Source organism: Dendrobates tinctorius, unplaced genomic scaffold (genome assembly GCF_039654945.1).
Source record: "Dendrobates tinctorius isolate UK_male_01 unplaced genomic scaffold, ASM3965494v1 ptg000164l, whole genome shotgun sequence".
Lineage (NCBI taxonomy): Eukaryota > Metazoa > Chordata > Amphibia > Anura > Dendrobatidae > Dendrobates > Dendrobates tinctorius.
The window spans coordinates 10,115,731-10,187,819 of record NW_027361831.1 but is presented as its reverse complement, the minus strand read 5'-3'; the positions used below and the strand labels follow the sequence as shown (position 1 = coordinate 10,187,819).

The 72,089-nt window shown below is 47.1% G+C and overlaps 1 protein-coding gene across 1 annotated transcript; it reads left to right on the top strand.

The window, feature by feature from the left end:
* Positions 1-31,591: 31,591 nt before the first annotated feature.
* On the top strand, positions 31,592-64,003 carry LOC141053029 (uncharacterized). The gene is made up of 7 exons (XM_073550363.1): positions 31,592-31,639; positions 41,062-41,210; positions 41,340-41,519; positions 41,603-41,726; positions 41,810-41,907; positions 42,106-42,196; positions 62,528-64,003. The coding sequence occupies exons 2-7, from the start codon at positions 41,133-41,135 to the stop codon at positions 63,634-63,636; spliced, it is 1,680 nt and encodes a 559-aa protein (XP_073406464.1). The 5' UTR covers positions 31,592-31,639; positions 41,062-41,132; the 3' UTR covers positions 63,637-64,003.
* Positions 64,004-72,089: the final 8,086 nt, after the last annotated feature.

The following is a 72,089-nucleotide window of genomic DNA, read 5'->3' as shown; positions in this document are numbered from 1 at the left end:
CTGTGTTCCGGATCTTGAGGGAGAATTCCCTGTATGTCAAAGGATCGAAATGCCTTTTTGGTGTACAGAGGATTTCATTTTTGGGATTTATTTTGTCTCCGTCAACTATTGAAATGGACCCGGCCAAGATACAGGCCATTTATGATTGGGTTCAGCCCACTTCTTTGAAGGCCCTCCAGAAGTTTTTGGGTTTTGCTAATTTTTACCGGAAATTTATAGCAAAATTTTCTTTTTTAATCAGATAGTTTTTATTAAAAGTTTTAGAAATGACAGGCATGTACAACTTACAACATGTTGTCAAACATTCCCTTCCCCCAAAACACCCCCCTCCCTTTGTCCGATGGCATATGGACTGGTACATAGCGAATAAACCCAATTCCATCACAACCATATCATATGAGAAATGGCGAATAACAACCGACAGGAGACCACCTCCAGGGCCCACCCATTAATCTAGGAGATTCGAGGCAGCCAGGCTGGGAACCTTCAACCATCCCTCCCATATTTTCCCGAAAATATGCGGCACACCCCTCCTAAGGTACACAAACTTTTCCCTATATAATATTTGGTTCAACCTATTAATGTATTCTTTTCTTGAGGGGATTTTGGCAGAAATCCAGTGATAAGCTATCAGCTTTCGGGCCACAAATAGCATTCTGGCCACAGCAATTTTAAGGTATTGATCCCCTCCCACCTCATCAACATAACCCAAAACACAAATCATGGGGTCCCTGGTAATATCCTGTCCCGTGACCAAGTGTATAAGGCCAAGGACCACGATCCAGAATATCTGCAGGCAAGAGCATGTCCACATCATATGTAAAATGTCCGCATTATCCATCGTGCACCTGGGGCATCTCGAATCCAATCGCAACCCTCTACTGAATAACCATTCGGGAGACCTGTATGTCCTATAGAGGATATATAGCTGAGACAGGCGGCCAGGCTCACTAAGAGATAATCTGGGAGTCATCTGTAGAATCGAGTCCCACTGTTCCGCTGATATCGTACCCAGCTGTTGTTTCCACTTTGTCAGTGCGCCAATAGGATGCCTTGACAGGACCTGTCCAAGTAAGCCACCATACACCATTGAAATCAGTCCCCTGGTGGACCCCTGCATACCAAGCCTATGGATAAGGACGTCGTGGTGTATGGTTAGGTCAACTGTTTTGCGCTGCACCATATACGCGTGACGCAGCTGCAAATATTGATAAAACATAGAGCGTTGGAGGGGAAATTCCCGTCCCAATTGCTCGAAAGTTTTAAAAACCCCTCCCTCCACCAGCTGCGACACCCACCATATGCCAATCCGCCTCCAGTGAGCAAAGCCTCTGAGCGTTTTCATACATGGCAAATGCTGATTGTCCCATATGGGGGAGTACTTTGTAAGACCGCGTATTCCTCTCAGCTGCCTCAGCTTATCCCATACCCTAACCATTAGAAGCACCGTATGGAAACTGAATGCAAGGGATCGAAATCTACCCGACTCCAGGCTCGACACCAGTGATCCCCGTCCCACTAAGAATTGAAGAATCTTCTGGCCTCCCACCAAATCCACCAACTCGCCCTCCATTCCTCCTGCTACATGCTGGCATTGGGAGGACAGAAAATAAAGCCATGGGTTGGGCAACGCAAGTCCCCCCTCATCTTTAGGTTTTTGCAAGTGTTCAAGTTTAATTCTCGCGCCTTGTTTCAGCCAGATGAGCTCTCTAAAAATCATATTAATTTTATGAAACCTGTTCTGGGGAAGCCAGACAGGGGAATTATGAAGGACATATAAGAGTTGCGGCATAATTACCATCTTCAACAGATTCACTCTTCCCACAACAGAGAGGTGTAACTTTGCCCAGGCCTTAACCTTCTGTTTGATCCTGTCCAACAGCGGAACAAGGTTTAGGCTCTCATAGTCTGTCAGCTTATTGGATATTCTTATGCCCAAATATTGAAGGGACGTTGCAACCGGCACACCTACCACACTGCAGGAGCTTGAGTCCAGTGGGAGGAGCGCAGACTTCTCCCAGTTAATAACCAGACCTGAGACCTCCCCAAAAGCCCCAAGAAGTGTCATCGTGTTTTGTAATGATCTGTCCGCGTCCGCTAAAAATAACAACAGGTCATCCGCATATAGTGCTACCTTCTCCTCATGCTCCCCATACCGGAATCCCTCTATGCCAGCATCCAATCTTACCCTGGAGGCCAATGGCTCCACCGCGAGAGCAAACAGCAGCGGGGATAAAGGGCATCCCTGCCTTGTTCCTCTATGAAGTGAAAAAGGATTAGACAACTGACCATTAGCCCTCAGCCGAGCACTCGGCTCCGAGTACAAGAGCTTGACCCAGCCAATAAAGCCCGGGCCAAAGCCCATACAGTGAAGCGTCGCCCATAAATAGTCCCACTCCACACTATCAAATGCCTTAGCGGCGTCTAGGGACAGAACCACCCTCCTCCCGGCATTATCAGCCCTCACCTGCATATTCAGATATAATCTCCTAATATTCATAGCCGTCGATTTGTTGGGCATAAACCCCGTCTGATCGGGGTGTATTAACACAGCTACTACCTTTGAGAGTCGAATGGCCAGGACCTTCGCTAAAAGTTTAATGTCTAGCGTCAACAGGGAGATGGGCCTATACGACGCGGGCAGAGTTGGGTCCTTATCCTTTTTCAACAGCACGGCAATGACAGCTTCTCGCATAGACGGTGGGAGAACACCCCGTTCCAAACTATCATTAAACACTGTCAATAGAGCAGGGAGCAACACCGTTCTATACAGTTTGTATACCTCAGCTGGCAACCCATCTACCCCAGGTGCCTTACCATTGGACATGGTTCCCAGAGCCTCCTCCAACTCGTCCAGACTTAGAGGTCTATCTAGAAAGCGTCTGTCCTCAGGAGTCAACCTTGGGAGATTGGCAGCCTCCAAAAAGGCAACAACATCCTCTGTCGGGGCCCTAGCATGTGAGGAATATAAGTCAGCATAAAAAGTCTCTAGAATTTTTAAAATCCCCGGTGCGTCAGTGAGTAGTCTCCCATTCACATCCTGAAGACCCGCTATAGTCGCAGACCCTCTCTGTGCCGATGTCACGACAGAAAGCAAATGCCCCACCCTTTCCGCACTCTCAAAATATTGAGTAGATTGAAACAGCCGTTTTTGCGCCGCCGCCTCTAATGTCTGTTTGGTCACCTTTGACTGCGCCTCCCCCAATCGCTTCCGAGTGTCAGGTGTGCTCTGTGTTGCAAGGGCCCCTTCCGCATCCTCCAGTTCCCTGAATACAAGTTGTGATTTTGCTCTGGAGGCGGTCTTTATTTTAGAAATCTCTCGTATGTACATTCCCCTTAAGTACGCCTTTAAGGCCTCCCAGACGATCCCACTAGAAGCCGAGCCTCTATTAAAACTAAGATATTCCTGCAACTCAGGGATAAAGCCGTTATTCTTATCGATTAGCTGCAGCCAAAACGGGTTGAGGCGCCAGAGAGGTCTATCATTCCTCCTGTTCCCACCCCCCCAAGCATGACTGAAACAGGCGAATGATCAGATACCGTTCGCGCCAAATATTTAAACTCTAAAGTTTTTCCCAGCATAAGATCATCACCCAGGGCCAGATCGATGCGAGACAGGGAGTGAGTAGAGGAGAAGCACGAGAATTGACGGACACCAGGGTTACGGCATCTCCACAAGTCGGTCAAAGCTATCTCCCGCACGAGCACCCCAAATGGCGTAAGATTACCACCCAGCCTCAGAGGTTCGTGGCTACCCCTGTCCCAATGTGAATCCAGAATATTATTAAAATCTCCCACCACCATATGCGGAACCCCCGGAAAATCTCTCAGAATGGCAAGAACTTTATAGATAACTCTACTGCTATAAGGCGGAGGTATATATATACTGTAGATATCAACACCAGTGGGGTGGAAAAGATTGTACAAGATAAAAGGACAAATTGCCCCTCTGTGTCCACCACCACCCGGTGGCACTTAAATTGAGTCCTGGAGTGAATCAATATACTAACCCCCCTAGAGTATTGGGAATGAGTAGAGTGAAAGCCCGCCTGTACCCATCTCTTATCCAGGATTCCCAGCGTCTCCTGTGTGAGATGCGTCTCCTGCAAACAAACAACCGCCGGCTTCTGGTCCGTTATGAAGGAGAATATGGCCTGTCGTTTTACCGGTGACTTCAACCCCCTGATATTCCAACTAAGTATCTTAAAATCAGCCATTATCATACCATAGCATATTGCCTACCATCTCCCCCCCGGCCGTACCATAGCCAATATTGAAATGTACAAGTATGCCAAAGGACATTTTGAACCCAATCCCTCCCCCCTCCCCCCAAAGAACACCCTCCAACAGTTCCTTGGGCTGAACCAAGGGTGCAACAAGTAAGGGTACTGTCGAACCCTTCCACCCCATTCAGCAGGCGCTTCAGTTCCTTTTCACTACCCGCATTTGACAGCATATAACCCCACAGCACTTTGCATTTTCCCTTATCCGTACTCAGACTAAGGCCCCATAAGGACCACAAATTCTTAAAAAAAAACAGCATATAACAGAGTAATATAAGAATAAATAAAAATATAACTTCTTAGGCAGTCCATTGCATCAGGACCGCAGACTTCAACCGCAAGACTCCATAACAACTGAGCAGGTCAAGAAACCATCAGCCACATTCCTGCTCCTTCCTCTCCTTCCTCAACTGTCGCTCGTTAAGATCAAACCAGTCCACGGCTTCCCTGGGGTCCAGAAAAAAGTGGATTTTATTCCAGGCCTCAACACGCAATTTAGCCGGGAAAAACATGGAGTATTTGACGCCACAGGCTCTCACACGCTTCTTGATGTCTGTGAACTTCGCTCTCATCTTCTGCACCTCCGGCGAAAAATCCGGGTAAAAGGAGACTCTGGATCCTTCTATTGTAAGGTCAGGGTGTTCTCTCGAGTATCTAAGGATAACGTCTCTATCCCTGTAATGGAGGATTTTAGCCAGCACAGGTCTTGGTGGATGACCAGGGAGGGGGGGCCGAGTCGGGACTCTGTGTGCTCTTTCCACTGCATATAGGTGTGTTAGATTGTCCACACCTACTGTTTCTTTAAGCCATGTTTCAATAAAGGCAGTAGGATTCTTTCCCTCACAGCGCTCTGGCATGCCCACAATACGAACATTATTCCATCTGGATCTATTTTCAAGGTCGTCAGTTTTAGCCCAGACAGCTGCCATATCCTTCTTGAGCTCTGTACAATGCTGTCCTGAGTCAGAGGCCAAATTCTCCACAGCACCCATACGTTTTTCCAGCTGGCTTGTTCTGTCTCTAACACTGTGCAGTTCATGTCGCACAGTCTGCATGGACTCCTGCAGAAAGCCCAGTTGCGTCAGGACATGTGAGATCGCAGTCCCACGGTGCACCACTGCCAGCATTACATCTTTGTTGGTGGGCTCGTCTGGAACTTGTAATTGCAGGGATGTGAGGTGCTGTTTATTTCTTTCCACCAGATCACTCCAGCTAGGCTCAGCTCCCTTCCCCCCCTGCACTCTGGCATGGGCAGCCTCCTCCTCCTCCCCCATTCCCGGGCTCATGTCTTCTACCACAGTCTCCTGGTCCATATCAGAGTCCTGGAGAGACTCCTGTTCTGCCTCGGCCGTGCGGGCAAAGCGCTGCAGCCTGGCCGCCACTGCCCTGTTCCTAGCCGCGCTGTCTTCTGCGGCCTCCTCTAAGGCGGGCGCTGTGGCGGCGGCACCATCTTGGCTCCCCGCTCCGTCCTCTCCTGCCACCCTTCTCTGACCTCTTTTCCCCATATCCTGGGGTGAAGCAGCGATCTCCGGTGCCCCGCGGTGTCTACCGACTCCGATGCAGCCTCCAGGGGTTATACTAGCCGTGCTGTGGGGACGGAACGGCTGAATTAATCAGGTATATGCGGGAGCTCAGCGGGCACACGTCTTCCTCACATGCCGCTCAGGCCACGCCCCAGCAAAATTTTCTAGTATTGCCAAGCCATTGACGGATCTGACTAAGAAGGGTGCTGATGTGTTGAATTGGTCTCCGGAGGCTGTTGCTTCCTTTCAGGAGCTGAAGCGAAGATTTACCTCCGCCCCGGTTTTGCGGCAACCTGATGTCTCACTCCCGTTCCAGGTAGAGGTAGATGCTTCTGAGATTGGTGCAGGAGCTGTTTTGTCCCAAAAGGATCCTGTAACATCTAAAATGAATCCCTGTGCTTTCTTTTCCCGAAAGTTCTCTCCATCTGAACGTAACTATGATGTGGGGAATGGGGAACTGTTGGCCATGAAATGGGCATTTGAGGAGTGGAGACATTGGTTGGAGGGAGCTAAACATCAAGTTGTGGTCCTCACTGACCACAAGAATTTGATTTACCTAGAGTCGGCTAAACGCTTGAACCCTAGACAGGCTAGGTGGGCCTTGTTTTTTACACGTTTTGATTTTGTGGTCTCTTTTCTTCCTGGAACTAAGAAAGTCAAGACAGATGCCCTCTCTAGGAGTTTCTTTGCTGATTCTCCTGTGGTAACCAAGCCTGCTACCATCTTAGGCGAAGGGGTAGTTCTTTCTGCCATCTCGCCCGATTTGAGACTTGCTCTGCAAGAGTTCCAGGAGGACAAACCTGAGCGTTGTCCCAGTGGAAAGTTGTATGTTCCTGACCAGTGGAAGAAGAGAGTGATGTCTGAAGTTCATTGCTCTGCATTGGCTGGTCATCCAGGTATTTTTGGTACTAGAGATCTGGTGAGTCGCTCTTTTTGGTGGCCCACCTTGTCTCATGATGTCAGGAATTTTGTGCAGTCCTGTGGGACTTGCTCCCGGTCTAAATCTTGTTCTCGCTCTAGTGGGTTGTTGATGCCTTTGCCGGTCCCCAGGAGGCCATGGACCCATATTTCAATGGATTTCATCTCTGATATGCCGGTCTCTCAAAGAATGACTGTTATTTGGGTGATTTGTGATAGGTTCTCTAAGATGGTTCATCTTGTACCACTCCCTAAGTTGCCATCTTCCTCTGAGTTGGTGCCCCTGTTTTTGCAACAGGTGGTTCGCTTGCACGGGATTCCTGAGTATATTGTATCTGACAGAGGAGTTCAGTTTGTGTCTAGATTTTGGAGGACTTTCTGTTCCAAGCTGGGAATTCAGTTGTCCTTCTCCTCTGCTTTTCACCCTCAGACCAATGGGCAGACAGAGAGAACAAACCAGACCTTGGAGTCGTATTTGAGATGTTCTATTTCCGCTGATCAGGATGATTGGGTTTCATTTTTGCCCTTGGCCGAATTTGGCCCCAGTTTAAGATTGGTGATATGGTGTGGTTATCATCAAAAAATATTGCTATGAAGGTGGCTTCTCCTAAGTTTAAGCCTAGATTTATTGGACCTTACAAGATTTTGGAGATTATTAATCCGGTCTCTTTTCGTTTTGCTCTTCCTGTCACATTTAAAATCCATAATGTGTTCCATAAGTCCTTGTTGAAGAGGTTTGTTGAACCAGTTGTTCCTGGGGTGGCACCTCCAGACCCTGTATTGGTTGAAGGTAACATGGAATATGAGGTAGAGAAAATACTGGATTCCCGTCTGGCTAGACGGAGACTCCAGTATTTGGTTAAGTGGAAGGGTTATGGTCAGGAGGATAATTCCTGGGTCTCTGCCTCTGATATTCATGCCAAAAGATTGGTGCGTGTCTTTCATCGGGCTCACCCTGATCGCCCTGGTGGCGAGGTTGAGGGTTCGGTGACCCCTCCTCAAGGGGAAGGTACTGTTGTGAGTTCATTTTCCCCTTCGTCACTGAGATCTGGTGAACTCCCTATTGTGGTAGAGGAAGGTAATGAGCCTTATTATCAGGCACCTGAGCCTAATGAGGATGACTGGCTGAGTGGAGTCACTGACTGGATATAAGGCTGCCGACGCCCTTCTGCCCTGCGGGTGATTTCTCTGTGGACTTCTAGGACACCAGTCTGATTCCTGCTCCTCTGAAGCTAAGTTTTCTGCTTTGCCTGTTAGCATTTATGTTTTGTTTTTGTTTTCCTTGCTTTTCTGGATTCTGCCATTCCCTGCTGGGGTGAGCTGAATCTCCTTTTGCCGTTTGCTCTGTCTTCAGAATATTCCTGAGTACTGACATAGCTTTTTTGAAGCCTAGCGTCTTCAGGGCCTTTTTCACTGTCAGTCTGTTGGCTCTTATTTTCATAGGGTTTTTCACGGATTGCAGACAGAAGCCTTCCTGTCCTTTCCTATCTAGCTAGCTTGGGCCCCGTCTTTGCTCAGTCTATCTTTCTGTCTGTGTTAGTGTTTTCATCTTGCTTCACCGTCATTATATGTTGGGGGCTGCCTATTGCTTTGGGGTCTGCTCTGGGGCAGTTTAGATTTCCCCTTTCTTTCTTTAGGCCTATTTAATTCTCCGGCTGTGATCGAGGGGTCTAGGGCATCGTAGGAACCCCCCACGGCTACTGTTAGTTGTTGTGATAGGATCAGGGGTCTGCAATCCGATAGCTGCCAACCTCTCTGGTTTTCTGGACTTAGCTAGCATTTCTGTTTTTGCCTCCTACGGTGACTCAATCATAACACCCCATAGCAGAAAAAAACGCTTCTACTGACATCAAACAAGGGTCATCCGGACTCAATGAAAATGCCCAAACTTGGGGCTCACCTCGTAATAATGACATAATAATCCCCACACGCTGTAATTCAGCCCCTGAAGACCTGAGTCTAAGCCAGTTGGCCAGTCTCCAACAAGAGCTCACTCAGCAACGCGACACCCAGGCCCACATTCTTAATTAAATGGCGTCGGTAGATAACCGACTCCTTTCCCTACAATCTGTTGCCTCAGTTTCTGCCCAAGCCTTGGTCTCGCACCCGTTGCCCCGTTTATGCAAACCGCCACAATATAGTGGTGACCACAAGTTGTGTCGGCTGTTTTTGAACCAATGCCACTTACATTTTGAGCTCTTGCCACAGCAATATCCCACCGATCACGCTAAATTGGCCTTTATAGTTTCCCACTTAGAGGGGGAGGCATTAGCATGGGTGAATCCCCTCTGGGAGCGGGATGATCCACTCGTCTCTCAGCTCTCCACCTTTCTGGACACCTTCCACAAGGTGTTCGAAGAGCCGGGTGGTCTGGCTTCCACCACTGAGTCCCTCTTTAACCTCCATCAGGGTACTCTATCTGTTGGACAATATGCCATCTGTTTTCACACTTTGTCCTCTGAACTCGGTTGGAACAATGAGGCCCTCATAGGGGCCTTTTGGCGTGGCCTGTCCGGTCGGGTTAAAGATGAACTGGAGGGCCGGGATACCCCTACCTCTTTAGAGGATCTAATCTCTCTTGCAACACGCATTGATCTGCGCTTCCAAGAGCGTACCCGTGAGGCAGCCAGAGAGAGAAGACCTCCTCGTCTCTCCACGTCTACTCGCATTCCTCCCCACTTGTGACCGTGTCTTCTTCTGTGGGCCCCATATCTGAGCCTATACGGCTAGACCGGCTCAAGATGGCTGAACGGCATCGTAGGGAGAGGCTTGCACAAGGACTCTGCTTTTACTGTGGGAGTCCTTCTCATCTCCTTTACTCCTGTCCCGAGAAGCCGGTAACCCTCTCCACCTAGGTTTGGCGGGAGAGGCCTCCCTAGGTATACTTGATTCCTCTCCTCCCCTGACCGTGTGTTTTGCTGAATTTTGGTTATAAGCGCTATTCTGAGGAGGCTAATGTAGATTCAGGCACGGCCATGAACTTTATCAGGCTTGAGGCAGTTAAAAAATATCAGATTCCTGTCAGATCCCTGGAGACTCCTCGGCTGATAGCTTCGGTTGACGGTAAACCCTTGCAGGAGACCGTTACCCAGGTCACCGAAGAAATTGAACTGCAGATTGGAGCACTTCATTGAGAGATCTCCTTCCACGTCCTGTCGACTTTGTCTCACACGCTTCTTGGTCTCCCTTGGTTACGGACTCATGAGCCAACTTTGGACTGGCGATCCGTCGATGTACTCCGTTGGGGACCATCCTGTCAGAAGAAGTGCCTGCTGCCCATCCATCCGATGGGTTCTGCTGGTCCGTCCTCGGCACCTACAGGTCTGCCGTCGGCTTACTGGTCTTTCGCAGATGTCTTCGACAAAATGGAGACCGAGACTCTGCCTTCACATCGACCATATGACTGTCCGATTGACCTCGTCCCTGGCTCTACCCCACCAGGGGTAGAATATACCCGCTATCTCCTGCCGAAACCCAAGCTATGTTGGAGTATATCCAGGAGAATCTAGCTAGAGGTTTCATCCGTAAGTCCTCCTCACCCGCAGGAGCGGGATTTTTCTTTATCAAAAAGAAGGACGACTCCCTCCATCCCTGCATAGACTATAGAAGGCTGAAAGACATCACAGTCAAAAACAAGTATCCGCTGCCACTGATCCCGGAGCTCTTTGACCGACTAAGAGGAGCACAAATTTTCACAAAGCTGGATCTTCGTGGGACCTACAACTTGATCTGTATTTGTTCCAGTGACGAGTGGAAGACCGCCTTGAACACCCGAGATGGTCACTACGAATACTTGGTCATGCCATTCGGCCTCTGCAATGCTCCAGCGGTATTTCAGGAGTTTGTGACCGACGTCTTCTGGGATATGCTGTACTCCTACGTGGTAGTCTACCTGGACGATATCCTCGTTTATTCTCCAGATCTGTCTGCCCACAGAAAGAATGTGCATCAAGTACTTCTGTGTTTGAGGGAGAACCGCCTTTATGCCAAGATTGAGAAATGTGTCTTCGAACAAACGTCCTCACCGTTCTTTGGGTACATTACCTCGGACTCTGGTCTCCGCATGGATCTGGAGAAAGTGTCCGCCGTTCTCGATTGGCCACGGCCTCATGGGATGAAGGCAATCCAACGCTTTCTTGGCTTTGCGAACTACTATCAGCAGTTCATTCCCCATTTCTCCTCATTAGTTTGCTGTTATGAATGAGTCACCGAAGGAGGAAAAAACAAAAATACAAGCTAAGTCCAGAAAACCAGAGAGGTTGGAAGCTATCGGATTGCAGACCCCTGATCCTATTCGTCACAACTAACAGTAGCCGTGGGGGGTTCCTACGGTGCCCTAGACCCCTCGTTCACAGCCGGAGAACTAAATAAGCCTAAAGAAAGAAAGGGGAAATCTAAACTGCCCCAGAGCAGACCCCAAAGCAATAGACAGCCCCCAACATGTATTGTCGGTGAAAAGCAGATGAAAACACAAACACTGACAGAAAGACAGGTTGAGCAAACGATGGGGCCCAACTAACTAAAAAGGAAAGGACAGAAAAGATGCTGGCTGCAATCCGCAAAAAACCCTACCAAAAATGTCCCAACCGTCTGATAGGGAAAAAGGCCCTGAAGTCGCTAGACTTCAAAATCACTATATCAGCACTCAGGTATATTCTGAAAACAGAGCAAAGAGATAAACTGATCAGAGACAAAAATGGAGCTCAGCTCGTCCCAACAAAGGCAGGCTGAACACAAAACACTAAGCAAACAGACAAAATCTCATGGAAAAATAAGAGAGCAAAAACTTAGCTTTCAGTAGACAGGACTAACTGGTTGCAAGAGCTCAGAGCAGAAAGGATCACCAGCACCCCTGTAGGGCGTCGGCTGCCTTATATCCACTCAGTGATTCCAGGTGTCCAATCAGGCTCCACCTGTTCAGATGACAGGTTCTTCTCAACCCAATCAATTTCACTACCGCTCTTCACCAGCAGAGGGAGTTCATCAGACATCAACGGTGAAGGGGAAAATGAACTCACAACAGTACCTCCCCCTTGAGGAGGGGTCACCGAACCCTCATCCACGCCACCAGGACGATCAGGATGGGCCCGATGAAAAGCACGAACCAATCTTTCGGCATGAATATCGGATGCAGGGACCCAAGAATTATCCTCCTGGCCATAACCCTTCCATTTAACCAAATACTGGAGTCTCCGTCTAGCCAGGCAAGAATCCAGTATCTTCTCAACCTCATATTCCACATTACCTTCCACCAATACAGGGTCAGGAGGTGCCACCACAGGAACTACTGGCTCAACAAACCTCTTTAACAGAGACTTATGAAACACGTTATGGCTCTTAAATGTAACAGGAAGAGCCAATCGAAAAGAGACAGGATTAAGAATCTCCAAAATCTTGTAAGGTCCAATAAATCTAGGTTTAAATTTTGGAGAAGCCACCTTCGTAGAGATATTCTTTGATGACAACCAAACCATATCACCCACCTTAAACTGGGGACCAATGGTCCTATGACGGTTGGAAAACCGCTGGGCCTTTTCCTGGGAGAGAGACAGCTTATCCACCACTTGGTCCCAGATCTGGTGCATTCTCTCCACCACAGTGTCAACACCAGGGCAGGCAGAAGACTCCACCTGCCCTGAAGAGAATCGAGGATGAAACCCAAAGGTACAAAAAAAAGGTGACATCAAAGTGGCAGAACTAGCTCTATTATTTAAAGCAAATTCGGCCAAGGGCAAAAATGAAACCCAATCATCCTGATCAGCAGAAATAAAACATCTCAAATACGACTCCAAAGTCTGGTTTGTTCTCTCCGTCTGCCCATTGGTCTGAGGGTGAAACGCAGAGGAGAAGGACAACTGAATTCCCAGCTTGGAACAGAAAGTCCTCCAAAATCTAGAAATAAACTGAACTCCTCTGTCAGAAACAATGTTCTCAGGAATCCCATGCAAGCGAACCACCTGTTGCAAAAACAAGGGCACCAACTCTGAGGAAGATGGCAACTTAGGGAGTGGTACAAGATGGACCATCTTAGAGAACCTATCACAAATCACCCAAATAACAGTCATTCTCTGAGAGACAGGCATATCAGAGATAAAATCCATTGAAATATGGGTCCATGGCCTCCTGGGCACTGGCAAAGGCATCAGCAACCCACTAGAGCGAGAACAAGGTTTAGACCGGGAGCAAGTCCCACAGGACTGCACAAAACTCCTGACATCACGAGACAAGGCGGGCCACCAAAAAGACCGACTCACCAAATCTCTAGTACCAAAAATACCTGGATGACCAGCCAATGCAGAGCAATGAACTTCAGACATCACTCTCTTCCTCCACTGGTCAGGAACATACAATTTTCCAATGGGACAACGCTCAGGTTTGTCCTCCTGAAACTCTTCCAGAGCACGTCTCAAATCGGGCAAGATGGCAGAAAGAACTACCCCCTCACCTAAGATGGTAGCAGGCTTGGTCACAACAGGAGAATCAGCAAAGAAACCTCAAGAGAGGGCGTCTGCCTTGACCTTCTTAGTGCCTGGAAGAGACCACAAAATCAAAACGTGTGAAAAACAAGGCCCACCTAGCCTGTCTAGGATTCAAGCGTTTGGCCAACTCTAGGTAAATCAAATTATTGTGGTCAGTAAGGACCACGACTTGATGTCTAGCTCCCTCCAACCAATGTCTCCACTCCTCAAATGCCCATTTCATGGCTAACAGTTCCCGATTCCCCACATCATAGTTACGTTCAGATGGGGAGAACTTTCGGGAAAAGAAAGCACAGGGATTAATTTTAGATGTTACCGGATCTTTTTGGGACAAAACAGCTCCTGCACCAATCTCAGAAGCGTCCACCTCTACCTGAAACGGGAGTGAGACATCAGGTTGCCGAAAACCGGAGCAGAAGTGAACCTTCGCTTCAGCTCCTGAAAGGAAGAAACAGCCTCCGGAGACCAATTCAGCACATCAGCACCTTTCTTAGTCAAATCAGTCAATGGTTTGGCAATACCTGAAAAATTAGCTATAAATTTACGATAAAAATTAGCAAAATCCAAAAACTTCTGGAGGGCCTTCAAAGAAGTGGGCTGAACCCAATCATAAATGGCCTGTACCTTGGCCGGGTCCATTTCAATAGTTGACGGAGACAAAATAAATCCCAAAAATGAAATCCTCTGTACCCCAAAAAGGCATTTCGATCCCTTGACATACAGGGAATTCTCCCTCAAAATCCGGAACACAGTCCGAACATGTTCCACATGAGAGTCCCAATCCTTGGAAAAGATCAAAATATCATCCAGATAGATGATCAAAAATTTATCCACAAAGTCTCGGAAAATATCGTTCATGAAGCACTGGAAGACAGAAGGGGCATTAGTGAGCCCAAAAAACATCACCAGGTACTCAAAATGTCCCTCTGGAGTATTAAACGTCGTCTTCCTTTCATCCCCATGCTTACTGCGAATAAGATTATACGCCCCCCTGAGGTCAAGCTTGGTAAACCAGCAAGCACCTTTAACTCTGGAGAATAGATCAGAAATCAGGGGTAACGCATACTGATATTTAACAGTAATTTTGTTGAGGGAACGATAGTCAATACAAGGCCTTAATGAACCATCCTTCTTGGCCACGAAAAAAAAAAACAGCACCTAAGGGTGAAGAGGATGGTCTAATATGACCCTTCTCCAACGACTCCTTAATGTAGGATCGCATAGCCTCGTGCTCGGGTACAGATAAATTGAAAAGTCGACCCTTGGGAAATTTACACCCAGGGCTCAGCTCAATTGCACAGTCATAACTCCTATGAGGAGGCAAAGACGCAGACTCATTCTCACTAAATACATCATAAAAATCAGCCAAATAGTCAGGAACATCATGCGACTGGGGAGAGGTGGAGAAAACAGGAGCGTCACTAAGGGCACACCGACAACCCCAACTCACCACAGACACAGATTTCCAATCCAAAACTGGATTATGGATTTGCAACCAGGGAAACCCCAGAACAATGGTATCATGCAAATTATGCAACACCAAAAATCTGCAATTTTCTTGATGGGGCGACCCGCATTACCACCTGGGTCCAAAACTGAGGTTTATTCTTCGCCAAAAGAGTAGCATCAATACCCCTCAAAGGGATAGGCATCTGCAGAGGTGTCATAGGAAATCCACAACGTTTAGCAAAATCCAAGTCCATCAAGTTCAGAGCTGCTCCCGAATCCACAAATGCCTTAGCGGAAAATGTGGACAGGGAGCAGATCAGAGTAATTGCCAGAAGAAACTTAGGTTGAACTCCACCCACAGCAAATGTGTGTGCAAAACGTTTCTCTCGTTTAGGGCAGACAGAAATAATATGCGAGGCATCTCCACAGAAAAAACACAGCTTATTACGCCTTCTGAACTCCTGACGTTGCGCCCTAGACCAAACTCTATCACATTGCATAGGTTCAGACATTTGTTCAGCAGGTGGCAACACCTCTCGTGCAGTTTTGCGTTCACGCAAACGCCTATCAACCTGAATGGCTAATGACATAGAATCGTCAAGACCAGAGGGAACAGGAAATCCCACCATAGTATCTTTTACGGTTTCTGACAAACCCTTCCGAAAGAGAGCTGCCAAGGCACCATCATTCCAGGTAGTAAGGACAGCCCACTTTTGGAATTTTTGACAGTACAACTCTGCAAAATCCTGACCCTGGCTCAATGCCAACAGGGCCTTTTCAGTCTGATCAATAGCATTAGGTTCATCATACAACAACCCCAAGGCTTGAAAAAAAGCATTCACATTAGTAAGAATAGGATCATCAGGTTTCAAAGAAAACGCCCAATCCTGGGGATCGCCGCGCAGCAAAGAGATGACAATTTTAACCTGCTGCGCGGAGCTCCCCGACGAGTTAGGCTTCAAGGCAAAAAATAGTTTACAATTATTCTTAAAATTCAAAAATTTAGACCAATCCCCAAAAAACACATCAGGAGTAGGGATCTTTGGTTCAGCAGCATGTGAATGAGCAAGATAGGCGGAAATTCCCCGCACTTCAGCAGTGAGCTGCTCCACACGATCAGACAATTGCTTCATCTCCATTGAGAAAGAAAAAAAAAATTCCCCCTGCGGCCTCAGAGTCATAGAGGAAAAAATATACACAAAAAAAAAAAAAAATATTCTGACAAACTTTTTTTTTTTTTACAATTCTTTCCTGCTATTGAGTACCCTAGGATCTGCGGTATGGCTGGTGATTCTGTTATGAATGAGTCACCGAAGGAGGAAAAACAAAAATACAAGCTAAGTCCAGAAAACCGGAGAGGTTGGTAGCTATCGGATTGCAGACCCCTGATCCACCATCATTCCAGGTAGTAAGGACCGCCCACTTTCGGAATTTTTGACAGTACAACTCTGCAGAATCCTGACCCTGGCTCAATGCCAACAGGGCCTTTTCAGCCTGATCAATAGCATTAGATTCATCGTACAACAGCCCCAAGGCTTGAAAAAATGCGTTCACATTAGTTAGAATAGGATCATCAGGTTTCAAAGAAAACGCCCAATCCTGAGGATCGCCGCGCAGCAAGGAGATGACAATTTTAACCTGCTGTGCAGAGCTCCCTGATGAGTTAGGCTTCAAGGCAAAAAATAATTTACAATTATTCTTAAAATTCAAAAATTTAGACCGATCCCCAAAAAACACATCAGGAGTAGCAATCTTTGGCTTAGCAACATGTGAATGAGCAAGATAGGCGGAAATTCCCCGCACTTCAGCAGCGAGCTGCTCCAGACGATCAGACAATTGCTTCATCTCCATTGAGAAGAAAAAATTCCCCCCTACGGCCTCAAAGATATAGAGGAAAAAATATACACACACAAAAAAAAAAAAAAAAATTCTGACACTTTTTTTTTCTTTCCCTTCTTTTTTTTTTACAATTCTTTCCTGCTGTTGAGTACCCTAGAATCTGCGGTATGGCTGGTGATTCTGTTATGAATGAGTCACCGAAGGAGGAAAAAACAAAAATACAAGCTAAGTCCAGAAAACCGGAGAGGTTGGAAGCTATCGGATTGCAGACCCCTGATCCTATTCACCACAACTAACAGTAGCCGTGGGGGGTTCCTACGGTGCCCTAGACCCCTCGTTCACAGCCGGAGAACTAAATAAGCCTAAAGAAAGAAAGGGGAAATCTAAACTGCCCCAGAGCAGACCCCAAAGCAATAGACAGCCCCCAACATGTATTGTCGGTGAAAAGCAGATGAAAACACAAACACAGACAGAAAGACAGGTTGAGCAAACAATGGGGCCCAACTAGCTAAAAAGGAAAGGAAAGAAAAGATGCTGGCTGCAATCCGCAAAAAACCCTACCAAAAATGTCCCAACCGTCTGATAGGTAAAAGGCCCTGAAGTCGCTAGACTTCAAAATCACTATATCAGCACTCAGGTATATTCTGAAAACAGAGCAAAGAGATAACCTGATCAGAGACAAAAATGGAGCTCAGCCCGTCCCAACAAAGGCAGGCTGAACACAAAACACTAAGCAAACAGACAAAATCTCATGGAAAAATAAGAGAGCAAAAACTTAGCTTTCAGTAGACAGGACTAACTGGTTGCAAGAGCTCAGAGCAGAAAGGATCACCAGCACCCCTGTAGGGCGTCGGCTGCCTTATATCCACTCAGTGATTCCGGGTGTCCAATCAGGCTCCACCTGTTCAGATGACAAGTTCTTCTCAACCCAATCAATTTCACTACCTCTCTTCACCAGCAGAGGGAGTTCATCAGACATCAACGGTGAAGGGGAAAGTGAACTCACAACAGTTTGCCCTATCTCATCCCTTATCCACAAAGGAGCTAACCCAAATGCTTGGCCTTCGGAGGCAGAGGATGTCTTCCAATCCTTGAAGCAAGCCTTCGCCACTGCTCAGGTGCTTTATCGTCCTGAGGTTAGTAAACCTTTCACTCTTGAGGTAGACACATCCTCTACCGGGGCCGGCACAGTCGTTTTGCAGAAGTCTTCTTCTGGATGCCTAGTCACCTGTGGCTTCTTTTCTAAAGTATTCTCCCCGACTGAGCGAAATTACTCCATTGGGGACAAAAAGCTAATGGCCATTAAGTAGGCCATGGAGGAATGGAGATACTTACTAGATGGTGCCATACATCCGTTCAAGATTTTTACGGACCATAAGAACTTGGCATACATTAAGTCTGCACAAAGGCTCAATCCTCGGCAAGCCAGGTGGTCATTGTTCTTCGTCCATTTTGACTTTGAACTCCATTTCCGGCCAGGCGATAAAAACATTAAAGCTGATGCTTTATCGAGATCTTTCCAGTCGACTGATACTGAAGAAGAACCTTCACATATCATCGATCCAAGATAATCACCGTGGCTCCTGTCAACTTGACCTCTTTACCACCGGGAAGAACCTTTGTGGTCGAGAGCAACCGAAAACGAGTGTTATGCTGGGGACATTCATCCAAGATTGCCAGCCACGTTGGTGTCAAGAAGACTCTCCCCCTGTTATCCCGCTACTATTGGTGGCCATCTCTTTCCCAGGATGTCAAAGACTTGTGGCCTCTTGTCCATACTGCGCCAAGAACAAGGTACCCAGACAACCACCCTCCGGTCTTCTGCTTCCACTTCCAGTACCTTCGGCCCCATAGCAGCACATAGCCATGGATTTTATTACTGATTTGCCTCGTTGCTCTGATTGTACTGTGATCCTGGTGGTTGTGGATCGATTCTCGAAAATGGCCTATTTTGTTCCTCTCCCCAGTCTACCCTCTGCTCCTGAACTGGCAAAGATTTTCATCACTCACATCTTCAGAATTCACGGCTTCCCTGTGCACATGTCAGACAGAGGGGTTTAATTCATCTCCCGGTTCTGGAGAGCTATTTGTGGACTTCTGAAAGTGACACTGGACTTTTCTTCCGCCTATCACCCCCAAACCAATGGGCAGGTGGAATGAACAAATCAAATCCTTACATCTTATCTCCGTCACTTTTCAAATGCTCATCAGAACGACTGGGTTAGTTTACTTCCTTGCGCAGAGTTTGCATATAATAAGCACACTAGCAAAGCTTCCTCCAAGTCACCCTTCTTCATCGTTTTCAGACAACATCCCAGTGTGCCTTTACTGATACCTCCTGCCTCGGGAGTGCCTGCGGCCGACTCTCTGTCCGTGGAGCTCTCCAGGGTATGGCAGGAGACCAAATCCGCTCTTGAAAAAGCATGTGACAGGATGAAACAACATGCCGATAAAAGGCGCCTGGACTCCCCTCCTTATCTCCCTGGTGACAAAGTGTGGCTTTCCTCCAAATACATTCTCCTTAAGGTACCATCATACAAACTAGGTCCCCGATACATTGGTCCTTTTGAGGTCCTCAGGCGTATTAATGACGTGGCATACAAATTGAAATTACCCGCTCAGCATTCCCAATTCCTTCCATGTGTCCCTCCTCAAGCCTGTGGTACTCAATCGGATTTATCCTTTTCCGGGCCCCACACCCCAGGCTGTTGGCATGGGGGATGAATTTGAGGTAAATGATATCTTAGCCATGAAGAAGGTAAGAGGGAAAACGCTCTTCCTAATTGGAAGGGTTTTGGCCCTGAAGAAAGGTCATGGGAACCCAGGGAGAATATCCAAGCACCCCAGGTTATGTCTACGTTTCTCTCCAGCCTTAGAAAGAGGGGGCGTAAAGAGGGGGGTACTGTCTTGCTGCTCTTATCTGGGGCCGGGACCGTTGGGTGCGCACGTGCACCATTCACACTTTGTCACGCTCGCGCCTTAGCTGAATGGCGCGAGCCGGGGGTTGTGGCCCCACTGTGCCACAGACCAGACTACCCTGGAAGGGGCGTGCCTGCGACAGCTACCTTGGTCTTCACTGGAGCCTCTGATGGTGAGGTCAGGCTTGTGTGGCAGATAGCTGTCGGGTGCCACTCCAGGGTGGTGTCTGGCTGTGGCTGCTGATCCCACTTGGAGACAAGTCACTTGGACAGATGTGACTAACAGGCAGGCTGAGACACTGGGCAAGCAGGCACGGCTTGGTACACTGGCAGGCAGGCACGGCTTGGAGACACGGCTTGAAGACACTGTGCAAGCGGGCACGGCTTGGAGACACTGGGCAAGCGGGCACGGCTTGGAGACACTGGGCAAGCGGGCACGGCTTGGAGACACTGGGCAAGCGGGCACGGCTTGGAGACACAGGACAGGTTTGGACCTGTTCACACAGGAGGTGCAGGTATGGATGCAGGCAGGCGTGGAATATGAAGGAACAGGTCTGGACCTGTTCACACAGGAGGTGCAGGTATGGATGCAGGCAGGCGTGGAATATGAAGGAACAGGTTTGGACCTGTTCACACAGGAGGTGCAGGTATGGATGCAGGCAGGCAGGCGTGGAATATGAAGGAACAGGTTTGGACCTGTTCACACAGGGGGTGCAGGTGAAGGCAGGAGTGGAGAGAGAAGCTGCAGAAAGAGGTTCTGCAGCGGCAGCAGGAGTAGAGCAAAGCTGAACCACAAGGTCTGTGGAGAGAAGCTGCAGCAAGAGGTTCTGCAGCTGCAGCAGGACTGGAGCAAAGCAGAACCACAAGGTCTGTGGAGAGAAGCTGCATCAAGAGGTTCCGCAGCGGCAGCAGGAATGGAGCAAGCAGAGCGGCTAAGGAGCCGTGCAGACAGAGTGGCTAAGGAGCCGTGCAGACAGAGTGGACACAAGGAAAGACACGGCAGAGAAGGAACCATAGACAAAAGACAAGGAGACTGACAAACAGAGGTAAGACTGAGTTCAGACAGAGACACCGGGACAAAGACACAAGGACCAGGATATACAGCCTCCTGGCAGGCAGACAAGGTACAAAGCAAGACTAGGAGTAAACCTCCAGAGAAGGAGATACACAGAACAGGGCCTGGCTTCCTCAGCAGCAAGATACTAACTGAGATTAGACATTACACAGGCAATGTTTCAGTGGGAGTGGCGAAACTAAATAGTCAAGGGCTCCAGGTGATTGGTCAGGGACAGATTACACAGGTGCACCCTGACTGCATAAGAACCAGAGAGTTCAGGCGCCACCCCCCTATACACACAGTCTGGAAACATGGAGAGCAGAGGCACAGAGCTGGCAACAGACAGAATTCACAGCATGGCTTGAAGCAGAAAGTAAGTTGGTGTGCGAGGGGATGGGAGGCCATGCAGTGATGCCAGCAGGGTTGTTACAGTATCCCACTTTACAGCCCCTCTTCCTCAAGCCTGCCAGAATGACCAGAAGAAGGAGTACGGGACCACACACAGTCCAGGTTGACACGACATCCTTCAGGTAGGGTGGAGAATGTGTGCCATCAGGAATCCCAAATTGCCCGGTTTCTTGGTGCCCAAGGGAGTCAGTTTCCAACACAGAGGGTACAGAGACTTCTTCCTCCAAATTGGCAAAAGGCGGGAACCAGGCAGCTTCAGACTTTGCCCCTACCTCCGCCGGCCAGCTAGAAACAGCAGACACCTTCACCGAGTCCAACTTCAGCCCAACATGCCAGAAAAATTGGACCTCCTCCTCCCGGTTGGTGAGAAACGGAGATACGTGGGTCACTGTTCCAACATCTTCACCCACCTGCCAAATGGAAGCTGGAGGCATACATACAGGGAGCCACTTCAGCCTGTTACCCTGAAAAAACTGGGCCTCCTCTACCAGGTTAGAGGGTGAGAAAATCTCTGTCTCAGTATCTTCACTCACTGGCCACACGGGGGTTGAAGGCATATATTTAGGACCCATCTTCAGCCCGTAATCCAGGGGAAGACAATCAAGAGACAGGGATGCTCCTGCGAGCAGATCACTGGTATAGTCGCTGGAGACATGTGAGGAGACTGACACCGCATTCCCTTCTTCGGTGACGTCATCACCCCTTGACTCGACGACTAGCAGACCAGATGAAGAAGGTGACATTGCTGTCCGACACTGACGCAAGGGAACAGACACCTCTTGTCACTTGATTGTTTCAAGCGCGGTGCCCTACTAGGTTTCCAGACATAGACGGGTACTAGAATCTCTGGATCGGAATGACCCATGGGCATACCAGTCAGCAGATGGAAGATGAACTTCTTCATGTATAAAGCTCCGACCTGGAGCTGTAGTTGTCCTTGCAGGACTAGACTGTTCTCCAATAGGGCTCGGCCACCTCGAGACAACGCCCACGCTGGCTTCGGAAGCTGTATGACAGAGACCACACACTGACTCAGTCTGACTGGCGACTTAAACACACCAAAGCTCCCTGAAGGCAGAGAAACAGTCAAAGAGTTTAATGAGTAAGAGTACTCTCGCCAGGGGCAGCCTCTTCTACTGGCCCAGGGTTCTGGAGTACAGGCATCACAGGGCAGAGGCCAGATTCTGGTTGCAACTTGGCCCGCTTCTTCTTTTTAGACCTCTTGGATCTTGCACGGGAGGCTGCACCGGCAGACTGTGGAACAGGTGATGGCTGGACGGTCATAGGTAGTTGAGACGTTTCACCCACAGGTTCCTCTTGTCTGGTCTGTCTCTGGAGGCTTGGAGGGGAAGACTTTTCAGGAGCAACTGGACGAGGCACATCAAAGACTTTACGGAAGGCCACCAGGAAGGCCCCTAGGTTCATGACAATAGGAACCCCTGCTTCCCAGAGGGGAGTAATCCATATCAGAGCATCTCCTGCTAGGTAGGACATGATGTATCCCACCTTGAACCGGTCAGAGGGGAACCAGGCTGCATTCTGCAGGATCTGGTGCAGGCACTTTTTCAGGAACCCTTGGCACTCAGTAGGATTCCCATAGAACCTGGGCGGGTCTGCTGGGTCGTGCTCTTCATAGGCCAGGAGCTGATTGTAGAGGGCATTGGAGATGATGATTGGTTCAGAGGTCTCCACAATCGGAACCACGCAGGATGGAACAAATTCCTCTGGTTGCTCATACTGGCGGAACACAGGTTCATGATGCTCTGCGAGCGGAAGGACATGGGACTCAGCGGGGACCATGGCCTGTGCAAACTGTCACGCTCGCGCCTTAGCTGAATGGCGCGAGCCTGGGGTTGTGGCCCCACTGTGCCACAGACCACCCTGGAAGGGGCGTGACTGCGACAGCTACCTTGGCTTTCACTGGAGCCTCTGATGGTGAGGTCAGGCTTGTGCAGCAGATAGCTGTCGGGTGCCACTCCAGGGTGGTGTCTGGCTGTGGCTGCTGATCCCACTTGGAGACAAGTCACTTGGACAGATGTGACTAGCAGGCAGGCTGATACACTGGGCAAGCAGGCACGGCTTGGTACACTGGCAGGCAGGCACGGCTTGGAGACACGGCTTGAAGACACTGGACAAGCGGGCATGGCTTGGAGACACTGGGCAAGCGGGCACGGCTTGGAGACACTGGGCAAGCGGGCACAGCTTGGAGACACTGGGCAAGCGGGCACAGCTTGGAGACACTGGGCAAGCGGGCACGGCTTGGAGACACAGGACAGGTTTGGACCTGTTCACACAGGAGGTGCAGGTATGGATGCAGGCAGGTGTGGAATATGAAGGAACAGGTCTGGACCTGTTCACACAGGAGGTGCAGGTATGGATGCAGGCAGGCAGGCGTGGAATATGAAGGAACAGGTTTGGACCTGTTCACACAGGAGGTGCAGGTATGGATGCAGGCAGGCAGGTGTGGAATATGAAGGAACAGGTTTGGACCTGTTCACACAGGAGGTGCAGGTATGGATGCAGGCAGGCATGGATGCAGGCAGGCGTGGAATATGAAGGAACAGGTTTGGACCTGTTCACACAGGAGGTGCAGTTATGGATGCAGGCAGGCGTGGAATATGAAGGAACAGGTTTGGACCTGTTCACACAGGGGGTGCAGGTGAAGGCAGGAGTGGAGAGAGAAGCTGCAGAAAGAGGTTCTGCAGCGGCAGCAGTAGAGCAAAGCTGAACCACAAGGTCTGTGGAGAGAAGCTGCATCAAGAGGTTCCACTGCGGCAGCAGGAATAGAGCAAAGCAGAACCACAAGGTCTGTGGAGAGAAGCTGCAGCAAGAGGTTCTGCAGCGGCAGCAGGACTGGAGCAAAGCGGAACCACAAGGTCTGTGGAGAGAAGCTGCATCAAGAGGTTCCGCAGCGGCAGCAGGAATAGAGCAAAGCAGAACCACAAGGTCTGTGGAGAGAAGCTGCAGCAAGAGGTTCTGCAGCGGCAGCAGGACTGGAGCAAAGCAGAACCACAAGGTCTGTGGAGAGAAGCTGCATCAAGAGGTTCCGCAGCGGCAGCAGGAATGGAGCAAGCAGAGCTGCTAAGGAGCCGTGCAGATAGGGAGGACACAAGGAAAGACACGGCAGAGAAGGAACCACAGACAAGGAGACCGACAGACAGAGGTAAGACTGAGTTCAGACAAAGACACTGAGACAAAGACACAAGGACCAGGATATTCTGCCTCCTTGCAAGCGGACAGAGAACAGGCAAGGCACTGGGAACAAGACTCAAGGGCCAGGATATACAGCCTCCTGGCAGGCAGACAAGGTACAAAGCAAGACTAGGAGTAAACCTCCAGAGAAGGAGATACACAGAACAGGGCCTGGCTTCCTCAGCTGCAAGATACTAACTGAGATTAGACATTACACAGGCAATGTTTCAGTGGGAGTGGCGAAACTAAATAGTCAAGGGCTCCAGGTAATTGGTCAGGGACAGATTACACAGGTGCACCCCGACTGCATAAGAACCAGAGAGTTCAGGCGCCGCCCCCTATTCACACAGTCTGGAAACATGGAGAGCAGAGGCACAGAGCTGGCAACAGACAGAATTCACAGCATGGCTTGAAGCAGAAAGTAAGTTGGTGTGCGGGGATGGGAGGCCATGCAGTGATGCCAGCAGGGTTGTTACACACTTGATCCTATGGCTGCACGGCTTTGTCAAGCACTTGCGCTCACCTCTCTGTTCTGACTGCAGCCGCGCCATCTCCGACATCTCTATGGTCCTGGAGGACCTGACCCGGAAGTCCCAGCTTTCATGGCCTATAACAGGCAGCCTCTTCCTATGGGAGGTGTCAGAATATTGTGGTGCTTCCTTGCTAGGTCCCTGCTTGGCCGCCCTCCGTACTCAGGTCCCCTGTCTTGTGCTCTGCCGTGCTTCTTAGCACAAGCTCTGCTCCTGCCTTGTGCTCTGCTGTGCTTCTTAGCACGCACTCTGCTCCTGCTTTGTGCTCTGCCGTGCTTCTTAGCACACGCTCTGCTTCTGCCTTGTGCTCTGCCGTGCTTCTTAGCACACGCTCTGCTTCTGCCTTGTGCTCTGCCGTGCTTCTGCCCTGTGCTCTGTCGTGCTTCTTAGCACACGCTCTGCTTCTGCCCTGTGCTCTGTCGTGCTTCTTAGCACATGCTCTGCTTCTACCTTGTGCTCTGCTGTGCTGCCTAGCACATGCTCTGCTTCACCTTGTACTCACGCGTGATTCCCAGCACGCACTCTGCTTTGCCTCTTACTTGGGCATGCTTCTCTGTGCACACTATACGTACTCCTGTACCCAGTGTGCCCCAATGTACTCACCCTGCACTATCCAGTACCAAGGGTGCCCCCGTATACACGCCCTGTACTGTCCTGAACCCTGCATACCACCGTGTACTCACCCTGCGCTATCCTATACCCAGCATGCCCCTGTGTCCACGCTTTGCACACTCCTGTATCCTGCGTGTTTCCTCCTGCACCTTGCTAGACACACTCTCTCGCGTCTTCTGTGAGCCGGCCACCTGGTTCCAGTAGTCGTGGTACTTTACTCCCTGGGTCTGCCCCTGACACTCCCTGCATAGGGGGTGGTCCTCACTAGGTGAGCTCGCCCTGGGTTGGTTGGTATCAAGACCCAGAGGGTCCACTCCAGGAGTCATCATAATATAATGTACTCCCATTGTTAAATATTAATAATTTGGTTGTTAATTTCTTATTACACTCAGTTCTGTACATTGCTTTAGCTGACACTACATAGGTTATTCTTGGAAGTTTAGCTCATGTTAAATGTCAACTCCACTACATATTTAAGTTTAGCTCATGGTAAAAGGTCAACTCCATATGTAGAGATCACGTGCTTTAAGAGAAGTATATAATTCATGGCTAACTCTAGAGGTCGCGCTTGCTCCCTCCCCATCATGAGACACAGACGCGAGGATGTCATCTCTGCACGGACATAGCATTGAATGGACAGACAGCTGATATGTAACTTTACTACGTAAGAAGCCTAAGAGAGACAGACACCATTTGCCATGTGAGATCCCAGAGAAAGAAGAATGCATGCTATGAACTAATGGACAATCTCTTTATAAACATGCACCTATTTTTATGTTTTTCTGTAATAATCTTTTCTTTGATGGAAGAATTCAAATAAACCACTACATTTTTATCTTGTAACTAGTCCTAAGTATTTTACAAGAGTACGCATTATTTTACACCCATAGAATATAATACAGGCAGCCCACCTCCCTATAGAATGTCCCCACAGTCCAGTACTCTCTGATATATTAAAAAAAAAACAACACAATCCTCACTTCTCCTCGTGCCCTGCGCTTGCTCCAGGCTTGGCTCCGGTCTCAGCGACTACAGTCTGCCCGGCACACAGCGAGTACATGATGAAGTGACGTCATCGTGCACCCACATTGTCAGAGGCAGAGGGGAATGATGGGAGGAGCGTCACCTGACGCGCTCTCCTCCATCATTGCTTTGAACTGTACTAGCATCATAGACGCCGGTATTGTTGAATGTGTCGGTGCTGGCGAGGGGAGTCGGCGCTGGTGGGGGAGTCAGCTCTGGTGGCAGGCAACTAGTTGGGGGCTCTGGGGGAGTGGAGGCCCAAGGCAGCTGCCTAGTCTGCCTGCCGCTAACGCCGGCCTGGTCTATAGCACAATCATATGCTGCCATATAGTAGCATAGGTCCCAACCCTCCCGATTCCCGCGGGACAGTCCCGATTTTGGGGCCGTATTCCGCTGTCCCGGCCGGGAAGCTATCTATCCCGCAATCGCGGTGTATGCAGTGCCGTAGCGTGGGGGGGGCGGTCCGCCCCAGGCGGCACGTGTGGGGGGGCGGCGCGGCAGCAGCAGCAATTCCTCTCCTCTGTGGGAGAACTCATTTCCGCCCAGTCTCCCTGGCTGTGGATGGTGCAGCAGTGCTGGAGGTCTCCTCGTTTCTCCAGTTATGGGGGTGGCTGGGATTGCTGTAGACCAGCCCAGTCTGATGTGTATACACTGGATCCAGGGCGGGGTTTGCTCCATGCTCTCACTCATGCTGGATGTGCCCAGTAACCAAGTCCTCTGCCAGGCTGATGCCCACTCCTGCCCTGCAGGTAAGCTGCCCCCCTGCTGTGCTGGGGGCACTGTGTGGGTGAGTGGCTATAGAGTGCCAGGAAGATATGCTGCAGGGATCTGTGCCCCAGGCATGGGGGGAGAGCAGGGCAGCCCTGCTAATCCTATTAGTATGTGCAACTAGTGGAAAACTCATGAATTTTTTTTTTCTTTTTTTATTATTAATGGAAAAAACTGCTTCACCAGGCTGCATGCCCTCTGTGTGTGTGATCCCTTCCAAGAGGTTCTGCAGCAGCTGCTCAGAGCAGATAATAGTGATGTGGTTATGCACAGATATAGCAGAGTTGGGTGTGTCATATAACTGCATGCTGTACAAGCAGTGAAGCAATTGCATTGTAAGCACTTTCCCATTCCACATCTTGTAGCCCAGTTTAGGAGCCTGAATTTTCCGTACCCTTACGACTGATTTTCTTACACCCCTTGTGCATGTCGTACAGCTGGCGGTTGACACAACTGCTGAGAACTGAGGGGAAAAAAAAAGATTGCCAGGGAATTGCTCACAATGCAATTGCTTGATATATATATAGTAGGACCCAATGCAAAAAAAATTGCCTTATTACGAGACAATGAGTGAGTTATGCCAAATGCCAAACTTGGCTCTGCTACATCTGTAAGTAAGCTGAATTTAAGCAAAAGCATTATAAATGCAGAATGGTCAAATTGCTGGATGAGCTTCCTTGATGCCCTGGTGCCGGTGTTTGCGCTGTCGCGCTACTGCGCACCAGGACGTACAGCAACGCGACCAACAGGTTTTGGATTTATTTTTTTCTTCTGTGATATTTCATTGCAGACAGGGTTTTGCTGTTAATCCACCTTTACTGGGGACCGCCAGATATTTGTATTAGTACACAAGCATCTTTAATCCACAGCTCTTGCTAATACATGGGGGTCCTGGGCAGGTGACCCCCTCGCAATGATGGGTATACAGGGTTTATCTTCATGAGACATTTATTTTGGTTTCCTTTCTGTGGTAGCGTCATGGTTGGCACTTGCTATGTGGTGGGGGCCCTCTGTGTGGCGCTGTAGGTGGGGGCCCTCTGGTGCTGTTTGGTGGCGGCCCTCTGTGTGGCGCTATAGGTGGGGGCCCTCTGTGGCGCTGTTTGGTGGGGGCCCTCTGTGTGGCGCTGTTTGGTGGGGGCCTTCTGTGTGGCGCTGTTTGGTGGGGGCCCTCTGTGTGGCGCTGTTTGGTGGGGGCCCTCTTTGTGGCGCTGTTTGGTGGGGGCCCTCTGTATGGCGCTGTTTGGTGGGGGCCCTCTGTATGGCGCTGTTTGGTGGGGGCCCTCTGTATGGCGCTGTTTGGTGGGGGCCCTCTGTGTGGCGCTATTTGGTGTGGGCCCTCTGTGTGGCGCTGTTTGGTGGGGGTCCTCTGTGTGGCGCTGTTTGGTGGGGGCCCTCTGTGTGGTGCTGTTTGGTGGAGTCCTGTGTGGTGCTGTTTGGTGGGGGCCCTCTGTGTGGCGCTGTTTGGTGGGGGCCCTCTGTATGGTGCTGTTTGGTGGGGGCCCTCTGTGTGGCGCTGTTTTGTGGGGGTCCTCTGTGTGGCGCTGTTTGGTGGGGGCCCTCTGTGTGGCGCTGTTTGGTGGAGGCCTTCTGTGTGGCGCTGTTTTGTGGGGGTGCTCTGTGTTGCGCTGTTTGGTGGAGGCCTTCTGTGTGGCGTTGTTTGGTGGGGGCCCTCTGTGTGGCGCTGTTTGGTGGGGGCCCTCTGTGTGGCGCTGTTTTGTGGGGGTCCTCTGTGTGGCGCTGTTTGGTGGGGGCCCTCTGTGTGGTGCTGTTTGGTGGAGGCCTGTGTGGCGCTGTTTGGTGGGGGCCCTCTGTGTGGCGCTGTTTGGTGGAGGCCTTCTGTGTGGTGCTGTTTTGTGGGGGTCCTCTGTGTGGCGCTGTTTGGTGGGGGCCCTCTGTGTGGCGCTGTTTGGTGGAGGCCTTCTGTGTGGCGCTGTTTTGTGGGGGCCCTCTGTGTGGCGCTGTTTTGTGGGGGCCCTCTGTGTGGCGCTGTTTGGTGGAGGCCTTCTGTGTGGTGTTGTTTGGTGGGGGCCCTCTGTGTGACGCTGTTTGGTGGGGGCCCTCTGTGTGGTGCTGTTTGGTGCAGGCCTGTGTGGCGTTGTTTGGTGGGGGTCCTCTGTGTGGCGCTGTTTTGTGGGGGCCCTCTGTGTGGCGCTGTTTTGTGGGGGCCCTCTATGTGGTGCTGTTTGGTGGGGGCCCTCTGTGTGGTGCTGTTTGGTGGAGGCCTTCTGTGTGGCGTTGTTTGGTGGGGGTCCTCTGTGTGGCGCTGTTTGGTGGGGGCCCTCTGTGTGGCGCTGTTTGGTGGAGGCCTTCTGTGTGGCGTTGTTTGGTGGGGGCCCTCTGTGTGGCGCTGTTTGGTGGGGGCCCTCTGTGTGGCGCTGTTTTGTGGGGGCCCTCTGTGTGGCGCTGTTTGGTGGGGGCCCTCTGTGTGGTGCTGTTTGGTGGAGGCCTTCTGTGTGGCGTTGTTTGGTGGGGGCCCTCTGTGTGGCGCTGTTTGGTGGGGGCCCTCTGTGTGGCGCTGTTTGGTGGGGGCCCTCTGTGTGGCGCTGTTTGGTGGGGGCCCTCTGTGTGGCGCTGTTTGGTGGGGGCCCTCTGTGTGGTGCTGTTTGGTGGAGGCCTGTGTGGCGTTGTTTGGTGGGGGCCCTCTGTGTGACGCTGTTTGGTGGGGGCCCTCTGTGTGGTGCTGTTTGGTGGAGGCCTTCTGTGTGGCGTTTGGTGGGGGCCCTCTGTGTGGTGCTGTTTGGTGGAGGCCTTCTGTGTGGCGTTGTTTGGTGGGGGCCCTCTGTGTGGTGCTGTTTGGTGGAGGCCTTCTGTGTGGTGCTGTTTGGTGGAGGCATTCTGTGTGGCGTTGTTTGGTGGGGGCCCTCTGTGTGGTGCTGTTTGGTGGGGGTCCTCTGTGTGGCGCTGTTTGGTGGGGGCCCTCTGTGTGGTGCTGTTTGGTGGGGGTCCTCTGTGTGGCGCTGTTTGGTGGGGGCCCTCTGTGTGACGCTGTTTGGTGGAGGCCTTCTGTGTGACGCTGTTTGGTGGGGGCCCTCTGTGTGACGCTGTTTGGTGGGGGCCCTCTGTGTGGTGCTGTTTGGTGGAGGCCTTCTGTGTGGCGTTGTTTGGTGGGGGCCCTCTGTGTGGTGCTGTTTGGTGGAGGCCTTCTGTGTGGCGTTGTTTGGTGGGGGCCCTCTGTGTGGTGCTGTTTGGTGGAGGCCTTCTGTGTGGCGTTGTTTGGTGGGGGCCCTCTGTGTGGTGCTGTTTGGTGGAGGCCTTCTGTGTGGTGCTGTTTGGTGGAGGCATTCTGTGTGGCGTTGTTTGGTGGGGGTCCTTTGTGTGGTGCTGTTTGGTGGGGGTCCTCTGTGTGGCGCTGTTTGGTGGGGGCCCTCTGTGTGACGCTGTTTGGTGGGGGCCCTCTGTGTGGTGCTGTTTGGTGGAGGCCTTCTGTGTGGCGTTGTTTGGTGGGGGCCCTCTGTGTGGCGCTGTTTGGTGGGGGCCCTCTGTGTGGTGCTGTTTGGTGGGGGCCCTCTGTGTGGTGCTGTTTGGTGGAGGCCTTCTGTGTGGCGTTGTTTGGTGGGGGCCTTCTGTGTGGCGTTGTTTGGTGGGGGCCCTCTGTGTGACGCTGTTTGGTGGGGGCCCTCTGTGTGGTGCTGTTTGGTGGGGGCCCTCTGTGTGGCGTTGTTTGGTGGGGGCCCTCTGTGTGGTGCTGTTTGGTGGGGGCCCTCTGTGTGGCGCTGTTTGGTGGAGGCCTTCTGTGTGGCGTTGTTTGGTGGGGGCCCTCTGTGTGGTGTTGTTTGGTGGGGGCCCTCTGTGTGGCGCTGTTTGGTGGAGGCCTTCTGTGTGGCGTTGTTTGGTGGGGGCCCTCTGTGTGGTGTTGTTTGGTGGAGGCCTTCTGTGTGGTGTTGTTTGGTGGGGGCCCTCTGTGTGCCCCTTACGGATTATCAACGACCAAAGGGGCGGCAAATTTTTCGACCGCCCCGGGCGCCACAAACAGTTGCTACGCCACTGGGTGTATGCACTGTGCGCCGCACATCACGTTCCACCGGAAGTGACGTGCTGTAAGCTGCCCGCCGGAAATGACTGCTGACCTCCCTTCCGGCGGTCACCTTATAGCATGTCACCTCAGGAGGAGGTAATCGTTCGGGACTCCGCAGGAGGACAGAGAAGCGGCGGCGGGGCATCAGCGCTCCATTTTTTTTTTCTGTTTATAATTATTGTTTATGAAACAGTGTGATCAGCAGTGCTAAATGGGTGCGGTTGGGGTGTGGATATAGGCGTGACTACTAAAATAGGTGTGGCCTAAAATTTGCCACGGCGTGCCGCAGCCTTTGTCCCTCTTTGCCTTCTTCAAAAGTTGGGAGGTATGTAGTAGATGTCCAGTAACTGGTAATAATTCCCTCATGTGTGGGGTCTATTTGTCTCCAGAGAAATCACACATTACATTCCACACATAACACTGTGTAGGAAAGGGGCGCGGGGTAATTGTACCCATAGTGAGGGGCAAATAATGGCGGGAATGTCACTGACTGAGGAGAAGTCTCCATGTAGCCTCTGCACTCCGGATATCATGTGACCCCTGACTCCTCCCCTCCTGTGACCTCATCCCAGGTCCTGTGCGCACAGAGCAGCCATATATGTGGAGTGCGGCTCTGCAGGTGGAGGTAGGTGCTGGAGATTCCCCATTACTGGGCACAGGGGGCAGTAACCCCTTCACTGCTGAGACTCTTTTGGGATCTTTGTTGCCACTTTATAAGAATTGTAATGTTTTGTTCTGTTTCCTATAATGGATACATATGACCCAACTATGGAAGAAAACGGATTGTTCTCACAGTACAGGGCCCCTTTCTTGCCCCCCCCACAGTGTAATGCCCCCACTCAGTGTTATGCCGCCATAATCAGCTGCCTCGGGCACTTTGCCATGGTACCTCAGATTCTTCACTGGCACCCCGTTTTTTTTGCTTGGCACCAAATCTGTTCTGCCTTTGGGGCTATGGCCTTTATAATATCAGGAAACTGCGTCAAGGTCACCTGACCTGGTGAACCATCTAGACTCTTTCTTCCTGAAACTCTCCCTCTTCCCATTGATTCCGTAGGGTCCCGTCTGGATGGAAAATGGCAGTCTTTTTGTATGAATGCCGCACAGCACTGAGGATTCTTTTTTTATGACACTCCTTTTTACACCCCTTATGCAGTATATATGATGCCCCTCACACAGTAAAATGTTTCCACAGTACTGTCATCTCTCATAAAAAAGATTTTCACACTATCGCCATCCCCCCACACACAGTATAATGTTCCTACAGTACCTCCATCACCCCACGCAGTATAATTTTCCCCCAGTACCACCATCCCCCACACACAGTATAATGTTCCCACAGTGCCGCCATCCCCCACACACAGTATAATGTTCCCCCAGTACCGCCATCCCCCACACACAGTATAATGTTCCCCCATTACCACCATCCCCCCACACACAGTATAATGTTCCTACAGTACCACCATCCCCCCACACACAGTATAATGTTCCTACAGTACCGCCATCCCCCACACACAGTATAATGTTCCCCCAGTACCGCCATCCCCCACACACAGTATAATGTTCCCCCAGTACCACCATCCCCCCACACACAGTATAATGTTCCCCCAGTACCACCATCCCCCCACACACAGTATAATGTTCCTACAGTACCGCCATCCCCCACACACAGTATAATGTTCCCCCAGTACCGCCATCCCCCACACACAGTATAATGTTCCCCCAGTACCATCATCCCCCCACACACAGTATAATGTTCCCCCAGTACCACCATCCCCCACACACAGTATAATGTTCCCCCAGTACCACCATCCCCCCACACAGTATAATGTTCCCCCAGTACCACCATCCCCCCACACACAGTATAATGTTCCCCCAGTACCGCCATCCCTCACACACAGTATAATGTTCCCCCAGTACCGCCATCCCCCCACACACAGTATAATGTTCCCCCAGTACCACCATCCCCCCACACACAGTATAATGTTCCCCCAGTACCACCATCCCCCCACACACAGTATAATGTTCCCACAGTACCGCCATCCCCCCACACACAGTATAATGTTCCCCCAGTATCGCCATCCCCCCACACACAGTATAATGTTCCTACAGTATCTCCATCCCCCCCCACACACAGTATAATGTTCCTACAGTATCTCCATCCCCCCACACGCAGTATAATGTTACCACAGTACCGCCATCCCCCCACACACGGTATAATATTCCCCCAGTACCACCATCCCACCACACACAGTATAATGTTCCCCCAGTACCACCATCCCCCCACACACAGTATAATGTTCCCCCAGTACCGCCATCCCCCCACACACAGTATAATGTTCCCCCAGTACCGCCATCCCCCCACACACAGTATAATGTTCCCCCAGTACCGCCATCCCCCCACACACAGTATAGTGTTCCCCCAGTACCGCCATCCCCCCCCATGCAGTATAATGTTCCCCCAGTACCGCCATCCCCCACACACAGTATAATGTTCCCCCAGTACCTCCATCCCCCCACACACAGTATAATGTTCCCCCAGTATCGCCATCCCCCCACACACAGTATAATGTTCCCCCAGTATCGCCATCCCCCCACACACAGTATAATGTTCCCCCAGTACCGCCATCCCCCCACACACAGTATAATGTTCCCACAGTACCGCCATACCCCCCCACACACAGTATAATGTTCCCCCAGTACCGCCATCCCCCCACAGTATAATGTTCCCCCAGTACCACCATCCCCCCCACACACAGTACAATGTTCCCCCGTACCGTCATCCCCCACACACAGTATAATGTTCCCACAGTACCGCCATACCCCCACACACACAGTACAATGTTCCCCCATACCGCCATCCCCCACACACAGTATAATGTTCCCCTACTACCGCCATACCCACACACACACACAGTATAATGTTTCCACAGGATTGCCATCCCCCCACTTTCTAATGTTCCCACAGTACTGCCCCCTACATGGACAATATGGTACCATCCACCTCACGGACTACCTCCAACCACCAACAGTTAATAAATACTCACTTAGCCTCATTCTTGGTGCAGTTACTAATGAACCTAGGATCTATGCAATATTTACCATACGATAGTTGGATAGGCAGAGTATATCATCCAAAATGGTAGCCCACTCGATTGCCAATGAATTGAGAGGTTTCGTGGGGTGTGGTATTGGTCACCCTCTTCTTCCCATCATAACGATTTTAGCGATATCCACGCTCTCATGACGGTGATACCATTGAATGGAATAGTGAATCAGGGAGTCGAAAGCTCCTGATCCACATTCAGCCTTTGCTTCTGAGTCTGAGACTCCGTGCACTGCAGACACAAAGACATCACTACATCACACCTGTGGTATGGCGCCTCAGTACTCTGAGTCACAATACACAGAGCAGAGCACCTCAGGGATCGGGTTGGGTGAGTAGTGTTTTTTTTTTTTCAAATATCAGGAATTGTGGGTGCATCATATTAAGATTAAAGCTGTTGGGACTCTCATACTGAATGTGTGGCAGGTTGTTCACATACTGGGGTTGTGGTGGACTATGCTTCCATGCTGAGTGGGGGTTCTTATTTTGTATAGCACGTTGTGGGGGCCATCATACGGTGTGGGAGACTTCATATTGAGCTACATGGGCACACAGGAGAACAATTTCTTTGTTATGAGTCAGATAGGTCTGCATTTCTCACTTTCTATCTGATTGCAGTCCTGAATTGATATGGTATTGTGTGTCAGGAGGGAGACATCAGATAGTACATTCTGAAGGAAAGCAGAGATATAATGGCAGTGAGAATTTAGATTCCAGACAGGGAGCATAGTGGAGACAAATAGCCGAAAGAGGTCATTAGCTCAGGTTTGCTGGACTATTGTGGCTTTTAACAAAAGTTATGTACTGCCAGATGTAACCGGAAAGTTCCTAACTGCATAATACAGAAGAATCATTCAAGAATTATTTATAAATTATAGTGCCTCCTATCTGATGTATATACTTCTCATCAAGTTCTTGTTAAGTAAAGGAAAGTCTATTTCTCCAGTCACCTTCCATGACATCAGCATCGGAGGATGTCTCCCCGCCCTAATACCCCTCCCCTACCAACAACCATCCAGTGTTTTTCCTGTCCCCTATGGGGAATGAAGCGGTTCCGATGGTGCTGCCATGGCTGGCGATCAGGAGCACCCTGTGACTCACCTATTCAATGCTGGGCAGCCGAGGTCAGGGCTCTGCTCTCCTCCTCTGTGGGCTGCTCCCGTCTCCACATTTCCGTGTGACTCGGGACCTTTCCCGCCCCTCCTGCGCTCCCTCGGGAGGTAAAGCGGGCGGTGATGTGCAGCCGGTGTCTTCCTCCCTCTGTGCTGCTGATTACTGGAGTTCGCACGCACCGGAAGTGACGTCAGGCCGAACTTCTGGTCTACCTCCTGTGCGTTCCATGCTGGAACACACGCACGGCCGGCAGAAGCTGGCTCTCTCCAGGATCAAGCGGACATACTTGGGGCGTACTTTGAAGTTTCCTCCGTTAGACCTGGGGAGAGGAGCACAGAATAAGCTGGGACCTTGGTTTGTTTAAATCCTGGTGGAGGGAGCCTCCAGGCAAGACGCATTGTCTATGTTCCCCTTTGACTGGTGACAGATTGACCACATGGAGGGTGACAAACCCTCCGTATCTGCGTCTGCAGAGCCCAGCGTTCACCCTCCTGCTGTAAGTAGTTGTCCCTTGCTGTCCAGATGTTCATAGCCTACAGGTTACTTAGTATACCTTCTCTCTCTCTTGTTAGGGAGAAATGGTCCCTGCCCTTAAGAAGGATAAGGTGCCCAGAAGCAAGTGTGGTATATGCGCTTCCAGGCTTCCCTCCGCATATAAGAAAAAGCTTTGCCAGCCCTGCACGAATGAGGTGTTACAAACTGAACAGCCCTCTCTCCTGGATAGCATGAAGACCCTCTGTTAGGGCTGGCGGAACGCACCAAATTATAAAATAATAGTAGGTGCGTTCGCAGCCCGGGGTCCACTGTGCAGAGGTGGTACACTGCTGCTAAGTAATGACGGAAGAATAGAGCGGCGTAAAAGCAGTTACATGTGGGTTACATCACCCAATGTGAACAGGTGCAAACTCTCTTAATGCATACAGTCGCACAACCGCTGAACGTAAATGCCGGAGCCTGTTTATCTCACAGAGCCCGGCCAATAGAGCCACAGTGTACAGCCACAGAACTCTACCCCAAGGACACGGGGTTAGAGTCTTTCTAGGCCCACCGAGCGCGCGGCGTTGCTGCTGCGAGCGCCGCTATAGACGCTGGCTATGAAGTGGAGCACGTGTGCTGAGGCGTGCCGAGTCCCTGGTGAGGACTGATGGCTGACTCGACACATGCTAGGCTAGGCTGCACAACACATGCGTACCAAGGGTAGGGGTTTCTTAATGAGTCATTCAACAGAGACATTCATACGTGCATACATCACTCACTCCACATAGTCTGTAAATACAGTCGCGGCCATGCGAACCTTTTATAGCCGCGAGCGTCCGGGACCTTCCTGGCTTCTCGGATGGGCCAATCCAAACAGGAGCAGGACCTGAGTACGTGACCTTCGATCTCCAATAGGAGATCACTCCACGGGCATGCTCAGTGGCACGACATGGGGACTTAGTCCCTGGAGAATCTCGCTGCTGAGCAGCATGTATTGTCATAGCTGCGCCAGAGGTGGCCTCAGCAAGCAAACCCACGGAGCTGGTCTGGGCACAGCGCCTGGACCGACGAGTTTGCTGAGCAACCTCCTCTGTGGCTGGAGAGGAATGGGAGACTGCTGGAAGTAAGGCTCGGGATTCTCGCTGTGCAGCAACAGAAATCCGACGCCTAACACCCTCATTAAACAGGAGATTCAATCATCCATGGCTACCTTTCCCCAGGGCCACAACCCCTTCCTCCTAAGAAAAGGAAGATGGCACCTGTGGAATCTGACTTGGACTCGGGCGAAATCCATACCTCGGGTTCGGAGGACATTTGGGAGAATGAGGGTTCCACTTCCGCCCCCCAAGTCCGGAAATAAAAAATATTACTTTTCTTCCGAAGATATGGAAGAACTAATTTGTAGGTCCTCAACAGGACAGACTCTTTCTCAGTGTGGGGCCGTCCCAGGCTCTGCACACACATGTGGCCTGTTTGGGTGCTATTCAGGACGTTCGTCCAACACCCAGGCCACCAGGTCCAAGGTCTCATCACGTGCTCTAGGAATCTGTTCCTACTCCCAGGATCTTCCAACACAGACCTTTCAGGATCTTGCACACTGAACCATTCAGGTACACACACTCTCTCCATGTGATCAGACCTCAGTCACATTATATGGTTGTTACCACCCCTCTGGATGGGCGGTACATGTGTGGTTAGTCAATTCCCGCCCAGCTCTCTGACTAACCCTATAAGCCACCCTTCTAAGTAATACGAAGGAAGAAACCTTTCACACCCTTGACGACCGCAGGGTGGTTCTCTATTGCCTCCAACAAACTGAAGAGTGGAGGAGTGACCAAAACATATTCATTCAGTTCACGAGACGGAATAAAGGCAAGAAGGTGGCAAAAAATATGATTGCTAATTGAATCAAGCAAGCTATCTGTCTGGCATATTCATAGCAGAATCTTTCAGGAAATGCCGCCGACACTTGAACCGGAGCGTGCGGCCGCATAGAAATACATGTAGCCGCATGCTGCGGTCCGAGTGCTGGCGGCAGTGCCAGGTTTTCATGCGAGAGACACGCATGAGAATCGCGCGAGTCTCTCGCAAGTGAGTATGAGCCCTTACCGGTAATTCAGTTTCTAGGAACCTTCCACAACCGCACTAATTTCCCTCCCTATCTGATGTTCTTATTGGATGATTCCTACACTTTGGTGGTAACTATACATGCTAGTGTGTCCAGAAAAAACACTGGTGGTTGTAGGAAGGGGAGGGGTATTTAACCTCTTTTGTGTTTCATCCTGTCTCCCATTGGGGGGGAGACATCCTCCAATGTTGCTGTTGTGGAAGGTTCCTAGAAACAGAATTATCGGTAAGACTAATTCTATTTTTGGACCTTTGGTATCCCTCATTCAACTCCATACCGTCTAATCCAGGCCTAGAAAGACAGGATGCAATCTGCAGAGTTGGGGCCCAATTACAGTTATTGCTGTGTGATCTGTGATTTCTATCTGCGCCACTGTGTATAGGATAATAGAGTATAATAAAGTTGTTAAGGACGTGACTTAACATTGTGCAGTGACTGTTTTCCATATAGTGACAGATATTTCTTGTTGCTGAAACTGTGATATTTTTTCCACAAATTCCACATTAAACCTTTTTTAAACACCTCTGATTAGTGCGATCATACAACATACAAGCCTCTGATTGCTCCGGTGATGCCCTGTACTACTGTAGTGCCGTATATCATCACTGCCTGTCAGTGTAATACTAATTGCCCCATACACATGAGATAAGTGTTGGCTGAACAGTCATTTGGCAGACTTCCCCATACACACAAATATTCCAGCTTTCCTGTGGTCTCTATGAGAAAGTCTTCTCCAGACTCCTGTAGCAGAAGATTATCTACAGCAGTGATCCCCCAGCAAGTGGTTAAACTGCCAGGGTTTATGTTGCAGCCACTCCTATGCTGTCCCTGTGGTATACATCTATGTTCTGGTGTGTGAAAAAATAAAATGTGTCTTCTGCTTTTTCCATGTTTTTTTTTTCTTTTTACAAGAATTGCTGGAGTCAATTTTCTTTAGAAACATTTTAATATGTTTTTTTCTGGTGTTTTTCTTGTAATATAGGAAAGCCTAAGGCCAGAAATAAACCCCATAAAACACTGTACATGGAGACTTTGGGATCAGATAATTTCCGTACACAGTGTTTGTGGAAACTAAAAAAAAGGTTTTTTAAAAGCCTCAAACTTCTGTGTGTGAATCAGACATGAGATCTAATGTAAACACAAACAGAGAGCACAGAATGACAATTGTGCAAAAATATCCTGCAGTAAAACATATAACAATAGTCAGCAAGTGCTGGTAAAAAGATGATAACAAATACAGGGTATTTAGTCTATACGTTTTTTTGCAAAAAAATGTATACCAAGCTGCTCCACCGCGTCAAGGTAACCCCTATTGAAGCAGTCCCTATCTAATGTATTTAAAACCTGAACATGTGAACAGTGTCTAAATGAACAGGATGAAGACAGGCGCTTCCTAGTATGGGCACGTGGTGTAAGCCAGCTCTTTATGTGCATGTCACACAAGAGAAGGGTGGGGTCTCTCAAATCAAGCATAAGCATGGAAAAAACTGGATTAAAAACACATGTGACATGCACACATATGAACAAGTCGGTAGGACAATGTTCACACCACCCACTGACTCAAACACAAACAGAGAGCACAGAATGACAATTGTGCAAAAATATCCTGCAGAGCTAACGTGATAGAAGAGTACAGTGCGGGGAAGACTGGAAACATTCATATAGACGGCCGGTGGTGATGGAGTCAGTGACTGACTCTGGCCAAATATGTGTCTTGAGCCGTAGTAGAAGAAGATGTCGCCCTCATCATGAAGTAGTTATTTCTCATATCACGTGTAATGAATATCTTCTGCAGTATTACTAATGCCGATTCCAGTGTCGATAAATGAGACGAGAATTAGTGTTATGGAAGATGAGTCTATGAGGAACGTATTCAGCTGCCGACTCTGAGGAAGAAACTGCTTGTTGTCTGTGGCCTAAATATATAGGTTTTATTAGTAGATTTAAAGAAGAAAATTAAATACTGTAACATAGTTATTAAGGTTGAAGAGAGACTTTAAGTCCATCTAGTTCAACCCATATCCTATCCTAACTTGCCCTAACATGTTGATCCAGAGGAAGGCAAAAAAAACCCATGTGGCAAACAGTAAGCTTCACATTGGGGAAAAAAATTCCTTCCCGACTCCACATACGGCAATCAGACTAGATCCCTGGATCAACGCAATATGAAGGAAACTAGTGTATATACCCTGTAATATTATACTTTTCAAGAAAGGCATCCAGTCCCTTCTTAAATTTTAGTAGGGAATCACTCATTACAACATCATATTGCAGAGAGTTCCATAGTCTCACAGCTCTTACAGTAAAGAATCCGCGTCTGTGAGTATGCTTAAACCTCCTTTCCTCCAGACGTAGAGGGTGCCCCCTTGTCCCCGTCACATGTCTAAGAGTAAAAAGATCATTATAAAGGTCTTTGTACTGTCCCTGCATATATTTATACATTGTAATAAGATCACCCCGAAGCCTTCGTTTCTCCAAACTAAATAACCCCAAGTGTAATAACCTGTCTTCGTATTGCAGACCCCCTAGTTCCCTAATAACCTTGGTCGCTCTTCTTTGCACCATCTCCAGTTCAGCTATGTCTTTCTTATACACCGGAGACCAGAACTGTACACTGTATTCTAAGTGTGGTCGCACTAGTGACTTATATAGAGGTAAAATTATGTTCTCCTCATGAGCATCTATGCCTCTTTTAATGCATCCCATTATTTTATTTGCCTTTGCAGCAGCTGCCTGACACTGGCCACTAAATGTGAGTTTGTCGTCCACCCATACACCCAGGTCTTTTTCAGTGACAGTTTTGCCCAGTGTTTTACAATTAAGCACATAATTATACATCTTGTTCGTTCTACCCAAGTGCATGACCTTACATTTATCCCCATTAAAGCTCATTTGCCATTTATCAGCCCAAGCTTCTAGCTTACATAAATCCTCCTGTAATATAAAATTGTCCTCCTCTGTATTGATTACCCTGCAGAGTTTAGTGTCATCTGCAAATATTGAAATTCTACTCTCTATGCCCCCTACAAGATCATTAATAAATATGTTAAAAAGAAAGGGGCCCAATACTGACCCCTGTGGTACCCCACTGCTAGCCATGACCCAGTCTGAGTGTGCTCCATTAATAGAATAGTAAATCTCCTCATTTGTTTCCCTTATTATCTCCAGTAATTCTATTACTCAGGATTTGTATGATGTTACGTCGGCTTATCTTCTCATTCAGGTCCCTACAATATCGGATCCTCTCAGTGAAGATCTTTTACATAAAATTTTTTACTGATTTACTCATCAAGGATGGATATGGACAGAGACAAGATGGCAGAAAAAATGTTACACCTCACCCTAGAGATTCTCTTCCGTCTTACTGGAGAGGTGAGAGATTCTGATGATGTCACTTTACATCATTCTTATCTATGGGAATAACAGATGTACAGAACTGGAGAGGTGAGGACTCTGGAAATGTCTGTAGTGAGATTTATTAATGTTTTTCTCCATTACCAGGATTACACAGTAGTAAAGAAGACCTCTAGTGAGCGCTGTCAAGACCCTGTGTCTGAGGTATGCGGAAGACACCTGAGCCCACTCACGGGGCCTCCACCTCACATCCTGATGCATGAGGACATCAATGACCAGAAGATCCTAGATCTCATCTACAAGATGATTGAGCTGCTGACTGGAGAGGTGACACTGCTGGGAATGTTGGGACATTACACAGTAACATTATGAGGGGTTCGGGGGGATGACTGTATCATTGTATGTGTCAGGTTCCTATAAGGTGTCAGGATGTCACCATTTATTTCTCCATGGAGGAGTGGGAGTATTTAGAAGGACACAAAGATCTGTACAAGGACGTCATGATGGAGGTTCCCCAGCCCCTCACATCACCAGGTAATAGACAGGGCTAAATATACACGGCCTATAATTATCTGTATGTAAAGAATGAATTCAGTCCCTGTATGTGTTTCCTCCAGTTCTATCCAGTAAGAGGACAACACCAGAGAGATGTCCCCGTCCTCTTCTCCCACAGGACTGTAAACAAGAAGATCCCGATGTTCCTCAGGATCATCAGGTAGATGGAGAGAAGGTGTCATGAGATCTCCCCTATGATGTGTAGATGGCTGTGAAGGTCTTGTGCTCAGTCTTGTTTTATCCACCAGTATTATATGTTTTATACTTGTGTAATGAGAACGGTGGAGATGGCAGGATTAGAGCTGATCGTAGATGTGACTTCTCCATCTGTCTGTGACTTTTACAATATTTGTTTCAGGGTGAAGATCTGACCGATATTAATACTACAGAGACATATGTAAGGGGTGATGAGCGGCGTAAAGAAGCGATTCCTACATATGACTACCCAGGTGAGTTGTAACCACTAAATGCAGAGAAGTCACAGATTCTTCTCAGTCACCACTGTGGCTGCTTTATCAGTGGTGTAGTCTGGTCGTATCACAATCGTGTGATCACCATTTGGCCTCAAGACCACAACATTCTCCTCCTCCCAAAACTGTTCTCACAACTTTGGACATTGAAAGCCCTTTTCTATAGAACTTAGCACCTGGAGAATCCTCCTACTATCTGGGATTAGAAGACGCTCTCTGTTATCTGTCTAGATCTGTAAACTACAAAGCTAAATAACAGCCAGGGGCGTAACAACCACTGTCGCAGAGCGCCTTGCGGCCCGGGCCCCAGGGCCACCTGCCAGTCAGGGCATTAATGCCCCGACTGGCTTATGAAGCCTGATGAGCAGAGGGAGCCCGCATCGGGCCCCAGTGGCGGGGGGGGGGTCAGAGGGGCACCATGTCAGCGGCCGGTGCAGCAGATCACTGCTCTGCTCCTCAGCTCTGCACCGGTCCGCTGCAGCCCGGCTCCGCCCACACACGTGACTACTCACGTGGGCACGACTTCAGAGAAGGTCCTTTCGCCCACTGCTCGGCTCCTCAGCTCTGCACCGCTGCAGCCCGGCTCCGCCCACCCATGTGACTGCTCACATGGACAGACGTCAGCGAAGGTCCTTTCCCCACCAGTGCCCGATGCTGCAGTGAGGTAGTGTACCGTACGGCTGTGTGGCACTGGCAGGGCTGGGTTATATACCATGTGGGGATGTGCTATATACCATGTGGGGATGTGCTATATACCATGTGGTACTGGGTTATATACCATGTGGGGATGTGCTATATACCATGTGGTGATGTGCTATATACCATGTGGGGATGTGCTATATACCATGTGGGGATGTGCTATATACCATGTTGGGATGTGCTATATATCATGTGGTGCTGGGTTATATACCATGTGGGGATGTGCTATATACCATGTGGGGATGTGCTATATACCATGTCGTGCTGGGCTATATACCATGTGGGGATGTGCTATATACCATGTGGGGATGTGCTATATACCATGTGGGGATGTGCTATATACCATGTGGGGATGTGCTATATACCATGTGGGGATGTGCTATATACCATGTGGGGATGTGCTATATACCATGTTGGGATGTGCTATATATCATGTGGTGCTGGGTTATATACCATGTGGGGATGTGCTATATACCATGTGGGGATATGCTATATACCATGTGGGAATGTGCTATATACCATGTGGGGATGTGCTATATACCATGTGGGGATGTGCTATATACCATGTGGGGATGTGCTATATACCATGTGGGGATGTGCTATATACCATGTGGGGATGTGCTATATACCATGTGGGGATGTGCTATATATCATGTGGTGCTGGGTTATATACCATGTGGGGATGTGCTATATACCATGTGGGGATGTGCTATATACCATGTGGGGATGTGCTATATACCATGTGGGGATGTGCTATATACCATGTGGGGATGTGCTATATACCATGTGGGGATGTGCTATATACCATGTGGGGATGTGCTATATACCATGTGGGGATGTGCTATATACCATGTTGGGATGTGCTATATATCATGTGGTGCTGGGTTATATACCATGTGGGGATGTGCTATATACCATGTGGGGATGTGCTATATACCATGTGGGGATGTGCTATATACCATGTGGGGATGTGCTATATACCATGTGGGGATGTGCTATATACCATGTGGGGATGTGCTATATACAGTACCATGTGGGGATATGCTATATACCATGTGGGGATGTGCTATATACCATGTGGGGATGTGCTATATACCATGTGGGGATGTGCTATATACAGTACCATGTGGGGATGTGCTATATACCATGTGGTGATGTGCTATATACCATGTGGGGATGTGCTATATACCATGTGGTGCTGGGTTATATACCATCTGGGGATGTGCTATATACAGTACCATGTGGGGATGTGCTATATACCATGTGGGGATGTGCTATATACCATGTGGGGATGTGCTATATACCATGTGGGGATGTGCTATATACCATGTGGGGATGTGCTATATACCATGTGGGGATGTGCTATATACCATGTTGGGATGTGCTATATATCATGTGGTGCTGGGTTATATACCATGTGGGGATGTGCTATATACCATGTGGGGATATGCTATATACCATGTGGGGATGTGCTATATACCATGTGGGGATGTGCTATATACCATGTGGGGATGTGCTATATACCATGTGGGGATGTGCTATATACCATGTGGGGATGTGCTATATACCATGTTGGGATGTGCTATATATCATGTGGTGCTGGGTTATATACCATGTGGGGATGTGCTATATACCATGTGGGGATGTGCTATATACCATGTGGGGATGTGCTATATACCATGTGGGGATGTGCTATATACCATGTGGGGATGTGCTATATACAGTACCATGTGGGGATATGCTATATACCATGTGGGGATGTGCTATATACCATGTGGGGATGTGCTATATACCATGTGGGGATGTGCTATATACAGTACCATGTGGGGATGTGCTATATACCATGTGGTGATGTGCTATATACCATGTGGGGATGTGCTATATACCATGTGGTGCTGGGTTATATACCATCTGGGGATGTGCTATATACAGTACCATGTGGGGATGTGCTATATACCATGTGGTGATGTGCTATATACCATGTGGGGATGTGCTATATACCATGTGGGGATGTGCTATATACCATGTGGGGATGTGCTATATACAGTACCATGTGGGGATATGCTATATACCATGTGGTGCTGGGCTATATACCATGTGGGGATGTGCTATATACCATGTGGGGATATGCTATATACCATGAGTGGAAGTGTTATATACCATGTGGTGCTGGGCTATATAACATGTGGGGATGTGCTATATGCCATGTAGAGCTGGGCTATATACCATGTGGGGATGTGCTATATACCATGTGGTGCTGGGCTATATACCATGTGGGGATGTGCTATATACCATGTGGGGATATGCTATATACCATGTGGGGATGTGTTATATACCATGTGGTGCTGGGCTATATAACATGTGGGGATGTGCTATATGCCATGTAGAGCTGGGCTATATACTATGTGGGGATGTGCTATATACCATGTGGTGGTGCGCTATATAACGTGGGGATGTGCTATATGCCATGTAGAGCTGGGCTATATACCATGTGGGGATGTGCTATATACCATGTGGGAATGTGTTATATACCATGTGGTGCTGGGCTATATAAAATGTGGGGATGTGCTATACGCCATGTAGAGCTGGGCTATATACCATGTGGGAATGTGCTATATACCATGTGGGGATGTGCTATATACCATGTGGGGATGTGCTATATACCATGTGGGGATGTGTTATATACCATGTGGGGATGTGCTATATACCATGTCGTGCTGGGCTATATACCATGAGGGGATGTGCTATATACCATGTGGGGATATGCTATATACCATGTGGGGATGTGCTATATACCATGTGGGGATGTGCTATATACCATGTGGGGATGTGTTATATACCATGTGGGGATGGGCTATATACCATGTGGGGATGTGCTATATACCATGTGGGGATGTGCTATATACCATGTCGTGCTGGGCTATATACCATGTGGGGATGTGCTATATACCATGTGGGGATATGCTATATACCATGTGGTGCTGGGCTATATACCATGTGGTGCTGGGCTATATACCATGTGGGGATATGCTATATACCATATGGGGATGTGCTATATACCATGTGGGGATATGCTATATACCATGTGGGGATATGTTATATACCTTTTGGTGCTGGGCTATATACCATGTGGGGATGGGCTATATACCATGTGGGGATATGCTATATACCATATGGGGATGTGCTATATACCATGTGGGGATGTGTTCTATACCATGTGGGGATGTGTTCTATACCATGTGGGGATGTGTTCTATACCATGTGGGGATGTGCTATATACCATGTGGTGCTGGGCTATATACTATGTGGGGATGTGCTATATACCATGTGGGGATATGCTATATACCATGTGGGGATGTGTTATATACCATGTGGTGCTGGGCTATATAACATGTGGGGATGTGCTATATGCCATGTAGAGCTGGGCTATATACCATGTGGGGATGTGCTATATACCATGTGGGGATGTGCTATATACCATGTGGGGATGTGTTATATACCATGTGGTGCTGGGCTATATACCAAGGCTGACAAGGCAAACAGGATCATGGGGTGCATTAAAAGAGGTCTGGATACACATAATGAGAGCATTATACTGCCTCTGTACAAATCTCTGGTTAGACCGCACATGGAGTACTGTGTACAGTTTTGGGCACCAGTGCTCAGGAAGGATATAATGGAACTAGAGCGGGTACAAAGGAGGGCAACAAAATTAATAAAGGGGATGGGGGAACTACAATACCCAGAGAGATTAGCAAAATTAGGATTATTTAGTCTAGAAAATAGACGACTGAGGGGCGATCTAATAACCATGTATAAGTATATAAGGGGACAATACAAATATCTCTCCGAGGATCTGTTTATACCAAGGAAGGTGACTGTCACAAGGGGGCATTCTCTGCGTCTGGAGGAGGAAAGGTTTTTCCACCAACATAGAAGAGGATTCTTTACTGTTAGGGCAGTGAGAATCTGGAATTCCCTGCCTGAGGAGGTGGTGATGGCGAACTCAGTTGAAGGGTTCAAGAGAGGCCTGGATGTCTTCCTGGAGCGTAACAATATTGTATCTTACAGTTATTGTTAGGCTCTTTAGAAGGACGTAGATCTGGGGATTTATTCTTACTAAATTTTCTGAACTGGATGGACTAATGTCTTTTTTTGGCCTTACTATGTTACTATGTTATATATACCATGTGGTGCTGGGCTATATACCATGACCATGTCATGCTGGGCAATGTACCATGTGGGGATGTGCTATATACCATGTGATTGGGGGCGATTGCATCATACTCTATGACGGGGCTACATTATACTATATGAGGAGGCTACATTGTATTCTATGGGGAGCTGCATTATATTCTATAGGGAGCTAGATTATATTGTATGGGGGCTACATTATACTTTATGAGGGGGCTACATTATATTCTATTGGGGCTGCATTATAATAATAATAATAATAAATTTTATTTTTATAGCGCCGACATATTCCGCAGCACTTTACATTTCAGAGGGGATTTGTACAGACAATAGACATTACAGCATAACAATAATCACATACAGTAGATTATAACAAATACCAAGAGGAGTGAGGGCCCTGCTCGCAAGCTTACAGTCTATGAGGAAAGAGGTAGACACGAAAGGTGGGTGGTAACAGTTGCCCTGATTGTATGGACCAGCCATAATGTTAAGTGTGTAACAGTACAGACACAGAGGGCTAATGGATGCATAAAGCATGTGGGAACATGATGCTGGGAACCTGGTTATGGTAAAATTTTTGGCTCTGCCACACAGGGATAGGTTAGGTTAATGTGTTGAGGCGATAGGCCAGTCTGAATAAATGCGTTTTCAGGACACGCTTAAAATTGTGGGGACTGGGGACTAATCGTATTGACCTGGGAAGTGCATTCCAAAGAATTGGCGCGGCACGTGTAAAGTCTTGGAGACGGGAGTGGGAGGTTCTGACTATTGAGGATACTAACCTCAGGTCATCAGCAGAACGGAGGGCGCGGGTAGGGTGGTATACTGAAACAAGGGAGGAGATGTAGGGTGGTGCTGAGCCATGGAGGGCTTTGTGGGTGAGGGTAATAAGTTTATACTGAATTCTGGAGTGGATGGGTAGCCAGTGTAATGACTGGCACAAGGTAGAGGCATCGGTGTAACGATTGGTGAGGAATATGATCCTGGCTGCAGCATTCAAGACAGATTGGAGAGGGGAGAGTTTTGTAAGAGGGAGACCGATTAGAAGAGAGTTACAATAGTCGAGACGAGAATGAATAAGAGAAACAGTAAGAGTTTTTGCAGAGTCAAAAGTAAGAAAAGGTCGAATTCTAGAAATGTTTTTGAGGTGCAGATGACAAGAGCGAGCCAGTGATCGAATGTGGGGGGCAAAGGAAAGCTCGGAATCAAGTATGACCCCAAGACAGCGGGCATGTTGCTGGGGAGTAATAGTGGAACCACAGACGGAAATGGCAATGTCGGGTGTAGGTACATTAGTAGCGGGAGGAAACACAAGGAGTTCAGTCTTTGATAGGTTCAGTTTCAGATATAGTGAGGACATGATATTAGACACAGCGTTTAGACAATCGCCAGTGTTTTCTAGAAAGGCTGGCGTGATGTCAGGAGAAGAAGCGTATAATTGGGTGTCATCAGCATAGAGATGGTACTGGAAACCAAATCTACTGATTGTTTGACCAATAGGGGCAGTGTACAAGGAGAAGAGGAGGGGGCCTAGAACCGATCCTTGAGGAACCCCAACAGTAAGAGGAAGGTGAGAGGAGGAGGAACCGGCAAAAGAAACAGTAAAGGAGCGGTCGGAGAGATAGGAGGAGAACCAGGAGAGAACGGTGTCCTTGAGGCCAATGGAACGGAGCATAGTGAGGAGGAGCTGATGATCCACAGTGTCGAATGCTGCAGAGAGATCCAAGAGAATTAGCATGGAGTAATGACCATTTGATTTAGCTGTTAGCAGATCATTAGAGACTTTAGTGAGGGCAGTTTCAGTGGAGTGTAAAGAGCGGAAACCGGATTGGAGAGGGTCGAGAACAGAGTTTTCTGAGAGATAGCGGATAAGACGGGAGTGGACCAGGCGTTCCAGGAGTTTAGAGATGAAGGGAAGATTAGAGACAGGTCTATAGTTAGCGGCACAATTTTGGTCGAGGGATGGTTTTTTAAGTAGTGGATGTATGATGGCATGCTTAAATGAGGAGGGAAAAATACCAGAAGAGAGAGAGAGGTTAAATATTTTAGTTAGGTGAGGGGTGACAGCAGGGGAAAGGGACTGGAGGAGATGTGACGGAAATGGGTCACTGGTGCAAGTAGTTGGGCGAGAAGATGCAAGGAGCCTGCTTACTTCTTCTGTGACTGGTTCAAAATCAGAGAGTGAGTTAGATGCAGTGGGGGAGGGAGGACAGTGCATGGTATGAGGGGATTTGGAGATAATTTCCTGTCGGATCTGGTCAATTTTTTCTTTGAAGTAATTGGCCAGATCGTCAGCTCGGAGCTCAGTGGTTGGGGCCTGTACTCTTGGATTGAGTAGAGAATGAAAAGTGTCAAACAGACGTTTCGGGTTATTAGACAGTGAGATGATGAGGGTGTTGAAATAGGTTTGTTTGGAGAGGTGAAGGGCAGTGTTGTATGTTCTAAGCATAAACTTAAAATGAATGAAATCTTCGTGTAGATTGGATTTTCTCCACAGACGTTCGGCGCACCTGGAGCACCGCTGCAGGAAACGTGTTTGCACCGTGTGCCAGGGTTGTCGCCGTCTGCGTTGTGGTGTTCTATTTATAGGGGGTGCAAATTCATCCAGGGCAGTTTGAAGTGTTTCATTGTAATGCTTCAATGCAGAATCAGGACATGAGAGGGAGGAGATAGGGGCCAATGAAGACTGCAAGTTCTTCAGAAGTTTCTGGGTGTTAATGGCCTGTGTGTTTCTATAAGTCTGGACAGTGGGGGTGACCTGAGCAGCCTGGCAGTTCTTGATAGAGAATGAAAGAAGATTGTGGTCAGAGAGCGGGAGAGGGGAGTTTGCAAAATCATCCACTGCACAAAGCCGAGAGAAGACCAAGTCGAGGGAGTTTCCGTCTTCATGCGTTGGAGAATTAGTAAGCTGCGAAAGGCCAAATGAGGAGGTTAGAGATAAAAGGTGAGTAGCAGATGGGGAGAGGGGAAGAGCAATGGGGATGTTGAAATCTCCCATGAGGAGGGTAGGGATGTCACGGGAGAGAAAATGTGGAAGCCAAGTGGCAAAATGATCCAGGAACTGATGGGAGGGGCCGGGAGGACGATATACCACCGCCACTCGCATGGAGAAGGGGGTGTAGAGTCTGATGGCATGGACCTCAAAAGAAGGGAAGACAAGTGAGGGTAGTTGAGGGATAACCTGAAAGGTACATTTTGGTGATAGGAGCAGACCAACGTCTCCACCAGCTCTATTGTCTGATCTTGGGGTATGAGAGAAGTGTAGCCCCCCGTATGAAAGAGCAGCAGCAGCGGTAGTATCTGACTGCTGGATCCAGGTTTCAGTAAGAGCCAGAAGGTTAAGAGAATTAGAAAGGAAGAAGTCATGAATGAAGGAGAGTTTGTTACACACTGAGCGAGAATTCCAAAGTGCACAATTAAGAGAGACAGATGGCATGCAGGGAATATTAATAAGATTAGAGGGGTTTCTGAGTGTAGCAGTGGGGGGGTTTGACTTTCTATAACATGGGGGACCAGGGTTGGGAGCAATGTCTCCTGCAACTAGGAGAAGGAGGATAGAAAGAGTGAGCAGATGGTTAAGTGATTTGTGAGAGCGTCTCTGGTGTTGAATGGTGGGACTGGCTGGATCTGTGCAATTTAACAATGTGAAAAGAGCATGAGTGCTATACATAGGAGAGGAAAGGAGCGAGGGGCCAATATGGATGGAGTGTGGAGAGTTAATGCCAGGGCGGTGGATGTGTGTGAATGCAGCGGCCAGGATAAAAATTACACAAATGCATATGGTATATATTTGTTGTACTCCAAATGTACAGAGAGTAGATGTATATAAATGTCTTACCTGTCTCCTGCCCTGTTTAACTGCCATGTTATAACTGCCAGAAGTACTTTGATACATGTACTTCGATTACATGTGCATAAATGCCACCCCTGCATAAATGCTCCCCCTAGCTATGTCTGAATATATAGGAGGTTAAGGCTAAGTTTTTTGTTTTTTTTTTGGCTCTCTCTTCTCGTTAATCAATCACACTAAATTGAGACACCAGGACCCAATAAAATGTTGTGGTCAAATAAACACATGTCCAGCACTACATGGATCATAAAGCACTTTGAAAAGTTTCTTGACCTCACAACATAAGGGGACAAGCAGAGTAAGTTGAAATAACTATATACCAGATATAAGCTTGCAGAGTTGAAAACACATAGATAGCATTCAGGATTAACTGCTTGCTGACATTGAATGGAGACACAGGAGTGGATTCAGAGCAGAGATTGGAAAAGCTGGTTACCAGATATAAGCTTGCAGAGTTGAAAACACATAGATAGCATTCAGGATTAACTGCTTGCTGACATTGAATGGAGACACAGGAGTGGATTCAGAGCAGAGATTGGAAAAGCTGGTTACCAGATATAAGCTTGCAGAGTTGAAAACACATAGATAGCATTCAGGATTAACTGCTTGCTGACATTGAATGGAGACACAGGAGTGGATTCAGAGCAGAGATTGGAAAAGCTGGTTACCTGTATGAAGAGAATAGAGATGCGTGTCACATTCATCCATGTTATAACTGCCAGAAGTACTTTGATACATGTACTTCGATAACATGTGCATAAATGCCACCCCTGCATTATACTATATGAGGAGGGCTACATTGTATTCTATGGAGGGGCTACATTATACTATATAACGGGCTGCATTATATTCTATTGGGGGCTACATTATATGCTGAACGGGCTGCCATATATTCTATGGAGGGGCTGCATTATACTATAAGAGGGGGGCTGCATTATATTCTATGGGGGGTTACATTATATTGTATGGCGGGGCTGCATTATACTCTCTGGTGGCTGCAATGTAGGATAGATCTTCAGCTCACCTGGTTCAGCCTGCCCAGTCCTCCTTTCCATAATCTCGGTGCACGGAGTGGATCCATCCCCATCTGGGAGAAATGCTCAATGAAAAAAAGTTTTTTATAGTTCCAGCACACGATGTGAAAAAATTAAGAAAAGCCTTTATTTAATCCATAATTAAAAAATGCAATTCCAGTGATGATAAAAGCATGTGTAGGCTTACGCGTTTCGGATCATATTTGACCCTTAATCATAGCATAAAATACTGAATAAATGTTGCACTTATCAAGGAAAAGCAACCAGAGAAGGCTGCCTTGGGTAACACCCACCAAAATCAGCTGTGAAACTGACATCACTAATTCAAAGTTATGCTATGATTAAGGGTCAAATATGATCCGAAACGCGTAAGCCTACACATGCTTTTATCATCACTGAAATTGCATTCTTTAATTATGGATTAAATAAAGGCTTTTCTTAATTTTTTCACATCGTGTGCTGGAACTATAAAAAACTTTTTTTCTCTGGTGGCTGCAGTATACCCTGGTGGCTGCATTATACTCTGTGGGGTGGCTGCATTATGCTCTATGGGGTGGCTGCATTATACTACATGTGGGGCTGCATTATACTGTATCAAGGACTATGGAGAATACATTATACTACATGAAGAACTATGGGGTGCATTATACTATGAGAAGTGAATTGTACTACATGGATGACTGGCGGTGTATTATACTATATGGAGCACTATGAGGAGTGTATTATACTATATGGAGGACTATGGGGAGTGTATTATACTATTTGGAGGACTATGGGGCACATTCTATTATATGGAGGACTATGGGGTGTAAACTGTAGATGTGCTGCTGATAACATGATACTGTATGGGGACAGATTGATCCATTAGTGATTGTTCTGTCCCCATCATTCTTTCTCAAACGATGGAAAGAGGCCGGGAAACAAGTGTTGAACGACTTCAATATTGTCGGTCACACTCATTTAGCGACCTGAACTCAACGCATGTAAATACAATCGAAATGCTTCTGTGTAATGTGCAATGTTAGCATTTGGGGCCCCATTTTAAACTTTTCCTAGGGCCCCACTTTACCTAAAACCATCCCTGCTGTGTAGCCCCAGGGGTGTACGGGAGAGGGCGGTGCTCAGTTTCTCCGCTGTCGGATATGGCTGTAGTGTGGTGCAGTGTGACCTGCGCTGTACACAGCACCAATCCGCAGGGAGAGTCTCCCCAGTGTGTATACACACAGTAGTTGCATTATTAGCATTTGAGGGCAGCAGAGCTGGAGTTCTCACTGTGTGCAAGAGTTCATTACCCCGCAGCAAACAGACAGGGGCAGATTGATGACACTGTCTTAAAGAAAAAAACTTTGTTGACCATAGCAACCAATGAGACAGCAGCTTTCATGTTACTAGAGCTGTTTAAAATATGAAAACAGTGCTCTGATTGGTTACTGTGGGAACACAGACATTTCATGACCCTGCCCCATAAGAGTGTCTCCATGTGTGTTGGGCTTGGCTGTTGAGGCTTCTTCCTCCTGGAGGAAACCCGAGACAATATTGCACAGACACCCCAGACTGAAGAACCAGCCACACAGTACTGAGCTGATGCTTTGGAAACATGGTACTCCTCTTCCCATTTTTGCGCCATAAGTCCCGTCTGTGGGGCTCTTTTCACACCTACATCAGACATATAGTCTCGTGTCAATTAGAATAGTGCATTATAACATTAGTGGGGTCTTCCTCATGTTGTCACCAGCTGCAGGATATCCATGGGATAGATGGTAACTTGGGTTATGACTGCTGGGGGTCTGCACTGATCAGCATTACTGCGGACTTGTAGCCCCTTTACAAGATGGCGTAGCAAATCAGACACCTGCCCTCCGCTCTTTTCATTCTCTATGTGAGGGTGGAATTATGGGAGCAGTGGGGCTGTGGACAATTCGAGGGATGGAGCCTGGGCGAAGTCTCAAGGAGGCCCCGAAATTCCTAGTGGCAGCCTGGGGTGAGGGGGCCTCATTTGAAAGTTCGCACCGGGGCCCATAACTTTGTAGTTACGCCACTGATAACAGCGTACATAGAATGTCCTGATAAGTTAAAAAATCACTTGAAGAAAAGTATTATGATGGGTCTGTAAGAGAAAGTGGAGGGTAATGATGCTGTTGGCTTCCTAGAATCATGATATCTTATCGGATCAATCTACCTTCTCTCCCTTCTGTGCTGCTGAATGTTCTCATATGGTCCCTACAAGACCAGGTCCAGTCTTTCTGGCCAAATTTTGCTATTATGATCGACAACAGTAAATGTGCAGTGTGAATTTCTGTTCAATAACAACAGAGTTTCCCTTTATCCTGACTTTTCAATTTGTATTAAAACTAACTGATTTCAAGGAGGATTGTGATAATCTACAGGACAAACATTCCACCTGAGCCATGATATATCTCTAAGCTGTGCGTGGCTGCTGGCTGTAATATACATTTATTCTCGCCTGCAGGAGATGTGTTGGCATGGCTCAAGCCCTGGTTTCATGGATTCACTCCACGTCATAAATTACATTGTTTTCGATCCTAAGAAATTCAGATTACTGCACAATCTCTGCTGAGATGGGGAGCAATATTATTTTCACTAATCTTCTGGTCAGAACTCATAGTAGCTCCAATGGTCCACCATAAATGAATACAACTCCGGTTTACTGTTGGAGTTCTCCCCTCGTACATACGTTGTTTTTGGGGATGTAACATATTTATTTATTCTGTCTTTTTTTACCTGTTCATTCTGTATGATAGTTTTATTGTGGTGGGATTGATCTGCCTCACTTATGTGAGTCTATAACTCCCTGATGGTCTTAAAAAAAAAAAGCTCTCCGTTGCCTCTTCCTAATGCCTTAGATCTACAGTAAATATAAAGTGCCCCTGTCAGCAGGATTGTGCATAGTAACCTACAGACACTGTCAGGTCGGCGCCGTTATACTGATTACATTGATACCTGTTGATGAAATCCGTCTTATGGTTGTTGTTTAATCTTTATTTGTAGTTTTCAGTTAATGAAATTCTTGGGCTCTGGGGTGGGTCTGTGGGCAGGGCTGCAGGTGGATCTGTGGACTGAGTTTTATGTGGTGCTCTGATTGTTCATCTGTAATGGCATATGACAGGTCACTCATCCCTATTTTACGTAATACATATAGTGTTGATGTTATTGTTGATAATGCCTATAATATTCTATAATATTGTGTCTATTGTGAGACTTAGAAAAAAAATGACATCCAGCAAAATGAAACCGGTGACGCCTGTCCAGTATCATCTATCTCTTACTTATAGATGTTACCGCGCAGGTGCCACCATCGCCGGTGACATTTTGATGGATGTAATTTTTTTTCTAAGCCTCACAATAGCCACAATATTATAGGCATTATCAACAATAATATCAACTCTATTATATGCATTATGTAAAAATGGGGGGCAGGTCAGTGAGGGATCAGCGACCTGTCATAAGCCAATACTGATGCATATGTAATCAGAGCACCACATAAAGCCCCACCCACAGCCCCACCCACAGGCCGCCACTGCCCCCGCCCCAGAGCACGAGAATTTCATTAACTGAAAACTATAAATACAGATTAAAGAACAACCACAAGATGGATTTCATCAATCAAGGTATCGTTGTAATCAGTATAACGGTGCTGACCTGACCCTGTCTGTAGTTTACTGTGCACAATCCTGCTGACAGGTTCCCTTTAAGACATCTCAGCTCTGCGCTATTATACACAGTTCTCTTTAAATATGTAATATTTCTTCTTTAAACTCATCTGACAGAAATATTGGACCTTACGATAGTTTATATTGTGAAGTCTCCGAGCCACATACGCTAATTACCCCAGAGAGGTTTCACCACTGGTTACTCACTTATTACTGATGAAGACTGCTGAGTTTGATCATTTCAGTAGATGTGTTATTGTCTATAGTGGCAGTTTTTGACTACAGTAGTTAGTGTCCAAAATACTCTGATTTAACCTCTTCCCGCAGCCAGTTTTGTGTTCCTAAGGCTACTTTCACACATCCGGTGTGTGGGGTCCGGCGGCGTGCGGCGAAAAGCCGGGCCCCCGGATCCAGCCTGCAGCCGTGACACCGGATGTGTATGCGGCGAGACGATACGGCTCCGACATTATTAAAGGAGCCGCAGGATGAGGTGGACAGAGGCAGCCGATGAGAGACAGCTGCTGAAAGGGAGGTGAGGGGAGGAGAGGATAGGAGAGGGGAGGGGAGAGGGGGGTGGAGAGAGAGAGACATGGGGGGTTAACACTTAGTGTCCAGGCGAGAGAATCTCTCTCTCTTGCCTTGCACTTGTGGGGTTAACCCCACAGAGAGATCTCTCTCTCTCACCCAGACACTGTGAGTGTTAACCCCACAAGTGCCCGGCGAGAGAGATCTCTCACAAGTGTCCGGGTGACAGAGAGAGATCTCTCTCTCTCTCTCGCCGGGCACTTGTGGGGTTAACATTCACAGAGTCCGGGCATGCGCTGTGGAAAAAGCCGGTCCGGCGCTGACAAAAAACGTTGCAGGGAATGTTTTTTGCAGATGCCGGACGGCTAATTTATGCCGTGTCCGGCAACAACCGGACACGACACATAACCATCCGGCACGATGCGGCGACCATGAAAGCTTATGGGACAAAACCGGATCCGGTGCTGGATCCGGTTATTAAAAATTTCGCCGCATCGTGCCGGATGACAAAAACCGGATGTGTGAAAGAGGCCTTAGTCATTCCCCATTTTTAAAATCTGATTTGTGACACTTTATGGGGTGATAACTTTGGAATTATTCACAAAGGATAATAGAAAACAAATGGATCTTACAGATTATTTTCCAGCTTCGCACAATACCCTATATGCGGTTGTACACTACTGTCTGGGCACATGGCAGGGTTCAGAAGGGAAGGAGCGCCATTTAGCTATTTGAATGCAGCTCTAGCAGGAATAGTTTGCAGACACAATGTATTGGGAGCAATGTGCATGGTCACCTGGCAGCTCAAAAGATCTCCACCATGAACACTATCTTCTCTGCTTTCCATATCCCAAGGATTGCCTTGCTCATCACTCTTTAGCACCCTTACATGGAATCTGGACTTACTCAGGGACCCCTAGGCTTGGACCGTGGTGTTACATGCTATTCTGTCGTGTTAGATGGTATGAAGAATAGTCAGGTAGCTGGATCAGAACCAGAAGGACAGAATACAGAATCTGAAGACACAAGAGTAGTCAGTTAACGGGCCATGGTCACAACAGAGAACAAATACACAAGCCATGAGCTGAGCACAGAGGACTGAACCAGAGGAGAACAGTGCTGACAGATTCCTGCAATTTGCTTTGAGCTTTAGTAAGGTGTGGTACTTTCCAATTGGCTGAAGTAGGGAGCAGATTACTCCAGCTGGACAGCAGGAACAGATCCCAGATGATATTGGACACACCATATGCAGAAGCCCTAATTTAGGCTGTGTGCACACAATGCAGATTTGCAGCGGATTTTACCACGCAGAAACGTTGCATATCCGCACTGTGATGTACAGTAGCCTTAAAATCAATGAAAAAAAAAAACCGCTGTGCAGACGCTGCAGATTTTTCTGCGGTTTTCCTGCGGTACAAAATCCGCAGCATGTCACTTGTTTTGTGTGGTTTTCCACCTCCCCTGTCTCCAAATCCGCAGGGGGGAGTCCGCAGTGGAAAACCGCACAAAAAACGCAGGAAAAATGGAAGAAATCCGCAGGAAAAATGCAGGTCATTTGACCTGCGGATTTCTTCCATTCTGCACTGAAAAATCCGCAGGGCTAAAAACTCCGTCTGCACTCAGCCTTAACTAAATGACAGAAAACCAGGACAGTCTAAATCCCCATAAAGTGATTCGATTTTACAAATTATTTCACTGAAGGTTATAATCCTTAGGAGGAGTGAATATTTTGACTCCACAGCCACTTTCCGAAAATTAACAGGCAGTGGATGTTGGAGAGTGAAAATTACACATATGCCATTTTATTACCCAACACATAGTGGCCAGATTGTGCTTCAGGAGATACACACAATAAATTAAGTTGGTTCTTTTCACTAGTATTGCTAAATGCAGGGATCCTAAAGGTTGTTTGATCACACTGCAAGGCTCAGAAGTGAGAGCGGATTTTGCTGGATTGGTTTATGGAAACCTTGTTGCTTTTAATGGCCTTTGAGCCATTAATAGTGTGGAAACCTCTGTTTTATTCAGTCTCCCATGACAGCACCACGATAGAGGATATCCGCCCTTCAGGGACAAGAAACCTACAAACATAAAAGGGCGGCACCGCTCTCCCGTATCAGTTGGTTTCTTGTCCCCGACAGAGCCTCTTCGGACATACCTTTTGAAGACGGTAGAAGATTGAAGATATGCCTGGGCCCGGCAGACCAACTCAGGTAGCGGGGGTCCCCTGCCTCGGTCTGTCTGGTATTCTGGAAGCGCCACACTGCAGGGGGACTGCATGTGTAGGCGACACAGAGGAAGCAGCCTCCGGGAAGGGGAGCTAGCTTGGAGATGGTTCATCGCTGCTGGTGCTGGGTAAGTATGCGCTGCATCCATCTCCTGGGGCCGCGGCCGGGCTTTCGGCGGTGTTCCCCAGAGGCCTTGGCCTGTACGGTGGTGGTTTCGCGCGTCCATGTCAGGGCAGCTGCGGGGCATCCAACGTGCTCTGACAACGGAGCCGGGTCACGGCCTGTGTGACGCGGCCAGTGTGGGGGCGGAGCCTGGTGACGCAGGCGTGGCCCAGTGATGTGTCAGGCATGCGCTGTAGGTGCCACGGGCAGTCCTTGATGACGAGGCCAGGCACGCCTTGATGACGTCACGGGGTCGCCGGAAAACATGTGGGTCTCTATATCAGCCTGAACAGGTAAGAATTATAATACTGTCATCTTAATATATTATTATGTTTCCAATAGGATGTCTGTTCTATAGTACTAAAAGGCCAATTGGGGTAGTGCAATGTACATTAGAGCTTCTTCTTGTAGCCAGTCATTGAATGATATTTACGTTTATCCCCTTTTCCCACTTGAGTGCTCCCTTTGTGTTCCCTTACATGTGCAATCTGGCTTTGATCTCTGTCCCACTTGTTTGTTGAATATCCTGTTATAAAGTAACTATTTTTGTATTTTCAACTAATCTATTTAGGATTTTTTCGATCGTGGTTTTTTCCATGTGTATGAATTGAGGGTAGCGTTTATCCCGTTATATTTAAATCTAGATCTATCCCGTAATATTCTGTGACATTGTTTACTACTATATTATTGTATTTTGAATGAGTGTAATTTTGATGAGGCTTTTATATTCAGCAAGATGGTGGAGGAAGAGACTCCGGATTTTACATCTACATTGAGGGAGATGGTTAGAGCAGAGGTCAAGGGTTCAGTGAGACGCCTTTCCCAAGAGATGCCCTTAAAGAAGGAAGGCCAAGCTCTCCGGTGTCAAGGTCTGAGAGTGACTCTGGAGAAATTGTGTCAGACTCATCACCTTCTTCCTCCTCATCGTCACAGGCCAGGTCAGGCCGTTTCTGCTTTCCGCTTGACCAGGTGGACCGGCTCGTGAAAGCAGTTAATAATATGATGGGTATTGTAGAGCCCCGGCCAGAAAAGTCCCTTCAGAACGTGATGTTCAGGGGTGTTGATCAGAAGATTCGCAGGTCCTTCCCACTCAATGATAAGATCCGTGCACTAATTGCCCGTGAGTTGAAAAAGACTGAAAGGAAAGGGCCTCTGCCTCCGGCCTTCAAGAGGAGGTACCCGTCTGAGGAATCAGCCTCGTCTTCATGGGATAAGGAGCCAAAGCTGGACACAGCAATTGCCAGCGCTTCCTGGAAAGCTTCTCTGCTGTTTGAGGACATGGGAAGTTTAAAGGACCCATAAGACAGAAAGACGGAGGAAAGATCGGCAGGTTCCCTTAGACCCGCAGTGGCGGCCACCTGCACTGCCAGATCACTAATGGTTTGGTTAGACCAGTTGGAGGAACAGTTAGGATATTGTCTCTCGTGGCTTTTTCCCTATCTTCCCTTCCCATGATTCAGGGGGCGGCAGCATTTCTATATGATGCTTCGGCGGATTCAGTTAGACTACCAGCAAGAACTGCAGCCCTGTCCAATGCTGCTCTCCAGGCCCTGTGGATAAAATGCTGGCCAGGGGATATTCAGGCCAGGTCTAAATTGTGTAGTATCCCTTGTGAAGGAGAACATCTGTTTGGGCCAGTATTGGACGAGCTCTTGGAGAGGGCAGGGGACAGCAAGAAGAGATTCCCTACCCTAGTGGGCTCTTCATACAGACGTGACTACCATAGAAGGTGGTCCGGCCGTAGGACATGATCTAGAGATAAGGCTAGATGGGATAGCTGGAAGAAAGGTAGGGGCTATATGTTTGGTTCCTCCAGAGATCGCAGGAAACCGTCCCAATGACTGCCGGCACAGGTGGGGGAGACTCTTGGCTTTCTACCCGGCCTGGTCAAAAATTTCAAACAGTGCTTGGATACAGAGTGTCATCAGCACAGGTCTTAAATTTGAGTTCCTGAGACTACCTCATGACAGCTTTAAATTGACTCTCACTTGTTCTTCACCAGCAGAGCAACAGGCCTTGGAATGAGAGGTCCAGGAACTACGGCAGAGGGCAGTCATGATAGACGTTCCTGGGTCAGAAAGAGGGTTCTATTCCCCCCTCTTCCTGATTAAGAAACCAGATGGTTCCTTTCGGACCATTATCATCCTGAAAGGTCTGAATAAATTCTTGTTGGTTTGATACTTTAAGATGGAGTCGGTGAGGTTGGCAATAAAGCTGCTCTTTAAAGATTGCTTCATGGTAGTTTTAGATCTACTATCACATCCCGATGCATGCAGTGTCTTAGAGTGGCAGTGTTCCTGGGCGGTGTGATAAAACATTTTCAGGTCAGAGCCCTTCCGTTCGGCCTCGCCATTGCTCCTCAAGTATTCACTAAAATATTCGCAGAAGTGATGGCACATCTCCATTTGCAAGACATACTGGTGGTACCCTATTTGGACAACTTTCTAATCGTCGGCTGCTCGCTTCAGCACTGCAAAACTCAGTAGGAGGGAGTGATATCGGTCCTAGAAAAATTAGGGTGGATTATTAATTTAAAAAGTCCCGGTTGCAGCCCCTAAGAGTGCAGGAGTTTCTTGGACTCGTCCTAGACTCCGAGATCCAGAAACTAGGTACCATGGGACTTGAAACTAGTGCTGACAGCATTGACAGAGACCCCATTTGAGCCTATTGAGGTAGCCCCGATAGAATCTTTATCTCTAAACACTGCCCTTTTAGTCGCGCTAACGTCAGCTCAGACGGTTAGCGATATGCAGGCCCTATCTAAGCAGCCTCCATATACCCAGTTTAGGGATGATAGGGTTATTTTAAGACTAGATCCCGATATCTGCCAAAAGTCACTTCCAAATTCCACAGGCTACAGGAAATAGTCCTTCCTTTCTTTTGTGCTAACCCTGCCAATCAGAAAGAAAAGAAACTCCACTCATTAGATCTTAGGGGATATCTTCTTGCCTATATCTTAGTAACCGACCCGTGGAAGAAGGAAAACTCTTTATTTGTGTCCTTTCAAGGGGTTAGGAAAGGGCTTAGAGTCTCCTAAAGTACCTTAGCTAGGTGGATTAGGGAGGCAATTTCCTTGGCATACATAGCAAGTGGCACGGCAGTTCCAAAAGGCTTAAAGGCGCACTCCACCCGAGCCGTGGCAACATGATGGGCGGAGAGGTCAGAGTTGTCGATTGAGGACATATGTAATGATCTTCTCCATCTACATTCTTCAAACATTATAGACTGGATTTGACTGATCTCACATTTGGGAGAAGGATGCTTGAGGCAGTTGTCCCTCAATAGACTCTCTGCATCTCTGTAATTCTCTCGTGGTGCTGTCATGGGAGACAGAATAAATACTTAGCTACTTACCGGTAGTGGTGTTTTTCAGATACCATGACAGCACCCCTATATTCCCTCCCTTCACATGTGGGTGAGCACTCTTCGGGGCTTGAGGCTTTTTACGCGTGTGGAGATTGTATTTAGCTTAAAGATGTTGTATATATTTTGCTACTAACCTGGGAGGTTCTCTCATGCTCTGTGATCCATCTGATGCGGGAGAGAGGTGCTGCCCTTTTATGTCTGTAGGTTTTCTGTCCCTGAAGGGCGGATCACCTCTTTCGTGGTGCTGTTATGGTATCCGAAAAACACCGCCACCGGTAAGTAGCTAAGCATTTTCCATTGCCAGATGATGTACCTGAGTGGGGACTTTTTTGTGAGTTGAGAATTGGTATTATTTTCACCTAATTAACATTGATTGGTTTCTTTTTATTCAATATTTGGGAGGCAGAATGAACAAACACTTAAGGTTTACTATTAAACTGTGAACTGTCTATTGTCTTGGTAAATAATTAAAATGTTTTACATAAACTGTCCATAAAAATGGCAAGGTAATTAGAAATGTTCAAAAATGTAAAACTCATGGATATTTAAAAAAAAAAATAATGATTGTTTTTTTATCTTAGCAGATGACTGTACCAGGAGATCAGAAAGACAGCTGACATCTTCAATTTTTAAATCTGATGATGTTGAGATCCTACAAGATACAACTGAAGTGAATGCTATTACTCCAGATATACCATCATCCCTTCACAGCAAAGATCTGTCATATGATCCTATGGAACTGGTCCCATCTTCTGATTCATTACCGACTCCTAAGGAAAATCCGAGTCACAAAAGAGGCATTAAAAAACAAACTGCGCCTAAAGCAAAGAAGTCATTTTCATGTTCGGATTGTGGGAAATATTTTAACCGGAAAGCACATCTTGTTAGTCACCAAAGAACCCACACAGGGGAGAAGCCTTTTTCCTGTTCAGAATGTGGGAAATATTTTGCACATAAATCAAATTTTGTTAAGCACCAGAGGACTCACACAGGGGAGAAACCTTTTTCCTGTTCAGAATGTGGGAAATGTTTTAACCAGAAAGCACATCTTCTTAGTCACCAAGGAACACACACAGGGGAGAAGCCTTTTTCATGTTTAAAATGTGGGAAATGTTTTAAACAGAAATCAGAGCTTGTTTCTCACCAGAGAACCCACACAGGAGATAACCCTTTTTCCTGTTCAGAATGTGGGAAATATTTTGCTCATAAATCAAATTTTGTTATGCACCACAGAACTCACACAGGGGAGAAGCCTTTTTCCTGTTCAGAATGTGAGAAATGTTTTAAACAGAAATCGGAGCTTGTTACTCACCAGAGAGTTCACACAGGGGAGAAGCCTTTTTTCTGTTCAGAATGTGGGAAATGTTTTCACCGGAAAGCGCATCTTGTTAGACATCAGAGAACTCACACAGGAGAGAAGCCTTTTTCCTGTTCAGAATGTGGGAAATGTTTTAACCGGAAAGCGCATCTTGTTAGTCACCAAAGAACCCACACAGGGGAGAAGCCTTTTTCCTGTTCAGAATGTGGGAAATGTTTTAACCAGAAAGGGAATCTTCTTATACACCAAATAACTCACACAGACGAGAAGCCTTTTTCATGTTCAGAATGTGGGAAATGTTTTAAATGGAAAATAAATCTTGATCACCATCAGAGAACTCACACAGAGGAGAAGCCTTTTTCATTTTCTTAATGTGGGAAACAACTGTTAATAAACATCAGAGATGTCACATAGGGGAGAAGCCTTTTTTATGTTTAGAATCTTGGAATCTTTTTAACCAAAATGGGATCTTAAAGGGGTTGGCTCTTGTCATTCTTAATGTTTGCTGACAAAAGGATAAAACCAAACTTTATTAATTCCAAATGTAAAACTATACCCATAACTCACCCCCTGAAGATTAGTCAGAAGGTGACTAATAGAAAAAACATATACCCCATGTTTCAGTATATAGGGTGACACACTCACTCATCAAGCCTCTCATTTTTACAGGTTTCAGTTTTACATTTGGTATTAATAAAGTTAATCTAGGGATATATATACATATATATATATATATATATATATATATATATATATTAAAGAAAAATTGGAACAGCGCCATAGAAAATACCTCAATGATGTGCACGCTTCCCCAACCAGCAATCAATTGGCTTCTTAGAATAAATAGCAAAAAAGGGAAACAGCACAAAAATATCAAAAAAGTGAACTTTAATGCCCAATGGGGTGGCAACATTGCGGATATAAAATCCTTTCTCAAGCTCGAGAAAGGATTTTATACCCAAAACGTCGCCACTCCATTGGACATTAAAGTTCACTTTTTTATATTTTTGTGCGGTTTCATTTTTTTGCTATATGGTTCAAAAGTAGGTGGTCCAAAAGTAGGTGGACAGTATGTGTAATAGGGTTATGAAGTGGGAGATTTATCAAACATGGTGTAAAGTGAAACTGACTCAGTTGCCCTTAGCAACCAATCAGATTCCACGTTTCATTCTTCACAGACTCTTTGGAAAATGAAAGGTGGAATCTGATTGGGTGCTAAGGGCAACTGTGTCAGTTTCACAGATCCAGTTTTCACAGATAAATCTCCCCCAAATCTGTTTTCTTTTCAAATAATTCAGATAACCCATAATGGCAAATAATTTAAATACAGATCAAAGAAAATGAATTTTTTAGAGCAAATTGGGTTGCAACATTTGGTACTCAAGCCCGAATGATACAAACCATTTACCGCATTCGTGACAAATTCGATGCCACTGGCTCAATTCTCAATGCTCCAAAAGCTGGTTGACCCAAAACAGCCTGTACAGAAAATAATAAACAACTTGTTGCTGAAACATTTGTTCAGAGTCCAAAAAAGTCCACTATAGAATTGGGAATTTCAGCAGCTTTCATCTTGCGAATCCTGAAATGTAATGGGTGGAAAGCTTATCGTCCACGTGTAATTCATGGTTTATTGGAGGATGATCCAGACAGGGGGCTGCAATTTATGCTTAACGAAATTGAAGAAAATCCAGTAGTTTGAGATAACATTAAGTGGAGTGATGAAGCTTCTTTCAAATTATCTGGCCATATTAACAGACATTATTGTATTTACTTTTATAATGAGAAGATGCATTTAACATTAGAGCAACAACTAAATGAGCCTGGTGTCAATGTTTGGGGTGGTATTTCAAGTTTTTGTGTTTTTGGACCTTTTTTTATGGAACAGTCACAGGAGATAAGTAGCTCGAAATTGTAATGAATCAAGTTGTTCCCCAGTTACAGCAGCAGACTAATTCAAATGACCTTTATTTCCAACAAGATGGGGCCCCTCCACATTATTCAAGAGTAGTCCTCGAGTATCTTGATGATTTCCTAATAAATGGATTGGGCGAAGAGGCCCACTTGATTGGCCGGCACGTTCACCAGACTTGACCCCAATGGATTTTTTCTTTTGGGGAGTACTCAAGGACAAAGTTTATAGTCGAAAACCAAAAAGTGTCAGTGATTTGAAAAATTACATAAGAGATGCATTTCAAGAAATTAATACCCAAAGAGACTTGTGCAAAAATGTTTGTCGAAGCGTAAGAGGCAGACTTCAAAGCTGTGCAAATTGTGATGGAAAAGAGTTTGAGCACCTGCGCTGATAAAATTAATGGGCCTTTGTATTATTATTCAGAATAAAATTTAATTGTCAGTTATGCTTGTGTTAGTAGATATAATTTTAAATATAAATCAAAATGTTTTTATTTTCTGTCCACCTACATCTGGACCACCCTGTGTATGTGTGTGTGTGTGTGTGTATATATATATATATATATATATATATATATACACACACATATACATACACAGATATAAATATATCTCATTCCTCATGTTCGGCCTCATTAAAATAAAAACACTCCTACTCCACTGGCGTGTCGGCTCCACTTCAGCGGTGTCAAGGCTCGCTGTCCCGGGGCTTATGTGAGTTTGTCACATCACACGAGCCCTGTGCCCAATCAGCAGCAACTTCACTGTTCCTGCCTTCGGATGGTATTGAACATCAACAGGAAGCTAGGGTTGCGGCTGCTCTCTGACTGCCTCATGATGGTCAATTGGTCCGAAGGTGAGAACAGTGACGCCAGTGCTGATTGAGTGCAGGGCTCACATGATGTAACAACCTCAAAAGAGACCCAAGAAGGCAAGTTCCAACACTGCTGAAATGGTGCCAGCATGGGAGGTTTGTATAAGTGTTTTTATTTTAACAGAACCAAACAGGAGGAATGAGAAGGGGTTGTCCAACTAGTGGACAACCTTTTTAAACATCAAAAATCCCACACAGAGAAAAGTCATTATTATACCTAGAGCGTGAGAAATGAATTACAGGAAAATCGTATTTTGTTGACATTGAAAAGTATCTCAGATGGGGAGAACCTATATATATTATTGAGAAATTGTACAAAAACATGATGCACGCGGCGTGCGTTCAAGGATGGAATATTGTATGGGAGTTTTATAGAATAAGTTCAAGGTAAGAATATTATATGGGAGTTTTATAGAATAAACCAAATACCAACAGAAAATAAATGACCCAAAACAAACATTTATCAGTAAAAATTACTCCTCTTTATTAGGTAAAGTATAAAATAATTGCACCATTTTCCAGTACCAGTAGCATCTCTATTTTCATGATCTCGGGTTGGGTGAGGGCTAGAGTTGAGCGATACCGTCCGATACTTCAAAGTATCGTATCGGATGGTATCGGCCGATCTTTAAAAAAAGTATCGGTATCGCCGATTCCGATACCGGAAGTCCCATTCAAGTCTATGGGACTTCCGGTATCGGAATAAGAAAAACCCTTTCCTGCCCTTGTACAGCCTCTCTGGGGTCTGTACGGGCCTTTCGGGGGGCTGTGCCGGCCTGCCAGGGGGTCTGTGCAGGCTCCGGTGGTCTGTGCCGGCCTGCCGGTGGTCTGTGCAGGCTCCGGGGGGCTGTGCCGGCCTGCCGGGGGGCTGTGCAGGCTTCGGGGGGCTGTGCCGGCCTGCCGGGGGGCTGTGCCGGCCTGCCGGGGGGCTGTGCAGGCTCCGGGGGTCTGTGCAGGCATCGTCCGATGGGACTACAAGTCCCATCGGGCGATGCCTGCTACCATGACAGTGATTGACACATTAGCCAATGATGGGACAGTAGTAGTCCCATCATCCGGCTAATGTGTTAAATGTAAAAAAAAAAAAAAAAAAATTACATGCTACATACATACAACATGCATACTACATACATGCTACATTCATACTACATACATGCTACATTCATACTACATAAATACTACATGCAACATACATACTACATATATACTACATGCATGCTACATACATACCACATATATACTACATACTGTACATACTACATGCATGCTACATGCATGCTACATGCTACATACATAACACATATATACTACATGCATGCTACATACATACTACATGCTACATACTACATATATACTACATGCATGCTACATACATACTACATGCTACATACTACATATATACTACATGTATGCTACATACATGCTACATACATACTACATGCATGCTACATACATACTACATGCTACATACATACTACATATATACTACATACATACTACATGCATGCTACATGCATGCTACATACATACCACATACATAACACATATATACTACATGCATGCTACATACATACTACATGCTACATACATACCATATACATACTACATGCATGCTACATACATACTACATGCTACATACATACTACATATATACTACATGCATGCTACATACATACTACATGCTACATACATACTACATATATACTACATGCATGCTACATACTACATGCTACATACATACTACATATATACTACATGCATGCTACATACTACATGCATGCTACATACATACTACATGCATGCTACATACATACTACATGCATGCTACATACATACTACATGCTACATACATACCACATACTACATATATACTACATGCATGCTACATACATACTGCATGCTACATGCATGCTACATACATACTACATACATACTACATGCTACATACATACCACATATATACTACATACATACAATACATTCATACAATACATACATAGACATACAGTACATATAACATAGAGTAACATACTTACCAATACTTGTCACATTGTTCCCCGAAGCCATTGTCTTTTCCGGAATAAATATTAACATAACAAACCACAAAAATACTCACCCACGATCCGAAGCAGTCCACGAGTGTGTCCCACGACGATCTTGGGTAGAGAACTGCAGCATCAGCTGTTGCTGCCGTTCTCTACGGGCTGCAGGAATCCAATGACGGAAGGTAGGTATCCTTCCGCACTGTATTCCTCCGCCACTTAAAAAAAAAAAAAAAAGTCCCTAGTCTCACTTTATGCCATTGCTGTGTGGGAATTTCCCACGCAGCAATGGCATAAAGTGAGACTAGGGACTTTTTTTTTTTTAAGTGGCGGAGGAATACAGTGCGGAAGGATACCTACCTTCCGTCATTGGATTCCTGCAGCCCGTAGAGAACGGCAGCAACAGCTGATGCTGCAGTTCTCTACCCAAGATCGTCGTGGGACACACTCGTGGACTGCTTCGGATCGTGGGTGAGTATTTTTGTGGTTTGTTATGTTAATATTTATTCCGGAAAAGACAATGGCTTCGGGGAACAATGTGACAAGTATTGGTAAGTATGTTACTCTATGTTATATGTACTGTATGTCTATGTATGTATTGTATGAATGTATTGTATGTATGTAGTATATATGTGGTATGTATGTAGCATGTAGTATGTATGTAGTATGTATGTAGCATGCATGTAGTATATATGTAGTATGTATGTAGCATGCATGTAGTATATATGTAGTATGTATGTAGCATGTATGTAGTATGTATGTGGTATGTATGTAGCATGTAGTATGTATGTAGCATGCATGTAGTATATATGTAGTATGTATGTAGCATGTAGTATGTATGTAGTATGTATGTGGTATGTATGTGGCATGTAGTATGTATGTAGCATGCATGTAGTATGTATGTAGCATGTATGTAGTATGTATGTGGTATGTATGTAGCATGTAGTATGTATGTAGCATGCATGTAGTATATATGTAGTATGTATGTAGTATGTATGTGGTATGTATGTAGCATGTAGTATGTATGTAGCATGTATGTGGTATGTATGTAGCATGTAGTATGTATGTAGCATGCATGTAGTATGTATGTAGCATGCATGTAGTATGTATGTAGCATGCATGTAGTATGTATGTAGTATGTATGTAGCATGTATGTAGCATGCATGTAGTATGTATGTAGTATGTATGTAGCATGCATGTAGTATGTATGTAGCATGTATGTAGCATGCATGTAGTATATATGTAGTATGTATGTAGCATGTAGTATGTATGTAGCATGCATGTAGTATGTATGTAGTATTTTTTTTTTTTTTTTTAACATTTAACACATTAGCCGGATAATGGGACTACTACTGTCCCATCATTGGCTAATGTGTCAATCACTGTCATGGTAGCAGGCATCGCCCGATGGGACTTGTAGTCCCATCGGACGATGCTTGCACAGACCCCCGGACATCAGCACAGCCCCCCGGCAGGCCGGCACAGCCCCCCGGCAGGCCGGTACAGACCCCCACAGGGTGCACAGACCACCGGCAGGCCGGCACAGCCCCCCGGCAGGCCGGTACAGACCCCCACAGGGTGCACAGCCCCCCGGCAGGCCGGTACAGACCCCGGGCAGTCCACACAGCCCCCCGGCAGGCCGGCACAGCCCCCCGGCAGGCCGGCAGAGACCCCCGGAAGGCCCGAAATGACGGCGCATCATGATGCGCACACACCGCGCATCATGATGACGTCAGTCTGTCAATCAACTTTGAACTTCCGATTCCGATGCCGAATTCCGATATTGAAAAAATATCGGAAGTCGGTATCGGAATTCCGATACAGCAAGTATCGGCCGATACCCGATACTTGCGGTATCGGAATGCTCAACACTAGTGAGGGCTGTTTTTCTTGTGTGCCGAACTGATGTTTTTAATGAATACTATTTTGGTGCAGATACGATCTTTTGATCGCCCATTACTGCATTTTAATGCAATGTTGCGGCGACCAAAAAAGCGTAATTCTGGCATTTTAACTTTTTTCTCATTACACCACTTAGCGATCGGGTGAATTCTTTTTTTATACTGATAGATCGGGCGATTCTGAACGCAGAGATACCAAATATGTGTATGTTTCATGTTTTTTTAAATTTTATTTTGAAATGGGGGTAATTTAAACTTTTATATTTTTTTTATATTTTTAAAAACAATTTTTTTTTACTTTTGGCATTGTGAAGACATACAGCATTGTGTCTTAATTAAACAGACGACTATTTTTAGCAAACCAAGAATAATAGAATGTTATCTTTATGATGGCTTTCAAATTTAAGTGTTGATTTCTTGGTTGGTCAAGAAAACAAACCTTTGAATGTTTAAGCCTGTACTATTGACTTTTATTGTGCGCTTATCCTTAATCACTACTGATATTTGCTGATATGCTAATTATGCATTGTATTATGGAGCCAGTTTGTTGACTTCTAAAGCAGAGAGGGAAAAACTATGCAAATAGATTATATAATTAAGTAATGCTACTTGGTCTTGTCTCCTTTCATACCCTTTATATAAATACTAAATGAGGGACACTTGTTAAGTCTAAAAATAGGTTACATGCCTCTGTATAAAGAGACAGAGAGAGAAAGAGCCAGAAAGATTCTGCCAAGACATCCATACATCCAAAGGACCAAGAGACAGGACAGCAGCCATTTTATCTATCATTCTATAGGAAACAACCTAGGGGTTTTCAGCCTTGGTTGGAAGAATACAGGTCTGCTGCATTGACCATCGCTGAACCATGGATACGTTTGGAGAAGCCAGGTTGTGATCCTCGGATCAACCGGCCTTGTACCTTGTATGGACTCAATGGACTGTCATCTTCCTACGCTTGTCGTTGCCTCTTTGTGTGCGTGCCATAGGTGGGGTAGTGACCCTGGAAGATGTGAAGTCACAGCTGCTATTATCCCGGTGAGTCAGCAGAAGGGTGAGAATCTGTAATGTGCACCATCTTGGGTATTTTGCTGGAACTGTTCTATGGGTTATCTGCCTGTTTTGTGGTTCAATAAAGCATTGCCATACTGTTTTACCCTCACCCTGTGTTGTCTGATTAGCATTTTGCCCATGTTAAAAGAGCGAGAGTTCGGCGGGACGATCCCTGGTCCTTGTGGTTTCGGCTAGCAGTCTGCGCTCATAGCAATCCGGCAGTGATAACCATAGAGGGCTGCTGGAGACCTCTGGTTGTCATGCCAACCCATCAGTGACCCGCAATCATGTGATGGGGTCACCAATGGGCGGGATTTCTGGCCCGCTTGCCAGAATTGCACGTTAAATTTTGCTGTCAGAGGCTGTTAGGGGCACATGTCAGCTGTTCAAAACAGCTGACAAGTGGCGGAAAAGATGTGGGCTCAGCACCGGAGCCCACATCAAAGGGAGGGAGTCCGACATCGGCGTACATTTACGCCCGATGTTGGAAAGGGGTTAATAGGATTGTTTTTACAGAGACAGAAGTGGTAATCAATCATGTATGCATAAAAATAATTACAAAAATGCCAAGCTTATAATGTTAAATATCGTTTAGAGAAGAAAATATAATTTGTGTAAACCATATGTAGATATAAAAATTCAGGCAAATGTCAAATATTGTAGCTCCATCTAGTGGCTATGTGCTAAAGTGCCATCATAGAGTAAAATGTATCCTAAGAGAGTGTCACTATAAGATACATACTTAGATGTAAATAAACGAATTGTAGATATATCACTTGATATCAGTTTATAAGGTCAATAGCTTCTGTGCACTTATAAATGAATAGCTTATATAATGAGAGGATGCAGAGCAAAGGGTATAAATAGTAAGAAAATAAAGAGCTAAGAGTGCATTACATTCCAGGAATAAAAATAGGAGATATAAAGTGTAGCAAGTGCTATATGGAATATTCCATGTATACATTACAGCCCAAATAGTTTAAACCCTTAATGACCGCCGATACGTCTTCTTAACAGCGGCATTTAAGGGTACTTAAACCA

Excerpts from the sequence above, each read along its gene's own strand:
- LOC141053029 (XM_073550363.1), top strand. The coding sequence starts at position 41,133 with ATGGATATGGACAGAGACAAGATGGCAGAAAAAATGTTACACCTCACC. Across the intron at positions 41,520-41,602 it reads TTGAGCTGCTGACTGGAGAG|GTTCCTATAAGGTGTCAGGA; the intron begins GTGACACTGCTG and ends TGTATGTGTCAG. Across the intron at positions 41,727-41,809 it reads CCAGCCCCTCACATCACCAG|TTCTATCCAGTAAGAGGACA; the intron begins GTAATAGACAGG and ends TGTTTCCTCCAG.